Source organism: Panthera onca, chromosome A1, assembly GCF_046562875.1.
Source record: "Panthera onca isolate mPanOnc1 chromosome A1, mPanOnc1 haplotype 2, whole genome shotgun sequence".
Taxonomy (NCBI): Eukaryota; Metazoa; Chordata; class Mammalia; order Carnivora; family Felidae; genus Panthera; species Panthera onca.
Window position 1 is genome coordinate 182,054,619 of NC_138339.1, and position 72,089 is coordinate 182,126,707.

At 33.1% G+C, this 72,089-nt stretch overlaps 1 protein-coding gene across 1 annotated transcript; it reads left to right on the forward strand.

Annotated features, from left to right (window-relative positions):
- The first annotated feature begins 25,422 nt into the window (after window positions 1–25,422).
- SLITRK6 (SLIT and NTRK like family member 6) lies at window positions 25,423–32,119 on the forward strand. The gene is made up of 2 exons (XM_060636866.3): window positions 25,423–25,974; window positions 28,352–32,119. The coding sequence occupies exon 2, from the start codon at window positions 28,376–28,378 to the stop codon at window positions 30,896–30,898; it is 2,523 nt and encodes an 840-aa protein (XP_060492849.3). The 5' UTR covers window positions 25,423–25,974; window positions 28,352–28,375; the 3' UTR covers window positions 30,899–32,119.
- Window positions 32,120–72,089: the final 39,970 nt, after the last annotated feature.

The following is a 72,089-nucleotide window of genomic DNA, read 5'->3' on the forward strand; positions in this document are numbered from 1 at the left end:
GGAGCTCCTGAAGAAATGGTACTAATGAAATAAATGTATTTACACAATTTCAGAAGAAAGCACTAAATTACATAAACCGAAACCTGTGGAAACTGCATATTTAAGTTTTATTAGCAGAAATAAAATTAATTATAAACTGGAAGCTCATTCACAATGATCAGGGATAAATTGCTCATCAACCTAGAACTTATTAACTTCAACCATTTTATGAAATTTTTCTTTTTTTCCTTTTAGATATTATAAGATTAATAAAGTGCTAAGAAACTATAAAATTAGATTCTTTTAGAATCACTGAAAGCCTAAAAATATAAAAATTGTAGCTTATTAGAAGAGATAAACATAGTGAGAAATATAAAAATATTAAATTCCTCACATTAACCACTTCTGCTTAATGTGTACATTTAGTTTTACACTTAAGAGTGTGAATATATTTGGTTTTATTAGCTTTCTAAAGTGTGTATAGCATTTACGAAAACTGAATTCGTTTGCTTCAAAATTTTAAAGATATAAGAACATTTTGCTGGGGCGCCTGGGTGGCTCAATCAGTTGAGCATCCGACTTAGGCTCAGGTCATGATCCTACTGTTCATGAGTTCACGCCCCATGTCAGGTTCTGTGCTGACAGCTCCGAGCCTGGAGCCTGCTTTGGATCCTGTGTCTCCCTTTCTCTCTGCTCCTCCCCTGCTCACACTCTGTCTCTCTCTTAAAAATAAATAAACACTAAAAAAATTTTTTAAAAAGTGCATTTTGCTAAATAATTTTGTAATCAATGTACATGTATTTAGAAAGTTTTAGTACATTTAACCAATAATTTTTATTTAATAAATTATCCACTTTAATACTTAGAAAGATCTAAATTATTTTGCACTTAAATACACTAATCATTTGAAAAATGTAAGCCTGATATTTTCAGCATTAAGAAAAATCATGATAGTAACGTGTGTTTTTCTTTTTATATTGGATTATTCTGTACAATAACTAATCTATTGACATCTTTTCAAAAGTATTTAATATTAATATTTTACAGCAGATGTGGTGGCCCATAAAGACCAGAAGTAATTTTCATATTGCATTTCTTCTGACAAATACAAGCTGTAACTGAATGTCACTCCCTTTTTTCCAATATATTTTCTAGATAGTGTATTTAATAGCAAAACCATGCTATAGAATTTAGCATGATTAAAATCCACTAGACTAATCTCCTTAAGATCAAATCTCATAATAGAGAGTCAGTGAATTGTGAACACATGCATGAAAGCAACTATTGCTTTTTTCTGCTTCACAGAAACTAGAAATTAATACTAAATTTTCTAATGCTCAAATATTTCTATGGTTTTAAATTAAATATAAGAAGAAATTATGTGCTAGCTTCAAACTTTTCTTCTGCAGCTTCCTCACCTCTCAGCCTTCACAGGAAAAGAGGGACTTGCTCTGAATTAGGCTTTGGCTTTAGGGAATGTTGTGGCTGGTCTGATCTTCTACCCAGACCACTAAAACTTTCTCCATATCAGCAATAAGGTCATTCACTTTTTTACTATCTGTGTGGCCACCGGAATAGCACTTTTAAATTCTTTCAAAAACTTTTTCTTTGTATTCACAACTTGGCACCACAAAATACTTACAATAGTAACATCAACGATCATGGGTCACAGATCATCACAACGTATGTAATACTAATAAAAGTTTCAAATATTGTAAGAATTAGCAAAACGTGATACAGACACAAAGCAAGCAAATGGTGAAGGAAAAATGGTGCCGACAAGCTTGCCCGACGCTGGCTTGCCACAAACCTTCAGTTTATAAAACGCGCAACGTCTGTAAAGCGCAATAAAGCGAAGCACAATAAAACAAGGTATGTCTACATCGTACTCACCTTTCTTGTAATGATGTAAGATGGCAATGAGATAAGGTGAGGTGATGACATTGGCGTCGTGACCTAGCATCAGGTCACGTACCCAGCGTCAGGTTACGTACAAACCGGCAGGAGGGTCATCTGCTTCCGAATCTGCCCTTGTGGGAAGGTAAATGAAACCGCGGATGAGGGGGAACTATTGTGTCTCTAGCAAGGACCTATATGGATGCTACTGTCAGAGGAAAGCTTGCAAGGCTTAACCAAGACGGAAAAACAAACAAACAAACAAACAAACAAACAAACAAATAAACCAGAAGTTCAGCATCTCTTACTTGGTAGATAGCCACCCAGAGGCCAGAGATGAGTGCTGAGTGGAACGTAGCATGCAAAATACAGCTCTGACGCCGGCCGCAGAGACCCCATTCTGCTGAAGGTTAAGAATGCTTTTATTATTCTAATTGGTAGGACTTAGAGTGGGTCAATCTAATTTTTAGGAATGTTTCTCTCTTAAAAAGTGTAGGACTGAGACGTTTGGGTGGCTCAGTCAGTTAAATGTCTGACTCTTGATTTTGGCTCAGGTCACGATCTCACAGTTCCTGAGTTTGAGCTTATATCGGGTTCTGTGCAATAGCTAGGAGCCTGCCTGAGATTCCCTCTGTCCCTCTGTCTCTGCTCCCCACCAAAATAAATAAATATATTTTAAAAACTGTAAGACTGGATTAGATACCCTAAAAAAGATTTTATCTTTAAATTTTGTATTTTTTTTACCAGTGATAATTCTGTGAAATATTTTATTCAGTGAAATACGTGTATATTAGAAAACAAAAAAATCTAAGAATACCAAAGGTAGGGTATATCAAACTTAATGTATTAACATAGTCAGGTAAGTAGGAGCATGATTATAATTATAACATTGTTATCTCACTGAGTGAGGCATTCTGTGTGTCCGAGACAAATGACTGGAAACTCAAACACCTCATTATAATATTATTTCTGAGAAATAAAAGGGTGAGTAGGAGATGATTTCTTTCTTTTTTTAAAATGTTTATTTATTTTTGAGACAGAGCATGAACAGGGGAGGGGAAGAGAGAGAGGGATACACAGAATCTGAAACAGGCTCCAGGCTCTAAGCTGGCAGCACAGAACCTGACACTAGGCTTGAACTCACAAACTGTGAGATCATTTCCTGAGCCAAAGTCAGACACTCACTCAACTGACTGAGCCTCCCAGGCACCCCAGAGATGATTTCTTACCCCATCCACACTTTTTGTTTGTTTTTTTGCCTTTATATATGGACACAGCTATAACTATGCTAACAGAAAATATTTTATAACAATAGTAAAAATCTAGTAATATTAATCATGTCAGGCTCTGTACTGACTTCTAGTTAGTCGATTTAAAATTCAATCCAATTGAACCATCAACAATTCAAGAGGAAGTTATTATATTATTTTGCTTTATAAATCAGAAAACTGAGGCAGAGTGATTAGTATTTCAGTTTCATAATGTGGACCCAGAGAGTCAAGATTCTGAACCCATTCCTGGTTCTTACCTATGACTTTATAGCTCCTCTTTTAACCATCTATGATACTGCCTTATATCTGTGGAGCACTAGATACGTGCAATGGAATTTATTCTGATGCCCATAACCTACTTTATTCCCATCTGACTCTTATGCCAGAACCACCTCAGTCTTAGGCAAACCTTAATAGTCACCCTACAGGGGGATATCTAATATGGAAACTTATAATAAAGTGCAGAGTTTGAGACCAGACTGACCTGGACTTGCCTTCTAACTCTTCAAATTTTTATTCACATGACACTTGGAAAATCACTTCTTTAAGCCTTAGTTTCGTCCTATAATATGATTGTATAAATCGTATAGAACTTATACATTTTTGAGGAAGACTTGAGATGAACATATGTAAATTTTTATAGTGCTTATCATAGACTAAGTAAGGACTGAGTTTGCACTTTTATTAATATTATCATTATAGACATTAAAAAAAAAACACAAGGCCTGTGGATATTACATGAAATATCCACAATGTATAGTTAGTGATAAAAAATGAGGAAATGTCTTTGTAGGTTGGTTCCTAAGTCAGTTTAATTTTAACTCAATGATAATGCTTTTGAGATAATTTGTGAATATATCCAGATCTTCAAGTCTTTTAATGGTTTAATCTTTCCAGCCATATTTTCTCTTTGCCTAACATGTTTCAAAGGACAAACTATTCCCTTTTTAAATGAACTTTATTATAAAAATGTACATAAGCATTTCTCTTCTTATGCAGAGTTAACATGTTTGAGGTCATGGGGAGGGATCAAACATTACTTATGAATGCTGAAAAGTGTGCTTCTGATAGTAACAGAAGTTGTAGCTGCTGAATACTCTCAAATTGTTCTTGTGTACAACTCTTTCATGTCTTAGTGTTGCTGTAATGTTTGCAACTGGGCTTGCTTGAGACCAGGAATAGTAGGGTTTTTAGCCTCATAAAGACTGCAAGTTTCCATGGCACATCTGTAATAATTCTAAATTCCTCCAAAATTTATTAGAGGTTAATCCTTCTAACATTTATTTTATGTAAACTTGCTTCAATTTTCTTTGTATAAATTGTCCTATTAATTTCTAGTTTTCTCTGTACATGAAACAAGTTATATTCATTTTTGTTTTCTAAAATATTTACATTTTTCTACAGCATATTATACATGAAATTCATGATTTTACATTGACGTTATGGTTTCAATGACTCCATTTATTTAAAATAGTATTTCTGGGTGCCTAGGTGGTTCACCCAGGTAATCTTCCAACTCTTGGCTTCGGCTTAGGTCATGATCTCACCGTTTGTGGGTTCAAGCCCCACATCGGGCTCTGCACTGACAGCGTGGAGCCTACTAGGGATACTGTCTCCCTCTCTCACTGCCCCTCTCCTGCTTGCTCTCTCTCTCTCTCAAAAATAAATAAACATTGAAAAAAATAGTATTTCTGAAACCCAGTTATCTATTCAGCAATTTTATCAATTGCCTGTACAAAAGATTAATGTTTGGCGCTTGGATTAATATTTTAAAATTAGATTTTTGAGGCAATATATTATGAATTTGGTAAGCTTTCTATATTATGCTTTATTTTACTGTGTTTTAATGATTTTAAGAAATATGTTTCTTTTTCTCTCCTAGTTACTGATCAATTTCTACCCTAGATAAGTAGTTTAATCACACGATCATGTAAATATCAGAAAGTGGATCATTATTTAATAATTGATGAATGTTTTGGGGCACCTGAGTGACTCAGTTGGTTAAGCGACTGACTTTGGCTCAGGTCACGATCTCATGGTTCGTGAGCCCCGTATTCAGGCTCTTTGCTGACAGATTGGAGCCTGGAGCCAGCTTCGGATTCTGTGTCTCCTTCTGTCTCTCTGTCCCTCCCCCACTCATGCTCTATCTCTCTTTCTCAAAAATAAATAAAAACATTAAAAAAAATTAAAAGAATAATTGATGAATATTTAGCCATAGGTTTTATCTGGTATAGTTAATAAAACCTTATTGGTCAAATCTCCTAGAATTAAAAATAATCACACTGTCAATTATCTAGAAGAAAATGTATAGCAATTTATTAATTTGTGCTAGCTTTTACTTAATTAAAACACTATGTTACTTTCTTATTTTTGTCATAATTATTTACTTATCTTTAAAAACACTTTTTTAAGATTCTCAATGTTGCCATCTGCTGGAGAAGTATCATTTTGGGCAGTTAGGGTTGTATTGATGCATGGTTTTTAATTAGAATCTTTCAAAAATTATCATTTCAAATACTTAATATTTTAAAATATCAATAGAGAAAAGTTATAATTTATTCCAGATTTATTTTATTTAACAAAATTTAATTTAGTTCAGATTTAATTTATTTATGCCAGGAAATTCCCACTATAGTGACTTTAAAATTTGAATACAATTGAACATACCAATTAGTGATCTAAATTTTTATCCTGATAGATGTATTTCTTTTTCAAAATTCTAAGATAAATATATTTTGGGATTTGTTTGTTTTAGGTAAACTATATTTAATCACTGGGAACATCACTCCAAAATATTTTCAGTTGCCTGTAGCCTATAAAGCATGCAAAATTGGTGGCATCTGGCATAGTCCTAAGATACCAATTTCTTGATCTGATAATACGGAAAAACTGAGGCTGCTCTTTAACTCTTCAGAAGCCACAAGGCCACACACTGAAGATTGTTGGGAACTGATAAATTGGTTTCACAGTCAAAAAGTATCGGTGAATTGATATGTTTTATGAATTAAATATGTGAAATGTTTAAAAATATCATTCTACCTCATAATGGATTATTTCCCTAGTTTATATAAGTTTGAGGTTACTTGGAATTCTTATACAGTATTCTCTTTAATCAAATATAGAACCGTCTATTCCTTTCTATGCCATGTCAATAGTAGCTTTTTTACAGCAGATGGCAGCACTTGCAATATCATCACATTTTAAAAATAAAAAAAACCCTAAATGCTTAATTTTCAAATTATTGAAAAGAGTTAAATAAAAAATACAAAGATTTCATTATTTTAGCATTGGTATTGTATCTGATGTACATATAAATTTAACATTATTAAGCCCGTAAAAATGACATAAAACATCTTACTGAAATATTTAAGATGAATTATTTGGGACAAAATATATTGAATGTGATTTAAAAAATCTTCACTAATAAATCACATAACCAAACAAAATTCAGCTATCCTCATCAAGTTTAGAATAATGTCTGTATTTAAAATAAAAAATAACCTATTGCCTGTTTGTTTAGTGGCTCAAAAGGGCCTATCACTTGATATGAAAATGTCTTGCTAAAACACTTTGGTTGGTGAATGGCATTATAAAGTTACAACTCTTCAAATATTTTTTTAAAAATTATTTATTCATCAATAAACATAAAGAGTAAAATTTTATAAATCCCATTTGGAATGGTTCCATATAGATCAATTTTCATATGAATGAAACTTGCCATATTAAGAACTCATATACATACATTTTTTTCTTTTGTATTTTGTTCTTATGGAATTAAGACTCATATGAAAATAATATGTATGGAGTATATATACATATATATATAAATAGAGTATATATACTCTATATATAGAGAGAGACAGTATATATACATATATATATAGAGAGAGAGAGAGTATATATACATATATATATGTATGAATTTCCTCAAATTAGAATATCCTTACAGGGCAAGCATTTAAATTAGTTATACAAAATTTAATACTGATAATTAGATGGTTGAAGTAAACACCTTTGTTTTGGCCCATTTAGAAATATACCAAATATCAAGAAAAAGAAAAGAAAAATACAAAACAAAAGAAACCAATACATGATTAAAAACCCCTAAAATCCAGGGTCACCTGGGTGGTTTGGTAGGTGAAGTGTCCGAATCTAGATTTCAGCTCAGGTCATGATCTTATTATCATGAGATCCAGCTCCAGTTGGGCTCTGTGTTGGTTGTGGGACCTGGTTAATATTTTCTTTCTCTCTCTTTTCTCCCTCTGCCCCTCCCTCACTCGTATGCATGCTCTCTCTCAAAAAAAAAAAAAAAAAAAAAAAAAAAAAAAAAAATTAAAGCCCCTCAAATCCAAAAATATATACTACTATTTAAATACTCGTAAATTTTAGTAACCTGTGGATTAAGACAAGTCACCTAGTTTCGCTTGTTCACATCCCAGGCCACTGCAATACACCCAACATGTCTCTATCCATTTCTATAGTATCTCTAATGCTCATAAACCAATATGATAATGTCCGTGATTCTGTTTTTCCTCTCCTTTGTGGCTTCCCATGTTAATTGTCCTCTATATTACTTTGAGTAATCCCATCACAGTCAGGGGTTGTCGTCTTCTCATGCTGAGTGTATCTTTGCTATCTAAGCTCCAGCAGAGTGCTTCCGGTTTAGAAAGATTCTCCCCATCTAACCCACACTTTGTCACACATTAACAAGCAAACAAGTCAATACAATGTGTGAAAAGCCCACCCAAAACTTTGTCTTATGAGTCTCTTCTTGAAAACAACTTCTGATTTTGCCTATAATTCCTCTTCTGCAAAAGCACAAAAATGAACACCCCTTGAAAATAAAATTTAAAAGAATCATGAGTTTGGATGTATTTGATGTGTCATAACTGTCACCAGCTAGACCCCAAGACATGACCTTTGCTGCTCCTGCTGTACCCAATGGCCTTTGTCCCACATTTTCCCTTAAACTCTTCTCTCCAGTTTATCTCTTAACTTAGGCAAAAGACTGGACAGGTCTTTTCCATCCCATGATGAAAACTGAAACTACCCCTGGAGCATAACGACTGTCTGGAGGAAAGGCTCTGGCCAGCCTAGACCACCCAGTGTAGTTTGAAATTAATCCCTGACTCGCTTCTACCTCGATGGACCATGGCGTAACCCATGAAGTGACGGACAGTTACCTTTACCTTATTATAATACTAAAATATCTCTCAAGGAGGAGCACAAGCCTCATTTACATACCATACATGTATAGGCATGTTTCCTATACATGTGTATTATGTAGCATATATATGTATAGGCATGTTTCCTTAAGGTGCATGCACTACCTTAAGCCTGCCTCTACCTATGATGTCAAGGCACCCCTTTTAAATATTCATCCTAATCCTAAATGAAAAGAAACAATCCACCTTTGCTTGGGGAGTTATGGCTTTGTATATTCCCCATGATCTCCTTATTTGCTACAAATAAAGTTTCCTTTGTGTGACAATTCATCTGGTGGTTTCTATCTGTGACTCATCAAGGAGTGAACTCATATTAGTGCCTTTACATAATGTCTATTGTTTTCATTACTTCTTCCCAGTCATAATGCATATATTTCTTTCATCCTGACCTATGTATTCGTTTCCCCCAAAGACAAAACCCAAAATGTCCTCAAAAAATCATACCTCAACAGACCCAATAGTCATACTTCAAAAAACATAACAAGAAGACTCTAAATTCCCTTTATGCAAAGCTCTAACTATAAAATATTAAAAGGATGGACTAAACATCACCAAGTAATCATGCTCCTCATTCTCCATACTAACTTCTGATCTATGCATACTAGAATGGCCATTATAAGGAATATTCCAACTTGACAAAAAGTGTACTTGAAAGTAAGGGTTCCTAAGACAAGCAAACAGAATGGAATACCTATTTTAACTGGCATGCAGACACCTCTGGAAGTCTTCCCACTTCCAAAACAGCTTTATTGAAAGATTCATTGCAAAGGCTAGTGAAAAATTAAAGACACAAGGAGTACCTAAAATAAAAGACTGCAAGGCTGAAGTGACTCCTCCTACTTCCTTCTATCCTACTTTACTTAAGTACTCAGTCAACTAATCTTTTATCTGAATTGCCTTTCAGTCAGGAAGAGACCACAAGGCCATAAACAAAAGTCCATCAAGGTAGTGGCCTTACAACTGCAACAGCCTCAAGGCCAGAAACATAAAACACCTGGGCCTCCCCCACTGCACCCTCCTACAAGTCCATCATCAAAATACTGCCCAGAAATTGGTATCTCATTTGTAATTACGCAGGACACTGGGGGGGGGGGGGACCCACAAAACATTGTCCTCAAAGATTTTGCCAGTTCCTTTGACACCAACTCAAATTTTCCCATATCTACCTGCTAAGTAGGGTTCCTTTATGGGTCAGTCCCAGAATTGACAGGACACAGAGAGATTCTCTGCTAAATTGCTACCAGCTATCCCCTCAAACAGTCAAGACAAAACTAAGATTAAAAAAAAAAAAAAGGAAAACCTTGCCAAATTCCTTCAGTTTCTGGGGCTACATTTTCTACTCTTGCCTATAGTCGCAGACATTCACTTTTGAATGCCCCTTCTTTGTAAAGAGAGCCTTCATAACATTCTTCTTTTCTAATCTTATACTCTAGTAGACTTTTGTCTGCTGCTCATTTCGTATCCACTTCTTCATTCTTTGAAGCAGTGAGACAAAGAACCCAAGGTATTGAGATAAAAAATCCTGCAACAATAAGACCTGGGAAAACTGGCAGAAGCCAGTGAATGGTGAGAATTCTTACCAGAGTTAGCTCTCCTGGATCTCTATAGGTCAATTGATAGAGGAAGGTAAAATCTCACATTGTCCCTTATTGGTTATTGATCTTTTTTCTCCCAGAAACAGCAATGGCCTTCTTGTTCATCAAGTTTTGTGTGTCAAGAATTTGGTTTGGCTTTTTTCCTGCCTGGGTCACCCAGGCTGTCAGTTCCTGCAGATGCAGACAGCACAACCATCAGGTTGGGGGCCCAAAGATATGGTCATACAGAAATGTGAATTGTGGGGCACCTGCATGGTTCAGTGGGTTAAGCATCCAGCTCTTGATTTAGGCTCAGGCCATGGTTTGTTAGTTTGAGTCCCACTTTGGGCTCTGCACTGAGGATGCAGGGCCTGCTTGGAATTCTCTGTCTCTCCCTCTCTCTGCCCATCTCCCATATCTCTCAAAATAAATAAATAAACTTAAAAAAAAAAGTAACTTTTTCCCCATTTGCAGTGAGGACCCTATGGAATGTTGCCAATTTTAAAGTGAATTGCCTGTCTTTCTTTTAGCTATCTTTGGGAGTGGCTGAAGATCTTGAGAGAGTAGTATCTCTTTTACACCCTTTGTGGAATGTTTCCTACACCCATGGTATCATTCAATATCACCAGGAATATTTGCTGTTTATCCTAGCCAAAACCTGACTACATATTTGAAAGGATTTTTTTAAGTAGATCTGTGGTAGGAAGTTGGCCAAATTAGGAAGCTGATATTAGGAACTTAATTGGGACTTTTTAAAAGGCTTCTTCCCCCAAACTAAAATGAAACTATGTACACAGAAAGAAAGAAAAAACCTTCCAAAGTCAAACAGCTCCAAATCAGGAAGGTAGATATTGTGAGAAGTAAGATAGATGATTCATTTTCAGAAATACCTAGTCTAGTTAACAAAAAGTTTACAACCTATTGGAAATAGGTACAGACCCCCACTCCCTACAATGGAGTCCCAAACCCTTAGACACTTCACTTGCTGGCTCTTCTCCCCTTCTCCTTTCAGGGGCTTATTTTTCCATGGGCTTTGCAATGAGCATGTGCCAAAGAACTGAAGTCTCTGAGTCACCTCAAGGACTGTTTGTTTCAATTTGTTCCAATCAGACTACTTTTTGCCTTATGTGGGCATAGCAGATTTCCTGGTAAGGCTGTAACCTCTGTAGTACTCAGCCAGTGAGGAATCAGGGAAGGAGTTAGACATTAAGAGATAAATTGTCTGCTGTAACTGCCCTGAGTGTCCTTGCGCACTAAATACCCACTTTCACAAGAACATTGATTAAAGCCAAACTTCACTATACTCAGAATCTCTGCGCCCCTCCTTTAATTGGGTCAGTGGGCTTATTTCTCACAGATATCTTCCGATTTCCATCTTAGTTAAAGATCTTCTCCCTGATACAAAGAAGCAATTTGAAGATAATATAGTTGAATGCATTTCAGAGTGCAACCCAATTATTTGAGGAATTAAAAACACTTGTCTTAAAAATTGAGACCAACTTGTACAACTCTTTTGACAAATTGAGTCTTTACAAGAATGGAAAAAGCCCACTTATTCTGTTTACTAATCCCCAAACCTTTCCCATTTATCTCAAAAGGCTTATATGTACTATAAAAATTCTGGACTCAGGCAATAAAAAGTCTTTCTTGGAAGAACTTGCATTCATTCTTTATCTGTGGCTTTGAGATGTAAATTCTACTCAATATTTTCTAGGAACTCAGACAGAGCCTTCTCTATAAATGCAAAAATGGAGATAATTCTTATCTGAAGTGGAAAAAAGCACTGGGGGCGAAGACTATTTGGAAACCAGGCAGATGAAAAATCTTAAAAGTCTTCTCCACAAATAGTAAGTAAAAAGTTTAAGTCATCAAGTAACCTTAACTTACTCTGTCCATGGAAACATGAGTTGGATCCAACAGTTCTTTTGTAAGCTACTGAGTTTTGCACTATTTTGCCTGTTTCATGGCTAAAATTTTAAAACAAAAGCTATAAGAACTCTGTTTGCATCTGTCTGTATGTCTCTCTTTATATATATATTATAGATGTATGATAGTGTTCATGCACTTTTCTAGATACTGATTCATTACATGTTTTCATCTACTTCAGCTCCGAGGGTGGGTGGGGGTGGGGGGGGGGGGTGGGGAACAAAACATGAAAAGGGATCTGCAGTTAGACACTTGGCCATATTGTTGGGAGGAGATGAAATATATGAAACCCTTTCATCTTCAGTGTACATAGGTCATAGGCTTATCTTAGTTTCCTCCCATGTTTACTAGTGAGGACTGCAACTGCCAGAATCCCAAATAGATCTTATCTTTTTCACATCAATCATCCCTCTCTCACAAATTTGTACATGGCATCAAGCCATTTTCTGACTCATCATTTTTTCTGAAAGTGTTAGCACAAATGTCAGTTCTATGTGGAGTCTTGCTTAAATGCTCAAATCCAACTTTGTTTCCATATTATAAATCAAACAATTTTTCTCTTTGCCATCATTTCAATTGTAATTAAGTATAATGCTGATAGTTCTTTTCTTACTACTATTATTGATATGGTGTAATCTAGAAAGGTAGGGATATTTTTTCATGCTGATTACTATATCCAATAGCTCCAATTGGTCTGGCAATAATTAAGTTCTCCATAAATATTTTTTAAATAATGTCATAAATAAATAAATAAATTTTATTGCCATATAATAAGCTATGGAAAAAGAGCAGTAGTGAATATAACAATCTGGCTTTCGAAAAATCAATGCTCAAAATAATGCCAAAGTTAAAGGGATATAGATGTACATATCTTTAGGTAAGGGTATGTGTGTGTGTGTGTATGTTGTCTAATGGTGATGTGGTGATAAGATGTTGACACTGATTTTTAAACTTTGAAATAATTATAAATTGTAGTGTTATTTATTCTTAAATAATTGTTTAACTTCATTTGCCACTACTCTTTGCAATAACAAAGTAGTTCAAAGATGATGTTAATTTACCAACATCACTTAGCTTGCCAAGGAAGTTTTTTTTTTTATACTATTTCCTCTTAGATAAATTCATTCAAGTGAAGAAATAAGCCACTAAGCTAGAATTACTTAGAACTACTCAGATTTATCTGGGGGTTTTGGATAAAACTCTACATTAAGGAACAGATGGACAACTGCTATGTTTTTTGGCAACTTATTTTCTCTTATATAAACTAAATAGACTGTTTTCATATGTGTAGGAAATACGTCTTTGTCCTTTTCCTACAAATACTGCATATGTCTATTCTACAGATGCTTTTTAGAGAACATATTAGGTATGCCTGAGTGGCTCAGTTAAGTGTCTGACTCTCAGCTTCAGCTCAGGTCATGATCCCAGGCTCATAGGATCAGGCTCTGAGCCTGGAGCCTGCTTAAGACACACACTCTCTTTCTCTCTCTCTCTCTCTCTCTCTCTCTCTTTCTCTCTCTCTCTCTCTCCCTCTCCTTCTGCCCCTCTCCTGCACTCCTGGGTGTGCTCTCTCCCTTTCTAAAGAAAAAGACAAAAACCAAAAAACAAAAAAAAAAAAACATATTAAATTTCTTAGTACTTATCCAATCATTTTGATACTTTGATATTGCTTTTAAGGCATATTAAAGGGCATAGAAAAGAAAGTTGGTTAACATTTTGTCATAAACTGCACTCATAAAATTAAATAATTAATTTTATTACAAGTATAATAATATATTTTTGTACAAGTCTAGCGTCAAAGAATATAATTGTGTTTTTGTACTACTTTGTACCTCTGAAACACCAAGCCAACTCAAGGTTGTGCTTAATTTTATAATATAAACTTTTGAAATGAAATAAAAATATAGACATAAACTGAAAATATTACTAAAACTAGAATTACAAAGAGAGTTCAGCAAATTAAAGATAAAACACTTAGCACTTTGAATATATGGATATAATTGTAATACCATAATGAATAATTTTTTTAATTGCAAGAATAAATGGACACATATACCATATTCCAGGATGGAAAGCAGACTCAATATATGAATGTTTATATTCTCCAAATGAATTTATAATATTGAATTCATTTTTATCACAAATATTAACTGTGTAATTTGATTATAATTTCCATCCATATGTGAAAAATGTATATGACTAGCTAAATTCAACGACAACAGCAATGGATAGTTCTTTTCTCATATAACAAAGATACAGGCAGAAATTTAAACTGTGCAGGAGAACATTGCTATTTCTTGAAAACCACAAGCAAATGTGCAAGCATAGGTATTAAGCTAGTATATCTATTACCCTCCCATGGGCATGGACATAGTTACATGTAGGGATATAAGTATTACAGATGTATGACCTCTTCCAGATCACATCCAGAAAAGTATATCACTACTGATTGCCTGTTCTCATGTAACTTGGCACTTTGTTGGAATACACTGACTGTGTGATTGTGTGCTTCTTTTTGCCACCCTACATCCAATAATAGCACATTATTATCTTGCAACTAGCTGTTGTGGAGGTATTTACATCACAAAAAGTGGCAAATAGTGTGTATACGAAGGTCCCTCCCACCCCACGAAGAAAACTTGATGTGAAATATTTACCATCAATCACCAAGGAGTGTTGTACTTGAATTCAGAGATTAAAAACAGAACATTTTGGGTCATGACAAACAACCATGTGTGGTCATGGAAATGAATAGCTGAAGAAATTAGAATCAGAGGTCTGCAGGTAGAATAGTGATTGCCATCAGTATAATGATTTAAAGGGGAGAGGAAGACGGTGAGTCAGTTTCTATTTCTCTAGATTGAAAACATGGTGAATCTCTGGGAGATTAGTTGCATTCCAGAAGGTTTTAAGGAAGAGTATGGGATAGTTAGTGACCTTTGGCCTCAAAGAAACAACGATTTTTACAAAGATGTCAGGGAATATATAACTAGATGTAAAAATGGGAGCAAACAGTTGTATTTTTAGCCCTTTTATGTTAAATCATTAAACTTGTTATTTCTATAAATAATATATTAATTTCATTTTAACATTTATTTCATTGCATTACAAAGCACTTTATGATTTTTTTATCCTGGATTTATCTGAATTAATTTAACTTTTATATTTTCTCTTTCCTTTGATAAAAGTACTTCATTTTTCCATTTATTATAATTTTCAAGTTTTTATTATTTTTGATTGTCATAAACAATAGAGTTTTTTTTTTTTTTTTTAATTTTTTTTTTTTAACATTTTTATTTATTTTTGAGACAGAGAGAGATAGAGCATGAACGGCGGGAGGGCCAGAGAGAGAGGGAGACACAGAATCGGAAGCAGGCTCCAGGCTCTGAGCTGTCAGCACAGAGCCTGATGCGGGGCTCGAACTCACGGAGGGTGAGATCGTGACCCGAGCGAAGTCGGACGCTCAACCGACTGAGCCACCCAGGTGCCCCAACAATAGAGTTTTAAAAGATAGCCATGTAATAATATCTACCACCAAATATAATTTTAGGAAACTGCTTCTAAAAACATTATTCTTAGCAAATACAAAAATTATATGTTCTTTTTAATATCTATGCTATGTTCTCATCTTAAGAAAATTGTTGGTAATAATGTAATATTTTTATGTATGTATTTTATGATTGGGCTCTTTGTGTTTGTGTTTCTTTATCCATGATTAGGAAGTTGTGGTTAATACTGTATTTATATTCTATTTATTTACTAATGTAGCTATTGAAAAAATTGTATTTAGTTACAGTATTGTATTACCCTAGAAGTCTGTGACATTGGAAATACTTTTTTGCTTAAATTTCAATTTTGTAACAGAAAAAAAAAAAAAGAAAGAGAATTCCAGTGCCAAATAGTTGGCCTGGAAATGATTATTATTGGAGGTAACACAGAAAGAGTTTTCAGGTATTCTCTCACATATAATACTTGTGTAAAACGAATACCCAAAACAACTATACGACATAAAATTTCAGTAAAGTTAATCATATAAATTATTCACTGTAAGTTTAATGTCTAGCATTTACTATTTTCATTTCAAGTAAATGAAGTGTTTTCTTAAATGTAATGTAGGATTCACAATTTTAAAACACGAAGAAAGGTTATGAAAATCTTAATGTATTTTATTGTGTTAATATATAAACATAGTCTACCATGTAAGTATATATGCTGAAACAGTTTTCATTAGTGTTTTCTAACAGCAGAGGGAGATATTGAACTACAAGTTAAGTATTTTTCAGTACACATCTTTGCTGAATGATTTATAGCCAGTTAGACATTTGATTTTAAACTTGTTTCTTGAGATAACACCTTCTTTTATAAGTCTTTAATTAAGATGTCTTTTCTTCAAGGTATGTTTAAAAAACAACAATGTATTTTATAAAACCTAAAAATTCATATTATGCTAATATTTCACTTGATATTTTACTTAAATGTCTCAGCCTTAAACATTAAATAACTCAAACCTAATGCATTTTATATTTTATTAGAACTGCCTTATACAGGGAAGCATGATTCTTACACTCAGCCAGACCAGAAAGCTAGTTATTTACGAGCTGTGTGACCCTCACCAAGTTATTTTTCATTCTTAATTTATCACTTTCCTTACCTGTAAAGTGAAGTTAAGAATATTATATCTCTTATAGGGTGTTGTGAAGAGTTTTTTTTTTTTTTAATTGAAATATATAGTAGGTGCCTGGCACCGTAATTTCTTTTTTAAAAATATTAATATATATTTATTAAGGTTCTTAATAATATTGTTACATTTAGAATTCAAGTAATATTTATTAAATGAGTGACTGTATAACTAATATCCACAATGATGACTCTGAGCTTCTAAAAAATATGTGGAATATAATACCTTAACACTTTAAGAAAGAACAGCAAAATCAAGTCGGATGATAAGCAGTATTATGTTGTTTTGTTTGTTGTAAGAAGGAAGAACCGGGTAATCAGAATACCATAGCCCCTTGCCAGGCCTAGTGGCATATTCTCTCATATCTCACTCCTGTCCCCACTTGTTCTTTAGATAATCCAAGGGTTTGGTGAATGTCCACTCCCATCATTAGTACATGCACACACCTTCCATATCTAAAATATATTTGTGTCTATTATGGGCGAGGGTACATTGGGGGGATGGAGGGAGACATGTCTATTATGAAGGAGAGATTATGTATCCATTTGAGGAATCTTATGTGGGGTGTCTGGGGTCCACTTTAGGGCAGGCAGTGGGGTCCACTTTAGGTCAGGGAGACTACAGAGTTCATCGGATGTGGAGCATGCAACATGAATCTGATCCAAAGGGCTTCTGGATTTATATATTGCACAATAGGCTCTTCCCTCTTCCCTCAGGCACACCTAAAGTAAGTGGAGTAAGATGTGACAAATTGATTTCCTCTAAATGTCAATCTTTGTAGAAGCTTGGTACTCATTGACTTAGAAGGACAAAGAAGTATAGGTGGTTAGTATAATGTAGTATGATGAGGATATCTACATCTATATCGATATCGATATAGATATAGATCACTTGATCAATTATACAGTTCTTCAGATATATCTATGTGCTAATCATATATATGTATGCATATGAAAAGTTCATGTTTGTGTTTTCAACCAATGCAATTCTTTGCCCACAATTGTCATTAATGCTTATGTATTGAATGAAATATGTTTTAGAAAAAGTATTTTTAATTCAAAAAAACCAAATTCTTTTTTAATTTATTCCTATTATATATAAGACTAAAATCTTATCTTATTACAAATTATGTCCACTTATGAGAATATTTGCCCTGACTAGCAATTTTATCTGCTGAATAAACAAATTCTGAAGTCAGAATAGATAGATAGGTTGAAGTCAGACTCTGCCTTTACTAGTTCTGTAACATTGTGTATATTACTTTTATGCACCAATTTCCTCATTCCAAAAGCACTTGTCACATAGATTTCTTCTAAGAATAAATATGTTACTATGTATAGAGTGATCACACTAGTTATAAACATGATGAGAGCTCACAATTATACATACATACATACTACTATTTATTATTAGTAGTAGTAATTTAATATCTAAAGATAAAAAAAAATTTTTAAAGATAGTTGGACACTAATAAATAGCTGTAGCATGTTCTTTGTTGTTGTTGTTTAATTGAGGAACATTTATAAACCCTTTTAAGAATATGATGGGTAATAAAAACAATGGAGATTGTCAGTTATTCTTACAAACAATATATTCTGTAATAATTTGCTTCTAATCATGCTCAAATTGGTCAAATGTTTCTTAAAATATACTGTTAACACATCATGATAATTGTTACAGGCCAGCAAGGGAACAACTACATACATAATCTACATGTTTAAAGTAAGAATTCAACGGAGCATGCTCTCTGCAGCTTTTAAAGTTGTTAAGAATTTTTAAAAATATCCACTAGAGGGAACTAAAAGAGTAAAAAAGCTCTGAACCAAAGGAGGTGTTAAGAATGATTCCCTTAGTTCTTAACAATATTATACAAATATCCAAGATTAGTTTTAGATTAAAAACTCTTGTTTTCAGTTTTTCTTCTTCCCTCAAACCAAGAATTATTAAACAGTGATTTCTACTAGTATCAAAAATTTGTAATATTTTTGTGGAAGACATGTATTTCTATGTATGGAAAGGAAAAGCAGGTAAGTGCTATTTTGAATTGCTTCCTTTTTTAAGATAGTTAAGCTATGTTTTTAAAATTGTTTTACTGCTAAACAACTGTTTAAAAAGCTGTGAGGTTTCTAAAAATCAGTTTCCTAAGTTGTAGTAGGTTGGAGTTGCTAATGAAAATGAGGAAATAATTTTTATAAATGCCCTTCTGATCATAATCAAAGAAAAGAATACAAATATTTGAGGAGTATTTGTCTTACTGTATCATGTGACTTCAAATTTAATACTCTTTGAGAGGGAGGGAATTGAAAGTCTTTATAGTTCAAATGAGTGTTTTATGAGGCTTGAAATTTTAGACTGCCTAGGAAAATCCCGTATGATACATCCAAAATTAATTTGAAATTAATTGTCAACTCCCTTTCCTTCCCCTACCCCCAAGACACAACAAAGGATATCTGTCCACTTAAACAGTCATTTGATTATTAGGTATTAATTTTTATTAGAATTTTATTGCTGTTGATATTTCATTGGTATTATTTATTATATATCACAATGGTCTATGTCCTATTACAATATTGGGAAACATGAAAGTTATAAATAATATTGCCCTTATTTTCTTAAACATGTAATATTATATGGGAAATATACAATATTGAACAGTCATAAGGAAGCCTCAATTATTTCAGAGGAAAGACTAAAGATTAATATAGGTGAGATGTATGCAGTAAAATCATCAAAAGGATAATTATATTAATAAATATCCATATTTATCTTCATGTAGATATGCAGGTAAGGGATAAATGCATTTTTTGTACATTGAATATAGATTTTGAAGGAACGACTCCGTGTATCTAAGTGAATTATTTACAACTCAGAAGCTTTTTCTCTATGTTATGTTATACTCTTTAAAACGTTATATACCGAAATGCAATATTCCTTATTTTGTTTTGGAGTTTTCATCAAGATTCCTGTTTAAAAAAAACAGCCAACATTATCGAGTGAAACCTGCCATTAATGATTTATTCACTTTCTTGTTTAATACTAATACTCCAGTGATGATAGTAATAGTTCAGTAACTGTCTTTTTATGTTAATTCCATTGTTATCAAGTAAAATAATGCAAAATAGAATAATTCCGGAGTCACTTCTTGAACTATGCACTTCCATTTCTCAATGAACATGTGTTTCATTGTCAATTATTTTCTTTACAGAATATAGATCCAATTGTAACAAAAAAATTTTATTACTATCCAAATGACTGTAAAATTTGGTATTTAGATTTCCATGTCAACTAATCAAGCCTAGACTGGAAAATGTGCTACTTTCATTCCACAATGTGGAGATCATCTCCATATAGATGATTTTAAAGCATAATTAAATAATGTACATACATGTATGATATGTACAGTTTTATTTTATTAAAATAATACATTGAACTTAATGAAACTGACATGTTTTGTAAAAATGGGTGAATATCACAATTACGAGATTAAAACAGTTTGAATAAATTACATTCCTCATGACACAGCAGTAGGTAATAGGGATAGTCAGTGATGTCCAAACTGTGATTGACAGTAGAAGGACATCCAGAAATTTTAAATCTCCTGCAGGTGAACCACCAAGCTGAGCATCTATCATGCTTATTTGATTCAGTGGTATTTGCCTGGCATTATTAATCATCTGGTAACAAAGTGATCTGGTCACACAGGTTGTATTATAATAACTGCCAAACAACAATATTTGGAAAAATCCAGGGAATCAAGTTTTTAAAATTTTCAGTCTTGATCTTTAGCATTAGTTTTTGTTATATGGACAAAAATTTTAAACATATAATGTATATGCATCCCTAGGAATAGTAAGTGTCCTAAGATTACACTATAGTGAGAAAGACAAAGAAACTATTCAACTTGAATAACTACTTATTTGAGTGTTTCCTATGTGCAACTCACTCTATAGTACCAGAGAAAAAATACCAAGTAGATAATAGCTTTCCCTAGAGGAGTCTTTACCATCAAAGTAACTCCCAGTCTACCATTATTACACTGGACCTTGTCTCTTGCTACTGCTCATTATTCATTGTAAAACATTCATCAACATTTTTTAGTTGTATATATGTATACATATACATATGTATGTATATATATGTGTGTGTGTATATATACATAGATATGTATACATACACATCTATGTATGTATACATACATGTATACATATATACATACATATATATATGTTTAGTTATCCATTTGAAGTAAGGAACTTTATGAAATCACAAATACACTTTACATGAAGACAGAGAATTTCTAATCCAAGCTTCCAAGAGAAAGCTTTTGTTCTGTTTTGCTTAGGTTTTGCCAGGTTAAATAAAGGTATCAGAGAGTTCCTTTGTGTCAACAGATTTCAAATCAAAAACAGGAAGTATGATTGTAAAAGCTCTCTTAGAATAAAGCAATTCCATTATTAGTTTTATACCTTTGCTCTCAGAGCAAATTGACCATGAAAGAAACTTAAGATTTAAATAACAAATTAACCTTTTTTATTAAAGAGTCAATGCAAAAGGCAAGTTTCCTAAACCACTTATGCATGACTTTATAAAATATTGTATCTATCATATAAACTCCCTCTAAGACATATAGACTTTTCACTGTAAAGTTTGCTACTTAAATTTCAGTGTCAACTAATCATTGTTAGGTTGGTAAAATTATTACTTTCATCCCACTATATGGAGATCATCTCCATATAGATGATCTTAAAGCATAAATATATATAGACATGGAGATAGATAGAGATAGAGAGATATATGATATTCATGGTTATGATATTTACATGGTATTACATGATATTTACATGTTTGGAAAAATGGCTACATATTACAATTATAGGGTTAAACATTTAAAATAATTTGCATTCCTCAGTGATTATTCTTGATGAATATATGCAAATGTCCTTCTCATGTACAAGATGTTATTGCCAAAAGTTGAGAAATTTTATATTCTTCTATATACAAAGGTCATGTTCCTTTATTAAATTGTATGTTATTGTCAAAAGAAAAAGTATCCATGATCATTATGCTCTGATTCTTTTAACAGAACCAAAAATATAAAATAAAATAAAATAAAATAAAATAAAGTAAAGATGGCAAATTGTTTCAGGCTTCTCTTCCAGTGAAGCATGAAAGAGAACTCTAAGTTCAAGATTTGGAAAACAAATTCTAAGGTTACTGTATGGCATAGTATTATGAAAGATAGAAGACAACATTCTTTAATTATTATCTTTCATGAATAAGATTTGTGTAAATAAGTTCAATTATACATTTTAAGTAGACTTTGCCCCATTATTATTTTTAAAGATTTTTTAAAATTTTATAAAAGGTATTAATTCTGTATACAATAAACAGGATAGGAATACAAAATAAATATTTGAGTTGAAGTTAATCTCTGGGATTGTTAGTAGATTTAACTTTTTCTGTCTCTTTAGAGTTTTCCTTTAGAGTTTTACAATGGAACATACACATTTTCAAAAGTATATACAATTTTAGAGAAACTTTTAGCTTGAAATAAGAAACAGGAAATAGGTCTTTATTAATGTTTGTGAAACTAGTGCACAAGTTTTCTACATATCTGTAAATTTAGATGTTACTCACAAATTCTGTAATATTAAATTTTAATAACATTATCTTGAGTTTCATTGTAATTCTCTGAAAGTACATAGCAGACAGAGCCCACAGGAATGCTGTTACTCAAGAATTTGTTTTGAATATATTTTTTAATAATTATGTACATACTTTCAAAGTGACATTATTTTGGGATTATTTCCTTGTTTAAATATCTCTTCAGAGAGTGAAATCATCAATGAATATTTAAAATGCATCTATAGTATTATAATCCCCAAAGGGTCACCAAGGGTTATACTTTCTACCTTCAAAATATGTTAATATACCTCAGTCTACACCACAGACAGTGTAAAGACCTTTCTCTTCAAGCCTTCCAGATTCTTGTGTTAAAATCAATCAGACATATGTTTTCATTTTACCACTTAAATGTGGCACTGAAAAAAGGTGGGCAGATGTTCTGATGTAGAGCTAGTCCTGTACAGCATGAATCAATCTCTTTCACTGTTAGTAATTTTTCTTTACTCTTTCCAGCGCTTAATATTGATCTTTTCATTCTATTTGTCCCATATGCACTATCAGTCCAGTCCAACAAATTACATAAAATATTCTTCCATCTGGCCTTTGTCACCATTAGATATGTAAAATGATTCCCCACCCTACCCACCTCCCATCTACATGAGCAGAGAAGAGAAGGCATTCTCCTGAGTCCTGGTGTTATGACTGTGCACTGTGACTTGTGTACGCTGCTGCTCTAAAATGACTAACAGAGGTAGGTTTATTTCTTCTGGTTGCTTGGTTATTTTCATTATAATTAGAACTTTCATGTTTTCCCTTGAAGATGCACATTCTAAGAAGCAGTTAAAAGTCGCAATAAAACATAATGTAGACTATGTGGTTAAAAATAATTGATTACGTTTTAACATCTTCCAATATGGAGTCACTGGGGGTAAATTATGTGGAAAGGTTAATAAAATCTAGTTTTATTAGGATCACTTATTGAATTTATTGCTAAAACTTGGAGAAAGATACACTGGGAAAGTATTTTTCCATGTAACAATTGGAAAATAAAAACAATGTTAAATTAAATGTCCAATAATCAATAACACATTCTGCCATAAGCAATTTGGAAAGAATGGCAGCATGATTGATTTAGTGAAATAAATGAGGAATTACCATTAACAAAATCTAGAGAATCTAGAGAATCTAGAGAATAATGAATTTAGCCATAATCATTTTGTATGTACTATTATATATATATATATATATATATATATATATATATATATATACATATATATATATATTTTTTTTACTATTGAGTTTAAGGTAATGCTGAATAATTCTTTATCAATACTACTCCTTTGAACTAAGTTCAAAGCTACAGAATGCTTCTCAATCAATTCTTTTTACCCAACCATTCTTTGTGTTTCCACCCAAAATCTAGAGAAAAAGTAAAGAATAATAAATATAAAAAAGGGGTTGTTAGTTACTTCTCCTCTTCCTTACCTTTGAATTGACCAGTAATTTATGTATGAGGACAACATGTCATGTATAGGTAAGGGATTAGAGATAAATAGCTTGAAATACCTGCTAGGTGTACATTATGGATAAAATAGACACATAATCAAATTGGAGGAAATGAGAGAAACCTGGGTCGATCTATAGGGAATTTAATTCTACTTGTCCATGTGTCTGTTTGAACCACTTTCCTCCACAGACTATACTTCCAGAACATTTCTCCTGTGGCCTCAATTCCAAAACTAAAGGAACACATTTGGAGAATTGTGTATACAGTGCTGGAAGGGAAGTTACTAGTTCCTTGTTTTCCCATTGATTCTAACTCCGTTTTGTCCCTACCTATCTAAATCATTAGATTGAGTGAAGCTAATGTAACCTGGCCATCAGCGAGCAGCAAATTGGGCCTGAGATTAATTCCTTACCTTCATTTTCTCTTATTTCCTTTAGTCTCTTTATCTTTATCATCTTTCCCCATCCCCCTACCTATACCATTATCCCTATTTCATTTTAAAACACCCAGTGTCATGAAAATAAATGAGACACTTAATGAGTGAAAGAATATAATATTAAGGAATGAGAGAATATTAAAAACTGCTTCAAAATCCATATCTTTTAAAGCAACTGTTCCACACTAAGGATATGAAAACTTTATGAATTTGAATGCGTAACGGCACACAATCATTAAATAATAATCCAATCTGATATTCTCCCATTTTGATGATTTAACCTACATAAAAACCTTTTTTTTTTTTTTCCTGAAATGAGACCTAATATTATACAGGCAGCCTCTAGAACCTAGGGTGAACGGTGTTTCTAACCATAGACTATTTCAAAATGAATAAATAATGGCATCTAATATATTCATTTTGGATGTAAAAAAGTTCAGGTACTTAGAATGCAGGTAGAAGGAATGATTTTTTAAAACACAGGCATTTTGGGAAATAAGGAATCTGACAGTTGAGAGTTTTATTAGTGATGATTCAGAAACTTGAGAGTTGAAGAAACAAGTAGCTTTATAAATAGAATCTTTTTAGGAAAAAAATGCTCTCTCCAGCTAGTACCATAAAAATCAGGATATTGTAATTTCTACATACTCATTCAACTTGTTTCATTTTACCTGAAAAGACATCATTTCATATTTTGGAGAATGATAAGCAAAATGTTCTATTAACAATAACCATCTGTAATAAAGATTCCTGAATGAATTTCATAGTAATAATATTTCCATTCCAAATAAATATTATCTTAACTGCAAAAGAACCTCATTTCTAGTCTCATTACTGAACATTAGCTGTAGGGAAAGAAATAATGAAGTATACTACTGAGAGTCTCTGACATGAGGCTTTAAAAAAATTAAATGGTAAATCCAAAACTGCAAATATTGCAGGAAAGTAGTTCACGTGAACATTTTAATAATTAGTGCACCATTTCAACGATAAATACCAGTAAAAAACAAAACCAAAAAAGCAAAACCGAACCTGAAGCAACCATTCTACAGGCCACATGGCTTGCAGCTTTTCTGCACACGTGTGTGTAAACAGTACAGTACTGTGCTAGCTGAGAATTTAACATAATGTGTTAGTTAGCTTTTATACAACGTTTAAAACGGTACATCATTATTTCCATCAAAATTTACTTGCACTCTCTCTGGTATTGAAAGGGAGGGGAAAGGCCATTTGCAGAAAGAGGAGTTGAGCAGTCCCAAGGTGGAGCTGTCTCTTGTGTTAAATGACACTGGCAGGGTAAAGCGCTCTGCTGGGGAAGGGCTTAAAGGCTGAGTCAAAAGCCAAGAAGTCTCTTTATTTACGCCTACCTCCCAGCCCTTGGCAATCTGACTAATAACAAACTGAGCTAACAAGAAAGACTAGAAAGGGAGGAAAGAGAACACTGCTGCAGCTTGGATCTACAACCTAAGAAAGCAAGAGTGATCAATCCCAGCTCTGTGAAACATCTTGTTTATTTCCTGTGTTCAGCAGCTTGCAAATGGTTAACTATATGCAAAAAAAGTCAGCATAGCTGTGAAGTATGCCGTGAATTTTAATTGGGGAAAAAAGGCAACTGCTTCAGGATGATCTAGCATGCACTCTGCCTGAAATATTTTCAATGAAATGCTCAGCATTTGGTCTTTGAGCAGAGGTTTTTAACTTTATGAAGCAATGGGACCTGCCAAAAAGTGAAATTTGAGAAGAAAGTACGTGGTGGTTGGTGTTTTCTTTTTTAGTAAGGAAACTGAATTTACTTTGAACATCTCTTCCAGCTGTGCATTACAGATAACGTCAGGAAGAGTCTCTGCTTTACAGGTAAGATGAATGTTTTCAGGCTTTTCGAATGCCTATTTTTGCATTATCTTAAAGTGATTCAATTTGTATGTTTGTCCTTTAAAAAAATAACTTTGCATTAAAGATATCCAGTTTCATTCCTACTCATGGGCACAACTAATGCTGTAGCAGTTGCCTGTTTTCTCTGAGCAGCAGACAGTCCAACAGCTGGCTGCACAGAGGAGCAAATAATATAAGATGCCACTATTTATTTCATGCATGCAGTGTGTTGTTGGAAACTAAGTATGTATGCCTTCTGAAGGAGAGAGCATTTCCAAACACCATTGTTGATTTTAAAACATAAGCAGAATATTAAAAGACTCTTTGTATTTTGTAGGCTACTTTTATTATTTCCTGACTTGAAAATACATATTTTTGACCTCTTTAACATTGGATCAGATGTTGTCAATATGGAACCAGTGTTCAAATTTGTGTGCATTTCTGAAAAGATTGCAAACTGTTCCCTAGGACATTTTGAAGAACATAAAATGAATATAAGATTTTAAAAAAATAACCAGAGATTGTCATTTGGAAGTTATTTATTGTTTTCTCAAGATGATGTGACTGGTGAAATGAATAATATTATTTCTTAGTAATCTATGAAGAAGTACTTTTAGTGTTTGTGGAAGCTAATCCACAAGTTGAAGACTCCCAACTACAAACCGTTGGATTCTAAACATAGACTCTGAGCTGTTTAAAATCAATTTCCCCATGGAAACATTTAATCTGCTAACTTTTCCTTCATATGGAAAGGCACTATACTGTTTTATTTCCTCAGCTGCCTTTTACCATTCAGAAACTTCATACTAGATATGTTTTCAATAAAACAATGTATTTTCATGGGATAAAATTTTTTTTTCAGGATTCTTGATTGGGGTTTGGTAATGTTCTATCTGATTGTGAATGTTAATTAGGTTCAAAGTTATTGTTCACATTCCATTAAAAGTAAATAGAAGCAGATACCATTGGGAAAAGTTGAAGAGTTTTGAGATACGGTGTTTATTTACCTTTGAATTTAATTTATATGAATTTAAGATATACTACTTAAAGGAAAGAAATGCCACTAAACACCACTAGAGTTACATGTATTTATCTTGTCGCTGCTGCCTTCTCAGAGTTAAATCTTTTTTAAAAAATTGCTATTTCAGCTGCATGTCTTAAATTTTTAAGAAGTTGGAATATATGATGCTGTTATCCTGAACTGTCATTTTTTATTTACCTAATTAGAGGTATCCTCAAGTGTTTCAGGATCATGCAGTTTGTTGTAGAGTTCATTGTTTGTGACTTTAAGCCTTATTATAAAGGAGATCCACTGTTTAATTATGTGATGACATTCAGTGCCCTAAAGCCTATTTTAAGACCTTGTTAGAAAGTCATTTGCTAGAAGTTTATATGAGGCATTGCTTGTTCATTTACAGCAGCTAGAAATGTGTTACAAAGCTCAGCTTTTCTTCTTCAAGGTTATGATATTAACCTCATACATAACAATTTAAAAGCAGCAGGAAATATCCTACCTTTAGAAATTCAGTATACAGTCCGACAAGTGAAATTTTAATGGGCACTCTTAACCATATGTATCTAATACTATCAAGCTTATACAAAGTGCCCTAGACAGCATAGTTAAAATGAAATTCTTTTCATAGTGAACTACCATCTTACATGGTCAGAGACTTATTTTCCTAAAGGTTTTTAAATAGATGATAAAATTAACAAGTATCTTGAGCCAATCATCAAAACAGGTTAAAACACAGACACAAGTATTAGATGTTACATTGTAACGTCCAGTTCAAAAATATAAATAAATAAAGGAATTGCATTATTAATGCATATGTGCATACATATATACATACATTTTTTCTAACTCTTTCTAACATTTTTGCATTCCCTACAGTATTCTCTGCTTCTGGCTAATATCATGTATTTGTCTTATATTGTAATCCTTCAGCCTTAGATTCATCAACTTTGTGTAAAAAAAAAAAAATCAGCATCTTCTCAAATACACACCTTTACATCATATCAAAGTACTGATGGCCCAATTAAGCAGCACCTCTCTCGTCTATTAAAATGCAGTTTATTTGGCAAATGTGAATACCACTGATGATATAAAATTTAAAATTCTCCTTGACCTAAAGTTTGTATTTTTATCACAGGGCAAGTTCAAAGTAAAGCAAAACATGCTTGTCATAGTATTAGAAAAAAAAAAAATAAAAGAAAATGTAGCTGCAGAAGGTATTCATAGTTTCAGAGTAATATTTTTTTTTTCCTTTTGGAGGAAAACCTTCTATTTTGTGATTGTGAGGTTCATCTCCTTCCTCCCTCTGCCCACTAAAGTGCATTGCTATTGCATTTTGTTTTACAGAATCAGATTTCATCACACGACAACATGAAGCTGTGGATTCATCTCTTATATTCATCTCTCCTTGCCTGCATATCTTCACAGTCCCAAACTCCAATGTCCTCGACCAGAGGTTCTTGTGATTCTCTTTGCAATTGTGAGGAAAAAGATGGCACAATGCTAATAAATTGTGAAGAAAAAGGTATCAAGAAGTTATCCCAAATAAGTGTACCACCATCACGACCTTTCCACCTAAGTTTATTAAATAATGGCTTGACAATGCTTCACACAAATGACTTTTCTGGGCTTACCAATGCTATCTCAATACACCTTGGATTTAACAATATTGCAGATATTGAGTCTGGTGCATTTAATGGCCTTGGCCTTCTTAAGCAACTTCATATCAATCACAATTCATTAGAAATTCTCAAAGAGGATACCTTCCATGGACTGGAAAACCTGGAATTCCTCCAAGCAGATAACAATTTCATTACAGTGATTGAACCAAGTGCCTTTAGCAAGCTTAACAGACTTAAAGTGTTAATTTTAAATGACAATGCCATTGAGAGTCTTCCTCCAAATATATTTCGGTTCGTTCCTTTAACCCATCTAGATCTTCGTGGAAATCAGTTGCAAACATTGCCTTATGTTGGCTTTTTAGAACACATTGGCCGGATATTGGACCTCCAATTGGAGGACAATAAGTGGACCTGTAATTGTGACTTATTAGAGCTAAAAATTTGGTTGGAAAACATGCCTCCGCAGTCTGTAATTGGTGATGTCGTCTGCAACAGCCCTCCAGTTTTCAAAGGAAGTATACTAAGCAGACTGAAAAAGGAATCAATTTGCCCCACCCCACCAGTGTACGAAGAACACGAGGATCCATCAGGATCGTTACATCTGGCAGCAACTTCTTCAATGAGTGAAAGTCACGTGTCAACCAAAACCACACCTCTTTCAAAACCAACCACCAAAGCACCAGTTTTGATACCCTATATTACAAAGCCATTCACTCAACTCCCAGGACCCTACTGTCCTATTCCCTGTAACTGCAAAGTACTATCCCCATCAGGACTTCTAGTACACTGTCAGGAGCGCAATATTGAAAGCTTATCAGATCTAAAACCTCCTCCACAAAATCCCAGAAAGCTTGTGCTAGCAGGGAATATTATCCATACATTAATGAAGTCTGATCTAGTGGAATACTTCACTTTGGAAATGCTTCACTTGGGAAATAATCGTATTGAGGTTCTTGAGGAAGGCTCATTTATGAATCTGACAAGATTGCAAAAGCTCTATCTAAATGGTAACCACCTGACCAAATTAAGTAGAGGCATGTTCCTTGGTCTCCACAATCTTGAATACTTATATCTTGAATACAATGCAGTTAAGGAAATATTGCCAGGGACCTTTAACCCAATGCCTAAACTTAAAGTCCTCTATTTAAATAACAACCTCCTGCAAGTTTTACCACCACATATTTTTTCAGGGGTTTCCCTAACAAGGATAAACCTGAAAACAAACCAGTTTACCCATCTCCCTGTAAGTAATATCTTGGATGACCTTGACTTATTGACTCAGATTGACCTTGAGGACAATCCCTGGGATTGCTCCTGTGACCTGGTTGGATTGCAACAATGGCTACAAAAACTAAGTAAGAACACAGTAACAGATGACATCCTCTGCACTTCTCCAGAGCACCTAGACAAAAAGGAATTAAAAGCACTAACTAGTGAACTTCTTTGCCCTGGTTTAGTCAATAACCCATCCCTGCCAACTCAAACTAGTTACATGATTGTCAGTACCCCTGCAACCACAACTACAGCTGATACTATTTTGAGATCACTTACTGATGCTGTACCACTCTCTGTTCTAATACTAGGACTGCTGATTGTGTTCATAACCATTGTGTTCTGTGCTGCAGGGATAGTGGTTCTTGTTCTCCACCGCAGGAGAAGATACAAAAAGAAACAAGCTGATGAGCAGATGAGAGACAACAGTCCAGTCCATCTCCAGTATAGTATGTATGGCCATAAAACAACTCACCACACTACTGAGAGACCCACTGCATCACTCTATGAGCAGCACATGGTGAGTCCCATGGTTCATGTCTATAGAAGTCCATCCTTTGGCCCAAAGCATTTGGAAGATGAAGAAGAAAGGAATGAAAAAGACGGAAGTGATGCGAAACATCTCCAAAGAAGTCTTTTAGAACGGGAAAATCATTCACCACTCACAGGGTCAAATATGAAATACAAAACCACAGACCAGTCAACTGAATTTTTATCTTTTCAGGATGCCAGTTCATTATATAGGAACATTTTAGAGAAAGAAAGAGAACTTCAGCAACTGGGAATCACAGAATACCTAAGGAAGAACATTGCTCAACTCCAGCCTGACATGGAGGTACATTATCCTGGAGCCCACGAAGAGTTAAAATTAATGGAAACTTTAATGTACTCAAGGCCCAGGAAGGTATTAGTGGAACAGACTAAAAATGAGTATTTTGAGCTTAAAGCTAACTTACATGCTGAACCTGACTACTTAGAAGTCCTGGAGCAGCAAACATAGATGGAGAGATTGGGGCTTTTGCAGAAATGCTGTGATTCTGTCTTAAGTCCAATCCTTGTAAATAAGTGCCTTACATGAGTGTGTCATCAATCAGAACTAAAGCACAGCAGTAATCCTATGGGAAAAAAAGAAGAAAAAGAAACTCAGGGATCATTGGGAGAAGCCATTGCATTGTCTTTGGGCAATTTTGCCTACCCCCGATAAAATAAATCCTTGCATGTAAATCATCCAAGGATTATAGTAATATTTCTCCATATACTTAAAAGTGTTTCAGAAAAGTCCTCTTGCACATCTAAGAGGGTTGAGTCTTTAAGCAACCCTTATTTTCTTGAATTACCAGTGGATGAAATAGAATTGGGTTTTGTCATTTAAAAGCTATAACTGTATATGTAGTTATTATAATATGTAAGGAATATATTGTTTATATAATCAGTATATACCACAAAAATGTACATTGTCAGATACACCTAATTTTCTTGAAATAAAGGCAAAAGGAACTGGAACTTCAAAATTACCACTAGTAATAGTAAAGAAAAAAATAGAAGGTTGAATTAGTAGGCTATGAGGAGCCCAAGACTTCAAAGTTTTCATTTGAGGGTTAGAAAAATACCACTGCTATGCTTTCTGAATTTGAAAATAGGAGTGATTAATAGTTCAGGTGGATAAATAGGCAAACTTTTTTGGTTTTTCTTCACATTTTGTGTGGACAATCTTATTGTCAATGCTGCTGTGAACTAAGGTATGTCATTTGTGCTCAAAGTTCATTTTTTTTCCTTGGGATATTTTTAAAATGCTACTGATACTCAATTGTAAATATGATTAGTGCATAAATTAAGTTTAGTTTCTTTCATAGCATTAATCCTTTGTAAATTTGAATGACCATGATAGAAATATGTTTCTTGTGGCAAGTAATAATTCACAGGTGTAAAACAAATAGGAAAAATTGTGTTTTTAAAAATCTTTATTGATGTAAACTGATAGTTGCCATAAATTAGTAGCAAAAGGCACGTCTAAGGGTAAGTGTTGTAAGTTGCCTCAGGAGTGGGACAATGTAGCTTTATTTTACAAGAAAGTATAGCTAGATTTCTATGAACTATTTATTCTGTACAGTTTTGTATATTTTTGGTTCACAAAGGTAATTATTCTTGGGTGCCTTTCAAGAAGATTAAAAATACCACTCACGACAATAAAAATAAAATGAAAACTCTCTTTTTAAATGAACTTTCTTCAATTAGTTTGATTTGTAATTCAATCAAGTCAGGATTAACGCAAACACACGCATGCACTGAGGTACATGCATGAGAAGGAGATTTCTGTCTGTTATCTACACAGAAGCTTCTTGTTCACTATCTGCAAAAAGGCCATTCTGTGTCTGGGTATGATTGACATGGAGCCAGACCTAAGTCTGACCAGTAGTTCCCCCTTTCCAGCAGATTGTTTTCCCACTGACTACAAATGAAAGTGATTTATTTTTCTTCTTTCTGATTATAGAATCAATGACACAGCAGATTTCCACAAGGCAAAATAGAATTAATCAAGGTGATCTAATTCTGTTTTCTGAACACCATGCAGATCCATGCACAGGGTTAGTAAGGAACATATTTCAATTTAGAAAGGACTTTTTCTAATTTACTTACTACTATTTTAGTGATTCCTGAATGTTCTATTAAATGTTTTGGTTTCAACACCAACTGTCTGCAATACTAGCAAATTATACATTATTTCCTTGATTTTGAATAAGAAGCCTTTTTGCTGATAAAGACAGTAAGGGTCTGTACTTCCTGGTATGAAAACTAATTATGAGTATGCTGTGATATCATAACACTAGGTTTTCTTTTTTACTAAAAAAGTTTTTAATGTTTATTTATTTTTGAGCAAGAGAGAGAGAGAGAGAGGACAGAGTGCGAGCAGGGGAGGGACAGAGAGGGAGAGGGAGACACAGAATCTGAAGCAGGCTCCAGGCTGAGCTGTCAGCACAGAGCCCAATGGGGGGCTTGAACTCACGAACCATGAGATCATAACCTGAGCTCAAGTCTGACTTCAGCCACCCAGGTGCCCCACTAGGTGTTCTTTTAAATCATTGCATATATTAATAGAAAACAATAAATGATTATGTATTTAAAGAGTTCATTGAAAACCTAAATTTCTCTACTAATGCGCAAGGTTGGAAAGAACAAAGATGAGAATTCTTAGTGAGTTACACTCATTAAGGGAAAATCTTTGTGTATATGGGGTGCTATATATATTTATCCACTAAAAAAAAATCAGCACAATAATGACTAAAAGTTACATTCTAAAGACAAAAACAAAGCAAGAGGAGATTTCATGTTATTGCACTACTTCTATTCACTAGAGTATTTGCCAATATTATCTGATTCCAATCAAGTGCATAGAGGTATTAGAAAGACTTAAAAAATTCCCATGCCTGGAGGATCCTTGGAATGGATCCATGAATGCAGACAGAGACATGTCCTTAGGAACATTCTTGTTTTTTAGGTGAGGTAATTTTTTTAAGCCTTTCATTGTTAATCACCTAAAGTAGTAATATTCATTCTCCAACTTATATCAAGATGGAAGAAAGTTATATATTAAGTCATGTAAATATATCCTCCAAATTAAATATAACTTCAAAACTAAAATCCGGTGGGAGTCTGGATTAATGTTGTAGAAATCATTATGATTTCCAAAGGGTAACAAGTTTTATTTTTATTTTTTTGAGTTTCTTTATTTATTTTGAGAGAGAGAGAGAGAGCACTGGGGTGGGGCAGAGAGAGAGGGAGAAAGAGAAAGAGTCCCAAGCAGGCTCTACACTGTCAGCATAGAGCCCTATGTGGGGCTTGATATAGGGCTCCATGTAGGGCTCCATGACAGGCTTGAACTCAGAACCATGAGATCATGACCTGAGCGGAAATCAAAGTTGGACGCTTAACTGACTGAGCCACCCAGGTGCCCCACAGGGTAACAGATTTTAAAGACTTAAATGTTTCAGTCATAATGGGATCTGTCTTGTGTGATTTGCTTCCCTACTACAAGTAGTTGAGAGTTGAAACAGCCAGTGATGGTCTTTAACTCTTAATGGGTCGTGTGACCTGTGATAATCACTTAGAACTTTGGTGATTTTACCTGCATGTTCTATTTCTTCTCACTCCTACTAAAGATACACTTTTATTATAGTCCCTGTTTGATTATTTGCTTAATTAAATGGCCAGTGTGTTTTCTTTCTTTAATTGTTAGATTCAAAGTCCCAAGTCTGAATTCAGTATCCCCAGCCTTATTCCTATGTACCTTGACATTCTAACAATTAAACCAACAAAATAAACTTATAATTATCCTAGTTTTTTTTCTTGATGTACATGGAAGTTACAGTTTTCTCACTGCATATCAGTGCAGCTTCTGATTTATGTCTGAATCTTGAATTTTTGTAGGATAGTGATACTAGTGCATAATCATACAGGATCAAGTCTTTTTAAATGTGTCAACCTGTTAGACATAGATGGCATTAATCCTTATTTAAGAAATCATTTGTCACTAAATAACCATGAAAATTCTTACTGCAAATATATGAAAGTATTCTTCAGATAATCTTCCATTGCTCTCCAAACTGGATGGAGATTTTATAATACATGTAAGAAAGGATTATATCAGTAATGTTGATTCTCCATTTTGAATCATCTTTATAACATGGAAGAAGAAAGCCTGTCTTTACAACTCTAGTAGTAAGTAAACTGAAGTACCAGCTAAATGGCCTTTAAGCTGCCTTGATATTTTCACCCACTTAATTTAAAAGGCTTACACTTTGATCTAGGATTGAAAATGTGATATGAGTATCCCCTTGTCATTAAACACAACTTTTAAAAATATAAATAAATAATAAAATAAGATTGAGTCTTAATATACATGTAATTTATTTTGTACTTTTTTTCTTTAAGGTATTTCTTATTTTTATTCTTCTATGGTAACTAATGTACAAACATTTGAAAAAGATGATAGATACTACTAATTTGACGAATTGACAATACACATTTTTTAATATAAACAGACACAAATAAATAAAGAAAGCTCAACAAATACTTCCACATGTAAGACTTTGTACATAATTATCATTGGAGACTATTCTCTACATGAAAAGAAAATTATCCATGTGCATTAAGTGCTGACTATTTGGGAAGAGAGGTTTAGATCTCTTGGTAATTAAGAAATGTTTCTACAATGGATTTAAGGACTCCTCTCTATTTCTTTTCCATGAACGTTTTTATTATACAGGCATAAATGGCTGCAGTTCTCTTCTTGAGTAGATGGGGGATTATAAAACCTTGTTCTTGATAGGAAAGGAGACAATTACAAGTCTGTCTCAAGAGGAATGATCCTATATCTGAGCACCCATATCGACTGATCTCATTGATAAGGAATGGATAACTTATTAAAAATACAATATTCCTTTTTGCATTTTCAATTCCATACATCTGTTTCATCTGTTTCAAGATTCCCTGAGGTTTTTAACCATAACTGTCTCTAATTAAAAGTTTGATATAATAGTTTATCTTTGAATTACAAGAGTTATATTATTAAAACTATATCGTTTAATAAATTTCTGTACTATATGGAAATAAACACCAGTATCTGTTTTATAGAATGCAACTAGTTTTTAAAAGAGGAATTTATGTTGACTATATATACATTCGTTCTTATGTATATGTAATATAGAGGAGACAGCCAGATGTAGAATTCTCTTCTAGCTGCTTTGAAAGTGTAATCAAAAATAGACAAGTACTCTTCTGTTTGTAAATGTCTTTCAGAAGATTAGTGAAGAATAGAAACAATGCAAAACAACAAATTGATCACACACACAACACACAAACATTCATGTATTTCCAATTAAAATAACTTACAATTGTACACCTTTTAAATAGAGTACTTTTGTCTCATAATTTTAAAACATAGAAAGCAGAAGACCTTCCACAAGTAGTTATTGCCTCCTACATATCTTAGGTTCCATCAGTTAGAAAAATCAGTAATCTGCATTTAAGTAAGGTATTTTGACTTGCTCACTTAGTATAAAAATCTCTGGTCATTTAATTGTCATGTCATTATATTTGGCATTATAGGTGGACTTGAACAGATTGTACACACAAAATATCATTTTTTGCCCCAATTAATGCCTTCAATTTTAAATTCAGTGTTATCAGTGATGAAATCACCATTAGTGAATGGATGATAAGTGTGTTTTCATCCCATTACTTAATGGTATAAGCAATACAAAGACATATAAGCTCCTGTTACGATGTTTTATGATTCACATGTATCATAAGGCAATACATGGTAGAATAAGAAAGTTAACAATAGAGTTCAGAGAAGTCATGATTCTAGAAGAATAGGATCAATTTAAATGCTACATATGATTTCATCAATTAAGATTTTCATAGACACATTTTGGGCCTATTCCTAGCATTCTGCCGTACTTTACCGGGGAAGACATTGTATTATGACAAAGCAGACACATTTCTCAGATATCAGAACATCATAAATTTCTAGAGTTTATATATTCTATTTTTTTATTTTACAAATAAAAGGTTTGAAATATTTGTCCTGTATTATATAACTAGTAAGAGTAACAAGATCAGAATTGGAACCCTGTTTTATTGTTGTTATTTTATTGGGTTTTGTTTTATTCTCAGGGCTGTGGTCTTCATCAGACTGTCATAACCATGAATATTTATAGGCCATATGGAGACACAGAAATGTATGTCTTTGCTTCTGTATTTAGGTAGTACATTCTTTTTCTAAACATTTAATTGAAAGAAAAATCAGACATTTCCGTAACTCTGGACATATATCATGTAACTGTAGATTGTTCAAAATGACATATAAGCACATTCTAGATACAGGTGGAAAAATGCTAAATGATTTGCTATATTGAACAACATGTGCACATGGCAGATAGAACTCATAATGTAGTTTATTTTTTCAAATTCAGAATAATTAATTACTATTTATCAATAGTCTATATATTTTTAAACACAATTTAGTATGAATTTACTTTCTCTTCTATCTCGTAGACTTAAACATTGACAAAGAAAATACATACAGATAGTTTTCATGATGCATTGCATTAATTAAAAACTTCATGTATAAACATGTAACTTAAATGTTGTTAGAATTACCTTACACATAGAGATTGTGGTATCAGATATTTTCATTATTCTATTTTTAAGACTTCTACTTGCAACAACAAAACAACCTTTGCCAGTGTTTGTAAGTTAAAATAAAGATCATCAATTCAGTAAATATATCATTTGAATCCTAGAGAAACAACTTTATAATTTGAGGAATTTTTTAATTATTATTTTTTATTTATTGTTTAAGTTTATTCATTTTGAGAGGGGCAGAGAGAGAGGGAAAGAGAGAGAATTCCAAGCAGGCTCTGTGCTGCCCAATAAAGGGTAAAGACCCATGAACCGTGGGATCATGAAGTGAGCCGAAACTAAGAGTCAGATGCTTAACAGATTGAGCCACCCAGGCACCCCTTATTTTTTCTTTCTAAATAAACTTTAATTTTAGGGCGTTTTTTGGTTCACCACAAAACTGATCAGAAAATAAAGGTCTCACATACCTCTTGGCTCCACAGAAGCCTGGCTTGTCCACCATCAACATTCCCTACCAGAGTGGTACAGTTATAGCAATTGATGAATATACATTGTTTAATATCACCCCAAATTCCATAGTTTGCACTATAATTCACTATGGATGCTGTGCATTCTATGAGTTTTGGCAAATTTACAATGATATGTATCCACCAGCATAATGGTATGTATCCTCCATTATAGTAACCTAGAGCATATTTTCACTCCGCTGTAAATCCTCTGCTTTGTCTAATTCTTCCACCCCTGAACAATTACTGATCTTTTTACTATTTCCATTCATAGTTTTGCATTTTCAAGAAAGTCATAGAGTTGAAATCATAGTATGCAGCCTTTTCAGATTAGCTTGTTTCACTTAATAATATCATTTAGGTTTTCTCCATGGCTTTTTATGGCTTAATACCTTATTTCTTTCTAGTGCTGAATTATATTCCATTGCTTGGATATACCACAGTTTATTTATCCATTTTCCTACTGAAGGACAATTATGGTCATTTCCAAGTTTGAGCAATTATGAATAATGCTGCTATAAGCTACTTAATAAGCCACTTGGGTGGCTCAGTTGGTTAAGCATCTGTCACTTGATTTTGCTTAAGGTCGTGATCTCACAGTTCATGAGTTCGAACCTTGAGTTGGGCTCCGTGCTGACAGTGTGGAACCTGCTTGGGATTCTCTCTCTCCTTCTCTCTCTCTCTGCCCCTCCCCTGCCCTCTCTCTTTCTCTCTCTCTCTCTCTCTCAAAATGAATATACTTAAAAAAAACACACACAAAAATAACAAAAACAAAAATAAAAACATATGTATGTTGGGTTTTATGTGGACATAAGTTTTTAACTCATTTGGGTAAATACCAACTAGCACAGTTGCTGGATCATATAATAACATTTGTTTGGTTTTGTAAGAAACTGCCAAATTGTCTTCCAAAGTGGCTATAACCATTCTTCATTCTCATCAGCAGCAAATGAGAGTTTCAGTTGTTCCACAGCCTCCCCAGTATTTGTGTTGTGAGTATTCCAGATTTTGGCCTTTCTAATAGGTGTGTAATGATATTTCATTGTTGTTTTAATTTGTCTTTCCCTGATCACATATGATGTAAAGCATTTTTTGGCATATATTTTTGTCATCTTTATATCCTCTTTGGTTGGGTGTCTGTTAAGTTATTTGGCCTATGTTTTTAAGTTTATTTATTTATTTTGAGAGAGACAGAGAGAGAGTAAGTGCTAGCAGGGGAGGAGCATAGAGAGAGAGAGGGAGAGAGAGATTCCCAAGCAGGCTCTGTGCACTTGGGCTGGACCTGTAAGCTCATTACCGGAGCCGAAATTAAGAACTGGATGCATGACCAACTGAACCACCCAGGTTCCCTGGCCTATTTTTTAATCAGGTTTTTTCTTATTGTTGAATGTTAAGGTTTCACTGTATATTTTGGATGGCAGATGTTTATCACATATGTTTTTTGCAAATATTTCCCCTAGCCTGTGGTTTTTCTTCTCGTTCTCTCTACAGTATGTTTTATAGAGCAGAGGATTTTAATTTTAACGAAATCCAGCTTGTCATTTTTAAAATATAGATCATGCCTTTGATGGTATCTATAAAATCATCACCATGTTTTAAATCACCTAGATTTTGTCTGATGTTATCTTCTAGCAGTTTTATAGTTATGAGTTTTATATGTAGGCCTACCATACATTTTGAGTTATTTTTGTGAAAGGTAAATCTAGATTCTTTTTTTCTTTTCATATGTGGATGTCCATTTGTTGAAGAGACTATATGAAGGATTTTAAAATCACATACAATTTATGGGGTGCCTGGGTGGCTCAGTTGGTTGAGTGTCTGACTTTGGCTCAGATCATGATCTCATGGCTTGTGAGTTCAAGCCCCACATTAGGCTCTGTGCTACAGCTCAGAGCCTGGAGCCTACTTCAGATTCTGTGTCTCCTTCTCTCTCTGCCCCTCCCTTGCTCACACTGTGTCTCTCTCTCTTTTTCAAAATGAATAAACAGTAAAAAAAATTTAAATCACATACAATTTAAAAATAGTTTATTTATAATATAATTCATTTTAGTCTTTATATTTAATATTTGAGTACCATTAATACTATGTATTATTGCATGTCTAAAAGAGTGTAACATTTAAGAGAGAAAAATGTGAAGTTACAAAGATTAGTATTGTGTAGTTACAATGTTAAAACTGAGCTTAACTGGACTTTCCTTAGCAGTGATCCTTTATAAGATCTACCCATAAGTAAATTATACATAAGTGATAAAGTTATCTAAAATTTAGTGTTAGCCTACCTATACTCAGTTGTACATGCTTTATATATATTTAGTTTAGGCCTCATGCCAAACATGCAAGTAATGTCATTACTACCATCTTACCTGTAGGTGAATGAGGCTCATGAAGTTAAAATGCCCAGAGTTAAACACAAAGTAGTGCTCAAGTTCAGATTTCCCTCACTTAGAAAATTCCAGCTTCTACTGTCTTATCATTCCTCATCTTACGATGATCTTAAAAAAACATTTCAAAATCTGTTACCATGTCATTTGAATGGGTTAAACACTATATTATTCACATTTGCAAACATCATACTTTTTCATCACATTTATCATATTTTAATTTTGAATATGTTTGTTTAGCTTCCACTCATGCCTTCAACTTATCAATATAAAAAGTAATCTTTGATATTTCAGAGATCTGAAGTCTCCCTACATGTGTTGACATTTTATTTAATTTCAAAAAGAAGTATTGAGAAACATATGTATTTCAGACACTGGTGAATCACTTCAATAAAGATTCTTCATCATTCACACCTTCAACATTATATCTGTGATATATATGATAACACAGGAGTAAATTTGCCTAATTTAAAAAATTTGATTCATGTAGGTAATTAAGAATAAACAACAAAATTTGCTGTATAATTAAGAGCTTGGTTTCCATTTATAAAATACATGTCCTGATTCCTTTGGATTTTTAACCCTATTGCCTGTTTCCTTTTTCGTCAGAGACACATCCATAAACCCTACTCTAGGCAATGCTTATACACCTTCATTAAGAAGGAGGTCTTGATTTTTCCACACACCCCACATTATGCTATAGAAATAGTCACAGTTTTATTCTGTCTTCTCTACTGTAGATGGGCAGCCAAAGGCATGCAAGTAATGCATAGCATGCCTGCTGGTTATAAGAATATGCAGGTCAAGTAAGTTCCACCCCCATGCCCTCCCACACACCCACCCTGAAAGTAGATTCTCTCCCACATTTTAAATCCTATGTCTTTCATTCATCGCCTGCCTCGGAACTTGTGGGAACTCTAAACTTACCTATCTGGTTTCCCATGGTGGATTCAGCAATCCTTAGGAAACAATTCCTAATAGGTATTAAAAACAAAATGGAATAGAAAGAGTTTATAGAGGTCAGTTTGTAAAAGATTATAACTTGAGGATGAAAAGTAGGAGGTTGAGAAATTGGATGAAGATGGTCGTTTGATTCCTGCCTCCTTGTATTCTTGGTCCTTCTCCATGCTTGATGCCTCTTTTCCCGTCATGTGATTATTAGCCTCCCATAGCCAAATGGTTGCCAGGGCTCCACGAAGGTTCATGCTCTGGCATCCCTTGGGACAAGGGTTTTACTCTTTTATTTTTCTCCCTAAGTGGATTGATTTTCCTCTTTGAATTGTTGCTGTTACCTCCAAACTAAAACAAAACAATCAAAACAAGTTATCTCAACTACAGCCACACCAAGATGTGGGCATTTTAGGAGGTTTATCAGCTGAAAAATCATATGAAGCTTTAAAACATGGAATTTCAGATAAAATAATAAAGTAGCCATTTCGAGAGTAAAAGGAAGATGCTTTGAGAAGAGCAAGCCATAGGCTGTTTATAATCCTATCATCAATCCAATCCCTAAATCTTACTTGACACAATTCTTTAAAAGATAAGTTTACTCAGGATAATTCACCTAAGAAACATGTGCTTTGTACAGCCACAATGATACGAAAGAAACATGGCTTATCAAAATTTGAAAACTTTCTGCAACCCACTCATATTTTAATGTTTCAATTTTTAACTAATGTATTATTTCTTGTTCAATAATGAAAAAGTTCCCCTCTGTAAGATGGGTCTGGATCACTGATAATTCAGTTAAATTCAATATTCCTAAACAGGTACGTAATTATAAAATGATATATCTAGCATTTTAAGTGGATGGGTACTCCAAAAACATCAAGTCTAGTGTCTATCTAAGTAAATAATTTCTGTCTACAAAACCTTGATAATGTGATACTAGAAGAATGTGAAAAGAACATCTACTTCAGGGTCAGAAAGATATGAATTCCAATTCGACTTCCTTGGTCTATTACATGACCTTGAGCAACTTATTTAACCTATAGGAGTCAAAGTGTTTTCATAAATGGAATAATAACTTACTTTTCAGAGTTGATTTTATTGTTTATTAACACATATAAAATAAATCTTCTGCTTGTGCATTTTCAGGAAAGTTTAGAGATAATTGTACTGTAGCAGTGGAAAAGCAGCTTTTTTTTAGGAAAAACAGTTAGATTCTCTGAATTTCATATCTCCTATTTTTAAAAGGAAAAAAAATAATAGTATTCTAATAATTTTAATATTTTTGAAAACTTATTGAGGCACTCTATGTAAAGGGAATTTGAAAGAATTCAGCAAACTATGAATATTCATTTTTAACTCCCATTGAGAATTTACTAGGACTAATTCTTAGAAATTCCTACCTATTTTCAATTCCAATATTCCTCCTTAACACAGCTAACTCTTAACTTTATTTTCCATATGATAGTTCATTATATATTTTAAAGAAGATCATTTTATCTATTTTTATTTATTCCGATAGTACCGTTTACCTAGGATCATTTACATAATGCCATTTGCCATAATACCCTTTATAGTAAAAGTGACAGTTTTGTTTTGTTTTGTTTACCATATGTGTAGTCTAGCTTCAGTACTGAAAATACATTTCTTTATGAACTACATAGTTATTTTTCTTTAACAAATTCAGATGGAATTTAGTAAAATACACACACACATGAAGTTAAGAAGGAAGTTGAAAGAAAAAGATAAAAAGATGTAATTCTTACTCCTTTTCTATTCAAAAAGATAAAGCAACATATATTTTTTTAACTTACCACCTTTAAATTACTGTGTATGCTTTCTAAATAACCTGTTTTTTGTTTTGTTTTGTTTTGTTTTGTTTTTAAGTAAGCTTCAAGCGTAGCACAGAGACCAATGTAGGGCTTGAACTCACAACCTGAGATCAAGACCTGAGCTGATATCAAGAGTCAGACACTTAACTGACTGAGTTACGCAGTCACCCTTAACCTGTTCTCTTAAATAAAATTTTGTATCTTTTTGTTTCAACTGGATTCAAATGATAAATACATTTCTTTGTGATGAATCCCTTTCATATATATTCATATGGAAATCAGGCAAAACACCCACAATTTAGAAGGAATATGTGAAATATATGACAGTATAAAACATACGACAGTATGAAAATATGACAGTAATATTAGAATAATATGAGAAAAAAAGTCACTTGTCAGGAAGTTTACACTTAGTGAATTAGGAAGGTGTTTGCCCTATGATAGAAAGAATACCTGCATGAAAGACGCTGAAGTGCTGTGTGTCATTGCTGCAATAACACAAAACAACAACAAAAACTGGAAATAACTGATTTCTAAACTAGAGAATGTGATTTTCTTCCTAGCCCTCATATTGTGTTATGCGATCATGGAACACAGAATCCAACAAAATAGGGAAAATAAAATCTTAGTCTCAGCACTTCTTGGGATGACATTGAAAAATGAAGTATTTAGCAAGAAGACACATGCATCTATGTGTTAATGTATGGAAACATGTGAAATAACCTCAGAATAAAGTTTCAAAATTACATTTATGCAGCCCCAGGTCTAAAAACACATTCCTATTGATGTCTAAAGGATTCACGATGAAGTAATGTCCAACCCATATCTTACAACATATCCGGATGCGATTAGACCTCTCAGTTTTACTACAGGATCATAGTTCACCCAATAATTTCCTATTGCTTTTGTTAAAGTTAATACTGCCTTTCTGTATTCTGACTACTCTTCTCAGTAGAGTTCCAGATTAAAGGGGCACACTATATTTGAGTTTCTTTAGCTTTTTTCCTTCTACAATACTTTTTTTTTTAACCCCCGAGGAATAGAATTCTACAGGAAACTAATTACAAGTGACCTTGACCTTTTCACTTGAAAATTAACTTCTCTGATAATCAGTCTTTTTGCTTTGAAATTTAGTAAAATAATAATGCAATGACACATAATTGTGTAATTAGTATAAAGTTCAAAGGAAACATGAATTGATCTAGGGCTGGCTAGTGTTTCATCTTAGGGTATTGAATCCTTTCAAAAGAATTTTTTTGTTACCCTTCTTTTTAGCGCATGAGTCACACATACAGCAACAAGACATCAAATAGAATTAAAAAAAGCATTTAATTGTTGGAGCTCTCAACATTTTTTGAAGACTCAACCTTTTGCGACTCAATCATAAGAAATGTGAAGTTATTAACTGATATATGAAGATATGTGAGGATCTTATTTGTAGATCTTATTTGGAGAACAATTATTGGTTAGAGAGATTAAATGAATATAGTTCAGTGTCTGGGTAGGAAGAATGATATGTATGTAATTCAAAGAAGCTGCAGGTTCTTAGGGATACTTATTTTTGCAGTCATTATGACTATGCTAATGAGAGGAAATTTAAAAATCTAAGATAAAAAGCAAAAAAAAAAAAGAAAGAAAAGAAAATGATACACTATATTGCTTAAATTACACAGAAGGTCTCAGGAAAGATGAGTGTCAGGATTTCCTCTACTTAATTCCATGGAATTTTAGAGACTTTTCCATTATCTTTTAAAAATCATCATGTGTAGCCAGAACTTCAATCACTGAATGTTTAAGTAGTGTAACATAAAGAGTCCCACAAACTGATCCTAAGTGATCTGCAACATAAAGGAACTTCCCATCTTTCATTATTTTGACAAGAAATAACATCGTTGGATTAGGTGAATCTATTCCCTCAAACTCAATTTCAGTTCATAGCATCAATCTTATAAACAAAGACACAATCTTAGCTGCTAATAAAACTGCCATTGATGGTTTTATGTTTGATGTACTCATTTTTCCCCTTATTCATAGTTGAATGTGCTATAAAGATAAAACAAAAAGATTGTCAAGAAAAAAAATATAAACATACAAATAATTAACCTGTGAAGATTTTCAAATGAATCATTTTTTTTCTAAAAATTTTTGTCAAAATATCTAGAGAGTTGAAGAAAACTGTATCTGGAAATATTGAGCTGTACCATTCAAAGTGTATCCAAAGTGTTCCGAGTATCTACTATCCAAGGAGAAAAAATGTTTGTAAAAGAGAAGAAATATGTTGTACCTCTATAAAATAAAAAAAAATATTGTATACTATTTTAATAACTTTGAAAATGTTACAAAGTATCATAAAATAACAAAAGACATTTAAATCTAATATTAAAGAAAGGTTAAAAATTATAATGTCTTTTAACTGGAGGGGAACTTATAAAGAAAACATTTTGACAGTCATTTCTATGATAAATAATAAGATTTAATGCCTCATATATATTTAAATTTTGAAATCAAAGCAAAACTCTTAAGTAATTAATATACACATCTAATGTTAGCTATTCTATATCATTTACATTATTTAAACAATACTTCTTCATTATTAGAAGACACTATTGCAATGTCTCTATGTTTTTTTTTTCCATTTCACTATTAAAGCTGGTGTTGGTCAATAGGGACTAAAGTAATGAGTGTTTAAGAATTCAGGCTTTGTAAATGTCCAACAACTGATGAATGGATAAAGATGTGGTTTATATATATAATGGAATACTACTTGGCAATGAGAAAGAATGAAATCATGACATTTGCAGCAACATGGATGGAACTGGAGGGTATTATGCTAAGTGAAATAAGTCAGTCAGAGAAAGACAGATATCATATGTTTTCACTTATATGTGCATATTGAGAAACTTAACAGAAGACCATGGGAGAAGGGAAGGGGAAAAAAAATAGTTACAGAGAGGGAGGGAGGCAAACCATAAGAGACTCTTAAAGAGAACAAACTGAGGGGTGATGGGGGCTGGGGGAGAGGGGAAAATGGGTGATGAGCATTAAGAAGGGCACTTGTTGGGATGAGCACTGGGTGTTGTATGTAAGCCAATTTGACAATAAATTATATTTAAAAAAAGAATTCAAGCTTTGGATAGTGTCAAAATATTAGCACCATTGGAGGTAATAATAAGTGGGTAATTGTGAATTTACTCACTTACTGAAATATTCTTCATACATATATTGAAGCTATTCTCTCCTCAGCACTTAGAACCCTATGTATCCAATGTGGGTAAAAGGGAAAACTGGGCAGTGCTTCTGGGAAGCCTTGTTTATTATGGGGTTGCCATCTCAGCAAGAGTTAGGCTTCCTGACCTGGATTTCAACATCAGCATTAATTAAGGTAATTCCTTTTAACCTAGAACCACCTTAATTTTATTAAGAAGAACCTAAGAATCTTTTGACAGGTGCCTAGATCGTGATAAACTGAGATAATATATGCAATGCAACAATTTGCCTTGAAAGGAACGTGTATTTATATAACAATAAGGTCAATTGATCATAGAACCTATTTAGATGAGGAATTCCTGGAAGTTGGAGGAGTGCTTATGAAACAGAATTTATTTTGCTATAGGTATTTCCTAATATTTGATTATTTCCAGAGCTGTAAAAGTTTGATTAAAAAATGTAATTGGAAGGGCATCTGGGTGGCTCAGTTGATTAAGCATCTGGCTCTTGATTTCAGCTAAGGTCATGATCTTGTGGTTTGTGAGAGATCAAGTTTCACAGTCTGGCTCCTCACTGATACCAAGGAGGGCCTGCTTGGGATTCTCTTTTTTCCTCTCTCTCTGCCCCTCCCCATGCTCTCTCTCTCTCTCTCAATCTCTCTCTCAAAATAAATAAATAAACTTAAAAAATTTAATTGCAGCTTATTAGTTCAATAGGTCCAGCTCGCTTTACTGAATGCAAATTATAGGACTAGGCATTAGAGGGTATAAAATGTTTTTAAAATATCAAAATTTATTCTCCAAGTAGTATTTCATTTTATAAGAGAGACCCAGCACACAAACCAAAACATATAACCAGTTATGATTAATTTTGTGTAAGCATTTTACACTGTGCCAGTGGCATTGGAGCTTCAGTATTAACAATTTTAGGAAGTGAATGGATATTTTCATTCAGTGATGGTGGAGCAAGAAACCATAAGCTAGAGTTAAAGAAACACTGGGATAAAGCAGTGGAATCAGGGAACATTTCTGGAAGTGAGAGAAAAATGAATACACTGTACTTAGATAAATGATCTCAAAAAAAGAGTAAGATAGTTTCTAGGAATAGGAGAACTACAAGGAAGGGAAATGATTTTAGGAAATTGAACAGTTTATAGACTACAGAATTTGAATGGTGACAGGTCTCATGAAGAAAGACAAGATAACTCAGAAAAAGAATTATAAATTAATGGTTAATTTTTAAAATCAGAGTTCTCATTAAAATTGGGGTAAAGCAGATAAATGGTGTAGATCAGCGTAATCCCCAAATCACTTTTTTTTTTTTTACCATTTATAGAAAAGTAGATTACATATGTTTGAGCAACTAAGACAAGTATTTTCAACATTTTCCAAAACTTAAAAACAGATTAATGAATAATTTATTTTCATTGTTTACAGACACCTAAAAACTGACCCCTCCCAATTTTCCAGATTCACTATGAATATTCCATCTCTGTGATTCATTCTTTAGAACAAACTACCTAGGGGCGCCTGGGTGGCTCAGTCGGTTAAACGTCCGACTTCAGCTCAGGTCAAGATCTCGCAGTCCGTGAGTTCGAGCCCCGCGTCGGGCTCTGGGCTGATGGCTCAGAGCCTGGAGCCTGCTTCCGATTCTGTGTCTCCCTCTCTCTCTGCCCCTCCCCCGTTCATGCTCTGTCTCTCTCTGTCTCAAAAATAAATAAAACGTTAAAAAAAATTAAAAAAAATAGAACAAACTACCTATAGATGTTTCTATGAATATTTTGTGCACATCCCATACTGTGTCATTGATTTATGCTACGTCTTCTGTCTCTGAAGCACTCAGTCCGTGACCTCCTTTCTCAATGAGTCTTGCCTCAATACTCTATTAGATGTTAGCATATATTATTGCTGTTTTGTCATTACCCAATCTGTTTGTGGATTGCAAAACTTTTGATGTCAGAAGGTATACTTTATACTTCCTTTGTTCCCATCCCAGATATAGCAGTGGCCTGCACAACAGGAACTCAAACATATATCCATAATTCTATAATAGATATTTTTTTTCCTTTGTGAAACTCTATTAGCTGTTCGAGATCACTGTTTTTCCTTTTGCGTATAAATGCCATTGACAATCTGTATTCTAAATATTTTAAATCACTGAACCAATCTGTGCACTAATCCCTAAACAATAATCTGATTTCGATACCACCACTAACTTATTTTCTAAAAGGCAATAAATATTTGTTACTATTACCATGTATGTTTTACATCCCAAAATTTAATTACTGAAAGAAAATTATAAATATGTGCTGGGAATGCTTGATTGGTTCATTATATACAAACTATAACTAAGACAATGTATTGTAGTAAGTTTACTTAACATAGCATCTACCCTCTCAAACAGATTTTTAAGTATACAATGTAATATTAACTGTAACATGTTGCACAGCAGATCTCTAAAACTTAACCATCTTGCATGATTGAAACTTTATACCTGTTGATCGGCAACTCTCCATTTCCCTGGGGGACACGTTTCACTATCTGCTTCTCTAAGTTTAGCTATTTTAGACACCTCCTGTAAATGGAATCATGCAGCCTTTTTCCTCCTCTGACTGGCTTATTGCACTTACCATAATATCCTCAAGGTTCATCTATGTTGTAGCAAATATGCAGGGTTTCCTTAATTTTTGAGTCTGAACATTTCATATGTATGTATATATGTATGTATGATATGATATGTATGTCTATATCACATTTTCTTTACCTATTCATCTTTCATGAACTGTTAGGTTTAGGTTGCTTCCACGTCTTGATTATTATGGATAGGACTGCAATGAACATGGGAGTGCTAACATCCTTTTAAGTTCTTGATTTTAATTCTTTTGGATACTCAGAACTTGGATTGTTGAATCATATGGTAGCTCTATTTTAATTTAAAAATAAACTGATTACTGGTGGTGGGAAAACTGGATATCCACATGCAAAAGAATTAATTGAACCTTATCTTATACCATACAAGAAAATCAACTCATAATAGATTAAAGACATTAACATAAAGTTCTGGAGTTGTACACACTCCTATAAGAACACATAGGAGAAAAGGTATATGACATTGGTATTGACAATGGTTTTATAGATATGACACCAAAAACACAGGCAACTAAATCAAAAGTAGGTAAGTGAGATTCTAACAAATGAGAAAGCTTCTGCAAAGCAAAGGGTAAAAGAATCTACAGAATGAAAGGCAATCTACGATATGAGAGAAAATATTTGCAAATCATACACTTGTTAAGTGGTTAATTTCAAAAATATATAAGAAATTCCTACAACTCAATAGCAAAATATCTAACATCCCAGTGAAAAATGAGCTAAGTACATGGGTAGACATTTAACCAAAGAAGACATACAAATGGCCGACATACATAAAGACGTGCTCAACATCACTGATCATCAGGGAAATGCAAATCACAAACCACAATGAAGTATCACCTCAAACTTCTTATGACAGCTATTAAAGAAAAACAGTTTAGAAGTGTAATGAAGATGTTGAGAAATTGGAACACTTGTACACTATTGGTGAGAATGCAAAATGGTGCAGCCATTAGAAAACAAAGCTGCATTTTACTAAGAAATTTCAGTACCATGGTATGGTGATTTAAGACAACAGCAGAAGATATACATGCCTATAGTTGAATTCTCTTTTCCCTAAGTTTATATTGTGTAAGGATGGTGACTTACTGTCTTGCAACTTAAAACAGAATTATCTCTTTGGTCAACTTATTAGGGATAAGGGAGTTGCAATAGATTGGTTGTTAAAGAAACTGAACAAATCTATTATGTTCTGATCACATGTCATAGCATCTATTTTCCTATTTTTATGGCACTAAAGGTTTCAATGTATTAGTATATTATCTTCAGATTATTATAGATTGCTAAGGATCATAGCAGGAAAGTAAATGTACACTCATTCTATTATTTTGGAAGGTGCTAATCACATCCATGATTGTGTTTTATTTATAAACTATTTTGGAAAGATTACAAAATAACATAAGGATATAGAGCAAGGAAGTAAAATAACTTGTTAAGAGAGAGGTATAATTAAAGGTCTTTTTAAATGTTTGATTCAGACTTGACAAGTTAAACAAAGATATCAATGGACAAAAGCAGTTGAAAGGTTTATGCTGTCATTCAGAGTTCTATAATTGCTCTTGATACAGCTGCCCTCTATGGAAAGATGTGAAATGTAAGAAACATGGAAAATAATTGCAGACATCGTCAATGCTACTATTCACTAACATGTTGAGACTGGTATTAGTGACATGTCATGAGATTATTGTTAAGATATTTGGAAACAAAAGCTGAGCAATAACAACGAGTTGGAAAAAAAACTGAGAAAAATGAAAAAAAGGGACTTTTTCCAATTATCTACAAGCAGTAAATAGTAAATTTCATAAATAATTTCAGCCACAAATAGTTAAGCTTATGCATAAAATAGAAATAATTTACCATATTCTAACATATTATAAAAGTATTAATACTATACTGAATTAGCTTGCTAATGAATTATGAAAACATATTGAAGCATAATATCTTTGTTTCTTATTTTATTGTGTAGTTATTCTGTACTGGAAAGTTGTGAAAACAATGATATAAAGAGATTTTCATATGTTTACTAAATTTGTTTTTATTTGTTTTGTTAGTATGTAAAATTTAATGAACTTTATCTGTTTTCTGATGAATTTGCTTTTAGAATACTTCGGAATATTTTAATTTTCTACCTGGTTCTAAATATTTTGCATATTTCTAAATGATAAATTATAGTAGGCACTTAAACATATCTTTCGTCAACAAATTTTCCTTTGCAGAATAAATTTTAGTTTGGTTTAGGTTTTTTTTCCATTTGATTTTTTTATCAAGTTTTCAAGTAATCATCTGATTATTTAGAGGAACATCCTCTCAGAAAAAAAAATTGATAAAGCCATCTGCATTAAAATATGTATTTGAAACACTATTTTTCAAATGTTCCAATCTGCGATTGTAGAAAGATGCTAAGAAGTGTTGTACCAGATAAATATTATGATTGTTATTTTGCTTTCACTGAGCATAATACTGTTTTTCAATTGGCTACTGTTTCCTACTAAAGTTATTTTAATTCTTTCTTTTATCTAAATATCTCATAATAAAAGCACCACATTGACTGAAAATTCTTATTATTGTAAGTTGAAAAGTTATTTGCATTCATTATATCATCATAAATTAATAACACTGGCATGGATCTCAGGATATCATTACCAGTCTTGAAGGATGATAATGGCTATGAAGAGAAGCAGAGATACCTTCTGGTTTTTAAATTAAGTTCTTATAGCAGCAGCTTCTTGTCTGTGATTTGTGTTCTTGTAGGAGGTCTATTTTCATGATTTATTTGACTTAATTCTAAGTTCTTTTAAATTTCATACTCTTGGCCGTAAAGGTTTCTGGTTTTCTTGCTACCTGACAAGTCATATCTAGCACCACCAATGCTATTAAGAGGCTTTAGGGGCGCCTGGGTGGCTCAGTCGGTTAAGCATCCAATTTCCGGCTCAGGTCATGATCTGAGGGTTTGAGCCCTGCGTCGGCTCTGTGCTGACAGCTCAGAGACTAGAGCCTGTTTCTGATTCTGTCTCCCTGTCTCTCTGCTCCTCCCCTGTTCATGCTCTATCTCTCCCTCTGTCTCAAAAATAAATAAACATTTTAAAAAAAGAGGCTTTAAATATAAGTGGCCCCTTATGATTTGAATAGGTCAAATATACCTGTGATGCTGGCAGCCATTAACAAAACTATTAAATTAAATTTAATGACATTTCTAAATTATTTGTAATTTCATTGGTGATATAGGTCAGTATAATTTTTAATTTCTCAATTAAAAAACTCTAAAATTTATGTCTTTAAAATAATTGCAAAAAAATGGCATGACAGCCTGTCTCAGTCAGTATAAAGTATGTGACTCTTGATCTTAGGGTTTTGAATTCAAGCCTGATGCTGAGTGTAGAGCCTACTTAAAAAAAAAAAGTCTATTTGCCTCCATATTTATAGCAGCATTATCTATTATAGCCAAATTTTAGAAAAAGCCCAAATGTCCATCATCTGATGAATGGGTAAAGAAAATATGGTATGTATAATACAATGGAATATTACTCAGCCATTAGAATGAATGAAATCTTGCTATTTGCAATGACATGGATGGAGATAGTACTATGCTAAGTGAAGTAAGAGAAAGCCAAATACCATATGATTTCACTCATATGTGGAATTTAAGAGACAAGCAGATGAACATAAGGGAAGGAAGAAAAAAAAAGGGAAGAAAACCATAAGAGACTCTTCACTATTGAGAACAAACTGAGGGTTGCTGGAAGGGAGATGGGTGGGGGGATGGGTTAAATGGGTAATGGGTGTTAAGGAGGGCATTTGTGATGGGCACTGGGTTTTGAATGCAAGTGATGAATCACAAAATTTCACACCTGAAACTAATATTACACTGTATGTTAACTAACTGGAGTTTAAATAAAAACTTGAAACTACAAAAAATAAAATAAAATGGCACATTCAAATTTCAAAACGAAATTACAAAACATTTCTTTGAACTTATAAAACATAATTTAGCTATTAAAATGCAACACTTCAATAATTAAATAAATATATTTGCTTTCTGATTTGGACACTATGATTTTATAAAAACAAGTAACCTCCTATAGTCTGTAATAATCTGTTAATTAACTTCAGGGAGAAATTGCTGGAATTAGATCTTTTTTTTTCCAAAAAATGTTATTCCTCCTGTTCTCTAAACTCTTTTTCTGTAATATGACATTGGCCTTCTGATTGCTTCATTTATATCACTCTTGTTTCTACACAACATTTACAATGACCTTTTCAAAAATTTCCTTTGACAACTGTGGTTCAAAAGGGTAATTTTTTTTTTTTTTTGCAAGATGTAATGAATTAGAATGAGCAAAATCCCTCCTCCTTCCCCAGTCTGACCAGATGTCTTGATCTATAACCCTCAGACATTTTACATATGATGCTCTCTCCTCCAGGAATGACTCCTCTCTTCTCTTTGAGTGGACAGTGTGAACTCATTTATTAGTTCTAAGCTCAGCCTTTCCTGATGTCCGATCCTGGAAACATTATTGGGTGTATATACTCATTTAACATTATATACCCTTGTAAACATTTACCACGCTTAAAAATTTATACTTAATTATGCATTTCTTGATTAAATTGATTAAAGCCTTTTTATTTATGATCTAAAAAGATCATTTCTTTTCTTGCATACCATTTTATTTCCCAAACCCAACAACATGTTATGGCACATAACAGACAGTGGATGAATGTGTGTAGAATGAATGGACAAATGAAAGGTTTCGTTTTCAGGAAGCATAGAAACCTGAAATTAGGCATAGAAACCTGACAAAAATGATGTCCAAATGCTAAAATATAAAAAAAAATTAAAACCCCAAATTTTCATATTTTTGGAAAAGCATCTTTGGGACATAATTTACTGGTAAGGTGAACTCATATCTCCTGGATACAGATGGATAATCGTTATGGACAATAGGTTACTAGTTTGAATCTTCGGCTTCCTTAACTCCAAAACTGGAATAATAAACATGCTCACTGTTGAGTAGGAGACTATTATGACTATTTAGTGAGTAATGTATGAAGGTATTTAACATCATATCTGCTGTAAAGAGCTTAGTAGGCAGCATCCATTATTATTATTATCAATCCTGGTCAAGTGTCAATCATAAGCTAGTTACTATGATAAATGGATAATAGTGATCTCTTGCCTTAATAAATATTTTTTTTTTTGAGAGAGAGAGAGAGAGGGAGGGAGGGAGGGAGCATGTGTGTACAATCAGGGAAGGTACAGAGGGTGACAGAGAGATAATCTTAAGCAAGCTTCATGCCCAGTGGGGAACCCAACATGGGGCTCATCTCATGACCATGAGATCATAACCTGAGCCAAAGTCAAGAGTCGACGCTTAACCAAGTGAGTCATCCAGGCACATCCTTCATGAATATTCTTTAATGAATAATTAAATAAAAATGGGATTATAAAGAGATACAGTATAGGGACATTTCTTTGGGAAAAGAAAGAAGTTGCTATTAATTTTATCATGAAAGGTCAGCAAAAATTCAATGAGTAAATAACACATATGGTTTCCTCTAAAAATGTAGAAATATATTTTATCACAAAGTGAGAAGAGAAGGTTATCTTAGAGGGAAAATTACGAGCAACAAAAAGCGGTGTTAAGTGAATTGAGCCCAAATGTCATTATGCCATTCTAAATAATGTAGATTTTGTGATTAAACACTTAGCATGTTCCAAATTCTCTTCACATTATCCTAGAAATGTGGCCAGCATAAATATTTTAGAAAAATGTCAACACAATTATAAAACAATAATTAGCTAGCTCACAAGAAATAGAGAGTGAGTAAAGCCTAAGTCCTGGTTCACCATCGTTTTCATGCAAATATTTGCTAAAGGTCCTGGTATTAGTTCTCCACTGTTGCTCAGCAAATTATCCTGAAACTTAGAAACTTAAAACAATAAGTAGGTATTATTCATTGTTTCTGTAGGTCAAGAATTCAAAAGACACTCAGGATTTCTTATTAGGCTACAGTCTAAATATGGACTTAGAAGTTCTGTGACTGAGGGGTCTGCTTTCTAAGAAGCTCATCCTTCCAGATATTGGCAGGAGGCCTCAATTCTTTGCAATGTGTACCTCTCCATGGCAATATCGAAGGGTCCTCATGCCATGGCAGATGGCTTCCCAAGGACAACTGACACCAGTGAGAAAGGAGGACACCACAATGTCTTTTGTAATCTAATCTTGGAAACTGCACACCGTTATTTCCTCAATATCCTAGTAGTTACAAAAGTCAGCCATATGTAATACAGGGCTAGAACACAGAAGGGTGTCAATATTAGGAAGCAGTGATCAATGTGTGTCACCACAGTCTTGGATCATTCAGTAGTTATAGTTACATCCAAATGCAATTAGTGATATAATTTTGTACACTTTGAATTGTTCTTTGCTGAAATTAACTTATAAAATTGAGGTATTATGAATTATTTAACATAAAAATAATGATTTTAACATATTTATAAACACATAAGAAATGTGTTTATTTGTACCCATATGTGATTTATTTGTACTCTTATTTGTTCTTATATCGTCTTACTTTCTCAGGAACTCATTTCATTCTCCACAATCCACATAGAATTATCTTCAAAGTTGTAAATTAAACATTTTAACTTTCTCTTTGCAAAAAATACCCTCAATAACTTTCCACTATCAAAAAATTTAATCGTGAATAATCAACAGTCATCCATATACCTGAACTTGATAATACAAAGTAGTGAAGAGGGTCCATGCTTTGTATTTACACAACTCATTGCTTTCACATACTGGACTGTTAGAATATGCCTGTGGAAAGTTACAGCATGTGATCCTTCCTAACTCACTCAGGGTAGCTATAATTGAGTCTAAGCGTAGATTAATAACTTCCACTAAGAACAATTCTTTCAATCGACTTAGAAATAATTATCTGGCAGGCACAGTTTAAGGATAATAGTGAATGATATTGCCAGCTTTCTCACTCAGTCTTGCTACCTAGATGCTTATTGTTTGTTTGTTTGTTTGTTTTGGTTTGATTTGGCTTGGTTTTTTTCCCCCACCTATTATTTCAGAAAGCCAAAATTCAAACTAACTTCATTTATTCCTAAAAAATAGTCTGAATATGACCACAGCAAATACAACAAAATTACATTTGGTCATTGAACCTCAAAAAATCCCCCCTAGTTATCCATCATCTTGTCTACAGGGTGTTTGTTCATGTTGATCTGAGGTGTTGTGCTGTTGTACAACTGCTTGAATTAAGGGTCTCACATTTCCAGGAAAAAAAAGTGGCTTACATTTATTCTTATGGACCTTTCCTATGCAATTTTCTTCAAAGGCATTTCATCAATACAGAACTATAGCAGAATAACAATATAGATTTCAGAGTTAGGCATCTCTTTAGGATCCATAAATATTATAATGCATGCTTCTGGCTGCAGGCATATGTGTTTAATAGTCCAGTTTCTTTGAGCTAGTGGTCTGCTCTAATACTCTGATGCCACAAGATGTGAAGCATCTGTTATTATTCATCAGTGGCTAAGAGGATTTATGGCTTTTCATTAATCACCTGGAAGAGAAACTATTTATTCACTTAGATGGCAGCTCTTCTGTGATTACAAGCAGTGCGGAGAGGAAGCACAATTTCAAAAGAGTGAAGCACAAAGGCCAATGAATGACTGACAAATAAGAAGCATGAAGGAAAGCATGTAGCATCACATCCCAGGAGGCCCCTCAGATTTTTGCTTTTTGTAATGACTTCTTAACATAAGGAAATAAAGTATTCTCATAAGACGATGATATATTAACTCTGTTACTTTCAACTTTCATTTTCAAAAAACTGTTACACATGTAACTCTTTAAGTGTTTTCAGCATTTAAAAAAATAAGGTTTTTGAAGAAAAAAAAAAGGCAGCATGGAAGGTCTGCCCTTGCACTTAACATCATGACAGACAACTTCTAGGTACTTCCTTTTCATTTAGCAGTGTGATCAATGTTTTCAAGAGGACATACACATGCATACACATAAGTTTATTTGGTAGATGAAATTTAACACATAATAAATATCAAAAATACTAATTAACAATAAAATGGAGAAATAATGATAATAATACTTGTTACCTTAAAAAAAATTCTCCCAGTGGGATTTTTTCAGCTATGCACAGCTTGTTAAGCATTCAGAAGTCAATTAAGATAACTCATCACATCAATAGGTTAAAAAGGAAAAAAAGTGATATGACCATATCAGTAGACACATACACACACACACACACACACACACACACACACACACACACAAATTTGACATAATATACATCCAGTAAGAATAAACATTCTTAAAAAACTAGGAGTAGGCAAAACATCCTCACCTTGACAGAGAACAACTAAAAACCAACAACTAACATCACACTTAATTTAGAAGGAATAAATACTATCTTTGTTCACAGTTGATAGAATTATCTATTCAGAAAATCTCAAATAAAAGAAAATGAAAATAAAAATGAAAGTAAAACAAAACAAAACTCCTGGAACTAAGTAGCATTTATAGCAAGGCTGCAGGTTATAAGGATAATATGTAAAAGTTAATACATATGTATGATGATATATATATATGCGTATATATATATATATATATATATATACAATGAAGAATAGGAATTTGAAATTAAAGACACAATATCATTACATTGACACACACACACACACACACAAAACAAAACATAAGAAGGAAGAAAGGAAGAAAGGAAGGAGGGAAGGAAGGAAGGAAGAAAAGAAAGAAAGAAAGAAAGAAAGAAAGAAAGAAAGGTTGAAGTATAAATTTAACGAAATATGTGCAAGGCGTATATCAAGAAAATGAAAAATTCTGATTAAAGAAATCAAAGATCTAAATAAATGTAGAGCTGGTTCAAGTTCATGAATAGGAAGAATCAATATTAATATATCAAGGCCATAGCTGATCTATAGATCCAATGCAACCCCAATAAAAATTCCAATATGGTATTTGTGGGTTATTAACTGATTCCAAGGGGTAAAGAAAATTAAAAAACCCAAAAGAGCCACCAAAATACTGAAGAAAAAAATAATGATGATGTTAAAGGAGCAGGAACTGGTGACTTCATGACTTAATATAAATGTGCAATAATCAGGATGGTGTGTTATTGGTGAAAGAATGAACAAATAGATAAATGGAAGAGAATAAAGAACCCATAAATAGACCCACCCAAATACAGTCAACTGATCCTTGACAGAGAAGCAAAGGTAACTCTATGAAGAAAGAATAATCTCTTCTACAAATGGTCCTGGAACAACTAGACATCCAAATGTAAAATAACATCTGTAGACACAGATTTTATACGTTTCAGAAAAATAATTTCTAAATGTATTATAGGCATAAAAGTGAAATACAGAACTATAAAGAAAATATATTATCCAGAAGATAATGTGGAAGAAAACCTCAATGATCTTGGCTTTGGTAATGACTTTTAAGATGCAAGAAACACTGGGGCGCCTGGGTGGCTCAGTCGGTTAAGCGTCCGACTTCGGCTCAGGTCACGATCTCGCGGTCCGTGAGTTCGAGCCCCACGTCGGGCTCTGGGCTGATGGCTCAGAGCCTGGAGCCTGCTTCCGATTCTGTGTCTCCCTCTCTCTCTGCCCCTCCCCTGTTCATTCTCTGTCTCTCTCTGTCTCAAAAATAAATAAACGTTAAAAAAAAATTTTAAAAAGATGCAAGACACACAAAAAAGCACAATCCATGGAAGAAAAAAATGCTAAGTTGAACTTTATTAAAACTTAAAATCTTCTATTCTGCAGAAGACACTTGTTAAAAGGATGAAAAGAAGAGCCACAGACTGGGAGAACATCTTTGCAAAACACATATCAGATAAAGGACAAGTGTTCAAAATATGCAAGCAAATCTGAAAGCTGAACAATAAGGAAAAAAAGTAAGAATTAAAAAAGGAGCAAAGTCCTAAATAAACACCTCACCAAAAAAGATATATGGATGACAATAAGCATATGAAAGAAGATTCAACATCTGATGTCATTAGGAAATTGCAAATTAAAACAACATTGAGACACCACTGTAAATCTATCAGAATGGCTGAAATCTCAAACACTGACAACCCCAAATGCTGGTGAGTATGCAGAGCAATAGGAACTCTTGTTCATTGCAGATAAGAAGGAAAAATGGTACAGCCAGTTTGGCAGTTTCATAGAAAGTTAACTTAGGTTTATTATATGATCCACCAATCATGCTCCTTGATATTTATTCAAATGAGGTGACAATTTATGTCCACACAAAGCTGCACATACATATTTATTCACAGCTTATTCACAATACACACACATAGAACTTCTGAAAAAACAATCTTTCCATCTGAAAGAACATAACCAAAATGACACATAAAGACCTTAAAATATACACAGTATCATATTAAGCATATATTTGCATTCTTCATTGCAACAGGTGTAAAGCAGGATGGATCAACTATCTCCATTTCTGATGTTCTTAAATAGGTGAATGGATAAACAAACTTTGGTGCATGCATATATTAAAATAATATTCAGGAATAAAGAAAAAATGAACTATTAAGTCACAAAAGATATGGAGGAATCTTAAATGCATATTGCTAAGTGAAAGAAGCCAGCCTGAAAAGACTACATACTATATGATTCCAACTATATGACACTCTAAAAAAGGAAAGACTATGATGGTAAAAAGATCAGTGGTCACCAATAGTTCAGGGATGTAATGAATAATACAATGAAACCATTCTGTATTTTACTGTAATGATGGATACATGACAGTGCATTCAACAAACCAAAAGCTATACAACACAAAAAGTGAATCCAGATATAAACTATAAACTTTAATTAAAATAATGTATCAATATGGGTTCCCCAATTGTAACAAATATACCACATTACGGCAAGATGTTAATGAGAAGGGAAATTATGTAGGGGGAAGGAAGGGAAGGATTTGGGTACTCCCTGTTCTTTCTGCCCAATTTTTTTGTAAACCTGAAATTGCTCCAAAAAGAAAAAAACACAATTGTAGAGCTAAAGCTCTACAATTATATTTGCAAGATTTTACTGTAAAAATAAAAGATAGTGTGGAAGTATCTATTTTTCCTTAGAACTATAGTTGATTCTGAGCTCAGTATTTGCACATCAACTTCCAGAGGAAAAGATTTTGTCCTTCATTAGAGATTGTTTTTAAATTCAATGTGATTTTAAAATATTGCCTTGGATCCCATTTTTATTGACATTATTTCCATTATTTTAAGTCTATAAAATAAGAAAACTTTAAACCACACTGCATCAGACACACATGTAACTTCTAAAAAAAGATGTCATTTCCATTTGAAAGAGCACAAACAAAATGTAGATATACAATCTAAAAGATAAACTATAATTTTTGAGTATATATTCACAGTTTTCATTGCAAGGAAAAGAAGTATAAAGCTGGAGAAGCACACTGTTTCCATTATTAAATAATTTAATTGGTCAGTCTTAAAGTAGAGTTTTCTAAAAATTCTATTTAGTTATAATATATATTTCCTGTAAAGTTTGTCTTCAATAACATTGTTCATCCATTCACTCCTATATAGCTAGGCCCAGGGCCTGACATAGAGTAGGAACCTTCTTAATATTTAGTAATAGTTGGATTTTTCAGTCAGTTCTATCAAATGTCTCATGATCTGTTGAGCTTACTCTCATTTTAGCCTTCACGCAAGGTCATGAAGTTGCTAATTCATTTTGAAACATTGTATCTCAGAACCATTACTGAGTAAACATTTCTTCTATTTCCAGATTCAACTTTTCAAATTCTTGGCAATGAAGTACGTGATGTGGGGTAACGCTATTTCCCTAACAATATTTTGTTTTCATAACAATTCTTACTCCCGCAATTGAGCTCCTGAATAACAATTACAAAGTTGGATTGCCTTTAAAATTTATCTTCATAGTTTTTTAAAGTATCATCAAAAAATACCTTCAATTATAAGAAAATTGTGATGTACATAGAACCAGGACAAATATTAAGTACATTAACATTTCCTATGTAACCTTGGAAAGTATTCGGGTTCTAAGAATACAGACATTTTTATGCAGGATAGATGTTTATCAATTAAAATTTACTAATCATCAACCTCTAATCATATTACTTAAGAGTAAAATATTGTGGAATTTATTTTAAAATGGTTTTAACAGTGTATAATAATCCTTGTCTTTCTTTTGAGATCTGTTTTCATAGAACATGAAAAAGAAAAGAAAACACTGAATAAAAAATGAACATCACCAACTCTGTGTTAATAACATTATCGGGAGGGTGTGTTGGTAGAAGAATATCTGTTTGTTCTAACTTGAATGTACAGAAGTCACTGGATTAATGTATTTCATTCTATTTATCCTTAAGAGGAAGATAAGCTGGCACCTGTCGAGGAGAGCACAAAGACAAAAGAATATCCAGAGGAAGAATCAGAGCAAAAGCCATATTGCAAATCAAAACTCTAGGAAAGTCATGCTGGTTTCGATGATAAGACATGTAAACTTTAATGAACACAAGTAAATCTTTAGAATATCACCTGGGAAATAGCAAAGATGTAGATCCAACAGGAGAAGATAAACATTACTGAAAAGCCAAAAGAAAGACATGAAAAGTTTCTTCTGTGTTTAAAGGACCTAAAGTTACAAATACCACATCAAAGAGATAAATGGCTTGGCAAAACTAAATAGAAATCAAACAGAAAGTAAATGTTTCAAAAGTTTCCATTGTTTATTAATGGGTCTATTTGATTAAACATCTAAAAGAATAAATACTTAAGGTCACTCTAAAATCTGTATCTATATAAGACAAAGAGCTATGGCCCCAGGAACAAAATCTGCATTGGGCTTGACCAGGAAAACCATGCATGTTCTGCTGAAAGGTTCAGAGTAAGCTGTCACAGCTGTGGATGGTTCAGAGAAAGACTTAAGTCACAAAGCCAGCAGATTATCAGCATAAATGTTCCAAAATAGCATGAAAACCCATCTTACTCTGCTCTGCTTTTAGAATTTTTATCACTTGGGGGAATTGGAAGGAAAGAGTAAGAGAATGCAGACGGTATGATATCATATGTTAGCAATGAAAATAGTCTAACAAGAAAGACATTGAGAGATCAAGCAGAGCATAATACTGCAAACATTAGAAGGGAAGATACAGCATTATTTGGAGAATGAATACAATTCTGTTTTGTGTTTTGTTTTTGTTTTATGAACAGTGTAAGACCCATCAAAAGAAGTGAGGTTTGTTCGTAGGGTCTCTTCTTGCATTTTTACATTTTGTTCTCTTTCAACCTTCCTTCTCACCCCAACTCTGGAGAATATTCACTTCTTTCTTTTGCTCCCAAGTTGTCTTCATTCCTTCAACTCAGTCGTATTCCCATAAAACTCAAAAAATTTTTAATCTTAATTTTTGAGTCTATTCAATCAGTGTCAAGGAGTTAAAGTTCTTCCATCACAAATAAGCATCATTTCACTGTAAAATTATGAAAATGAAACTAATAAATCTTAAGTACCTTAATTATAGGTAATAGCCCCAAAATAAAAGGATAAGTGTTCAAATTCAAGCCTGCCTGAACCCAAAGATCAAAGTCAGTCATGTTCCTAAATAATCCTGTTTCCATTCCCATCCTATCCAAGCTTGTGTCATCTTTGTTTCCTTCTCTAGCCCTGATAGATAATATAATTCATTCCTATATGATATTAATTTATAATATATAATATTTTACACTTTTATTGGAAAAGAGTGTAAATTAAAAGAATATTTGAAGAAACAGGAGTATTCTGAATAAAATATAAACAAAAAGACATACGATATGCTGAAGGTGGTGAGACTGAATATTTTGTTTTCTTACAATAATAAGATCAAGCAGGCTAGATTCCTTGTGTGAGAAATTGCACATATACGTTAAGGCTTTCTTAATACTCTTGGTGCAGAATAATCTTGAGAGCCCCAGGGCCACTCTCTTATTGAAATTGGAGTAAATAAAACAAATACATATGCCTGAATCTTTTACACAAATATCTAAACGAGTTTCAGTACATAGGTAATCAGTTACAACTTACTGAATTTATTAAGCAAATATTTAAAATTACTATCCAGACTTCCCTCTACTTATTTCAAGGACATTCCTGTATCAAATTCCTAAATCCTAATCTTACCCTATCTGAACCCTATATATATCCCAGGAATTCTATTACCATTGTATGTACTATATGTACTCAAAGGATTGGTATTAGTCTTAACTTCTAATTTCACTTTTTCTTCTGAGTCTATAATAGAAAAGTTCCTCAACCATTTCATTCCAAAAATCTTAATTTATAAAATAAAGCACTTACAACACAATCAAATTAAGAGCTTCCATTTTCCTACTCCTTCAAACCCATTGGATATAATACCTGTGAAGTGAAGACTGAGCCTCTTAGTATGTTGAAATAATAATGTATCTTTGGAAGCAAAGCAGGTTGGTCAAAGTTTGTATAGCATCTCAAATTACTTAAGATTTACTGAGTATACTTTTCCTTTTTGTAACATTCCATTAATATGAGTAATCATTATGAGGTAGATGGAGGTAAATTACAGGCTAGAGAATAGCAAACAAACATAATAAGAATAAGAAAAGGATAAACCATTCACCAAATAAAAGTCAAACAAACCTCACCTGTTTTACTGTAGATTTTACTAGCAAAGGACACTGAAAATATTTCTTAATGTATAGCTTTCAATCTAAGATTTCGCAATAAAATCTTTTGCAGAGGGTTTTCTTTAAATGGTTTGTAATAGCTATTTCCTTATTAAGGAAAATAAATATATTATAGTGCCAAATACAATTTTAATATCTTTCTCTGGCTATGCTCACATCAGCAAATGTCTAAACACTAAAATGTTACATTATCATATAAATGTACAGCTAAATTGGTTTCATAAAACGATCACCAAGTTGTGGCAATTGTTAAAAAGACTAAATACAAGCCATGCTAATAAAGTTCACAGTAAATTGTGAAGTGGCATAAAATCAAGTCTGTCCCTGTTATTAATGAATCATTGAAATAACAACTTTTTTCCTTAGCAGCAGGATATGTAAAAACATCTTGATTAACATCTATTAATTAAGTTCAAATATTAAAAGAAATGAAACATGTTACTAATTTTTATGAACATAAAATGGGAGTGATGGAGAAAGATTCCAAATAGTGATGATTATATTACCATTGAAAACTCCAAGGAAATAATTTAAAATCTTAAAAAAAAGTCTCTCATTATGAAAACATTTAATACCACTTTGTAGAACTAGTAACTCGAAGCTTCCACTTGGAACTATGTGCATACTTCTTGAAAAGATTAAAAAACAGAGTCTGTACAGTCAAAGCATCCTATTCTCTAACAAAAGAATAACACAGTATTATTGCATTTTACTGAAGAAGAAATGCCAGAAACTCAGTTTGTCTTACAGTTATCTTGAAAATTGATAGAATGATGGATGATGAAGGAGATTAATGATGGAGATTGAACCTTCTCTACACAAAATGAGTCTATCCCATAAATTCCATCTTCATTATACTTCTATAACTTTGAATTCTTGAACCTGTCAAGTATATTTCCAACTTTAAACTTCTTTCCAAAATACAAATCAATAATGTTCAGTATCTTCTCTCTTGTGACTTCTATGCCACGCGAGAAAATTTCTCCCAGATTTACTTAATATAAGTATGTTTTGCAGGGCAGTTTTAGAGCAGACACTGGATTTATAGACCAGTGTATATTCTTAATTTTGAATCACTGTGGTTGGAAATACTAAGGCATAAAGAAACAGAAAATAGTGAAAAATGTCTTCAATTCCTCTCAAACAACCAAGCAGAATAATATTTCCTGCTAATAATAATGCCTCCAACCTTCTGCAAAATGATGCAACCCACCATAATCTGAAAGGCTGGGTCCTCAAGCTAACTGGGTCCCTAGGCATAGATGGCAAAGACAACTTGGCCCCCTGTCTGCAATACAAGTGCAATGGCAAGTATTGGGCAGCCATTTTGGCAAAGGGAGGTGTGTCTCTGGACAGAAATTTTTGGACTATGGTTAAATCCATTTACTACTTTCTGTTACCCAACCTGTCAAATAAATAGAGATCTAATATATCTATGGAAATATACATATAAAACAAAATAAGCATATGAAATTCTTAAAGAATGAGCTTTCAAGTTGGAAAACACAGACATTATCCAGTTGCTCTGATATGCTATCATTCAGGGGGAAAAAGAGCCTGATGACATAGGGTGAACAGCTTGGAGAAAATGGTCATAAAGGATCATAGTCATCTGTTTCCACGTGAAGCAATAAAACAGTCATTATGTTGTGTTGCTGGTATCTCAGCAACAACTTCAGAGTTTTAGCCAAATAATCCTTGACATAATCTCCTATTGTCTTTCTGTTGACTTTATAAGGATAACAAATCCATGGCTTCTACTGTCTCATGTCTAGTGCTTACATATTTCGCTCAGTGTGCATCTATGCCTGACAATTTTACTCCTCTGTCATATATTAAAAATTCTCACTAGTGAGAGTATGACTGGAATACTCATATCTATTAAGAATATAGAGATTCCTGTTGAATAGCTTAATTCACTGCACTAACTTCTAGCATATAGAGAGTTAGCTGCTCTTAGATGATCCTCTAATGATTGGTCTATTTGGTTGTGAATAAAGTCACAACATAATGATACAAAACACAAAATAAAAATAACGAAGATATTTTTCAGAAGGTATCTATAGACCTGGTAAACACTTACATAATCAGTTTTGGTACATGAAGTCAATAAATGTTATTTAAATATTAATAATTATTATAACCATTATAATTTTAAATAATTAATGGCTACCAGCAAAGGTAATAAAGTGTTTGATAATTTAAATATAAAACTTAAATTAAGTAAACAAATTTATATAAATATTTATATAATTGTATAAATTTTTAAAAATCACAAATCATGTACAATTTTAGAAATATAAGTATAAAATAAAAATAATTTCAATAATTTAAAAACAAAAATTCATTATTCATAATGAATTCATAAAAGAGTGATTCACAACATTTAATGACTCAATATACATAAGGGATATATCCCATTTATTTCAGTGGTAGTGATTCAATAAGGCAACATTTCTCAGTTGAGTGTCAGAAAATCATAATATCATTTGAGAGACAAAAGACATGTGAACGTAGAAGAACTCAGGTGACTTTAGATTATATTATCATAGATCATATCATGGAGTCTTGGAGTCACTGACTTAGACAGGACAAACTTATTTTTTTTTCTGTACTCATTTGTGCTTTTAATATTTCTACAATAGTTTAATGGCAAAACATGTAGATCTGTGAACAAACAAAATGAGCTAGGGAGGTTCTAATATTTGGAGATATTTATTTATTTACTTATTTATTTGTTTTTAAAATAATTTTTAATGTTTATTTATTTTTGAGAGCCAGAGATAAAATGCAACCAGGAGAGGGGCAGAGAGAGAGGGGGACACAGAATCCAAAGCAGGCTCCAGGCTCTGAGCTGTCAGTACAGAGCCCAGCGTGGGGCTTGAACTCATGAACTGCGAGATCATGACCTGAGCCAAAATCTGAAGCTTCACCAGCTGAGCCACCCAGGCACTCCATGGAGACCCATATGTAAATGATGACTAGCGCATAAAACAGGAAAGGAAAATATCTGAGTAAATACATATAATTGTCAGATAAGGTTTATGCAATAGACAACAAACTAATGAATTTCCAGGATAAGTTTTTGTATTAACAGATTATTTGTTGGTCTTTCACTTGGTGCAAAAAATATGTAGGTGTAAAGGAACATAAAAATTGTTGCCTGGAAAAGAATCAGTCATATAAAAACTAAATAGGTTCATGCTAAGGTGCGAATGGATGGAAAGTGAGCTTCTGTAAGCACAGAATAGAGAGAAATTTATTATAACCATGGAAACTATGTAGACATCATGTAATTGGCACTGTCCACAAGATTTGAAATGTAGTAGAACATCAACTGTGGAAATGTAGGGTAAGAGCATTTTAATTAAGAAAAACAGAGTACCATAAACAAAGAGAGTTTAAGAATAAGGAAAGGAGCTATCTTTTTGAGGTGTGAAAAGCAATAGTAAGAAATACGGTTACAAAAGTGATTGTGTCTGAAATGGTTTAAATTTTTTCATTCACTTTGCAAATGGTAATTGAGCATCCACTGTAGATAAACATAGGCTAAGCTAAAAGAATACTTGTGAATAAAACATATTATCATAAACAAATATTAAATTATTAAGAAAACAAATTCATTGCTACTGTGATCACAGTACAAAGAGAAAGTATAGTGTTATGTGTTGACAAGAAAGAGAACTCCTGATCTTCTGGTAAAGTGACCTTACATCCCTAGTTTATTTGATCGCCCACTCTTCAAGTTTCACATTTTATATCTCTCCTTTCTTTTCTCACTTCCTGCAACTTCCTCATATTCATGCTTGATGAATGATGTAGCTTTTTATTTCAATGAGAAATTTCAAAGATATGCAAAATCTCTTAGACTAAGAAAAGTAAAAATAAAAATAAAAAATAAGCTTGATGCTTTCCAGGGTCTGAGAAACCTCAATGACAACAGTATATAAGGAAAGACATAGTAGCGTATGATGACCTTGGAGCAAGAGGCAGGGTCCAGACTGTGCAGATCCCATCGTTCATTTATTATTCAACATATATTTAATGAGCATCTACAGTCAGTTATGTACTTGCTCTGATGCTGGGGACATAAAGGTGAGCATGATGGGGGAGATTCCTGACAATGGGAGTCTCAATTCTAGTTGAGCAGAGTAAGCAGTAAATGAATAAACTTCTTATGCATGTCAATCATATTTCAATAAAGAGGTTAAAAATGTAATAAAAGCAAATAAAGATAATTTTATAGTGCTATGGTCCCCAGAGGAAGTGAAGGAGGCAATGTGTTAGCAAATTGGGGTTAACCAATTAGGGTGGGGAGCAGAAAATAGCTATTTAACTGGTGTGGTTAGAGAAAGCTTCTCTGAGGTGGTATCAGATATGATTTAAATGATGAGGAAAAGTCACTATGTGATAAATAAGAAAAATCAGAATAAGCAGTAAAAATTAATCCCTTTATTAAAGGATATTGGCATATTTAAAGGTGAGAAGGAAGGCAAATATACCTGGGTTACTATGAGCTGGAGTAGATAAGTGCCACATGATTGAGAGTATGACTGGTTATAGAAAAGATTTGGACTTTTTTTTTTTCAATGTGAAGAGTCACTTTATGATTTTAAGCTGGAAAATGTCATTGTGAGTTTGCAACCTCCTTAGTAACTTCCGAGATGAAATCTGAAATCTGGTGCCCTTACAGGGAGGCCAAGAAGAGACCAAAGAAATAGGCAGACACTCCAGATTGGTAGGTGGCAGGTGTAATAAGCAAGGCAGCTAACTTAAGATGTGGCTGAAAGACAAGTTGATCTATCTCCACACCTGCTGGCAAGAATCTTTAGTGTTCATATAGCAGCTTTAACTGGGTTCAGTCACATAACCAGTCCAGATGGCTACAACATTACATTTCTATATTAAGACCATGTCCTTGGAGGAGCTTCTGGGAGCAGAGAAAGCAAGAAGAACACACATTCCAAAGAGAACCTCCAATTGCCTCCATTCAGCTTGGGGATCAGCTGGGGGGTCATGTCTTGATGATATCCTCCAACAGTCATGCTCTGAATCACAGTTTAAAAAGACCACTTTGGCTAGTAAGTAGAAAATGGAATGTAAGAGACTGAAAATAGAAATAGAATGACTATAAGGAAGTCTTTTTCAGTGGTCCAGGCAAGAAAAGACATGGATTATATTCCAGACCTAGGGATGGTGAAAGTAGATTTTTCGAAATGTATTTGGAATGCAGGTAAGCAGAGTTGCTTACAAGAAGTAGGAATTGAGACAAAGGGAGAAATCAAGGAAAGGTGGTTGCTTTGCTGAGAGAGATCAGAATGATCTTATTTTAGATAAGCTTACAATCCATTTTAGACATGCAAATGAACAACTTGGCATTCAGATTTTGACACTAGAGTTTAGGGCCTTGGTCAAGATAGGGAGTGATATGAATTTATCTGTGATGCGAAATGATTGTGGTATATAAATCCATGGAACTCAAGAAAACCAAAGGTAAATTATGGACAAGATAATTGAGCTTAGCTTTCCATCATCATTTATTTCTTTTCAAATATTAATCTCCTATTATGAACTAAACACACTTCTATATAAATAAAATATATCATTTAAACAGACGAATTTTTCACTTCTATTGATTTATATTGTTTAGGGTAAGAAACAATACCAACTAAACATACTAATTAAAATATATACTAAATGAAAAAAAATGGCAACTATTACCAAATGTAGCAGGATAAAGGGGATCAGGTACACTAGGGTTGGTGGAGGTGCACTTTTATACAGTGTGTTTATGGTTGGCCTCTTTGAGATGACATTAATCACAGACCTGAAGGAGAGCGAGTAAATCAAGCCAAGAATTGGCAGGAGAGCAGTGTGTGCAAAGGGAAAGGCTAACAAATAAGTCCTAAAGTGGGAAGAGACCTATTGTGTCTGAGAAACAGTGAAAAGTCCAGTGTACAGGGTACAAAATGATCTAAGAGAGTCATAGGACAAAAGAACAGAGTTAAAAGAGGAAGAAGGATAAATCAGGTAGATTATTGTGGGATATTTGAACTTTAATGCTGAGTGAGATGGGTAGTCAATTGATGATTGTTAAATAGAAGTAACATGATTTTTTTTTTGTTTTAAATTAATCTTTTATTAAGTCTGTAGGGAGCCTGGATAAATGCAGACAGACTAGTGTTCCAGGAAGTCAACAATGTGACTCAGGCTAGGATGATAAAGTGTTGAGAAAGAGATTATAGATATGTTTTGTAGGTAATGTCTCAAGCGTGATTCCAACTGAATTAAACTGAAAGACTAAAATCATGAAGTTGTAAACAACTGAGGTGAAGAATACTATGGGTACAATAAGGATAGTAAACTTGACATGCCTAGTAGATGCTCAGGAATAGATGGCAAACAGCTATTTGTTAATTTGAGTCCATTGTATAGTACAGGGAAGAGATATGAAGAAATATCTCCCCCCAAGTTATAACTTTTTCCTTTCTTTGTAGGCTATTGACCAATTTTCTAGTTGCCTTTATTCATAGATCATGGTGCTTATTTTACCATCACCTTCATAATTATTCTGAGCATCATTCTCACGATAAGAACATCTGCAAGTGTAATGTGTCTAACACTATGGACTCTTACTTTTTAACTTAATGACATCCAACAACTTTTCTGCTTATCAATATTAATGATTCAGAATGTACCTCCTTTGGTATTATCACCAAATAAGTGTACCATCTCCAAAAATCTCAATCTCAAACATTCTAATCTGACCACCAACTCCTTCCTGAACTGACCAATTTTCCTAGTCACTACAATAGGTACTCCCTTAGCAATCTCATTTGGATCTCATGACTTAAATCACCATACAAATGCTTATATTTTCATCTTCATCAGTAATTTTAAAGGGGTTAGCCATATAATTCATTCATATTACAATCTGTGTCATGGTTGTATATTTTCTATAATTTCAAAAAAAGAGGGTGAAAGCATCATGTTTACTTTTGAGAAATCAAACATATTTTTAACAAAATAACATTTATCAAAGATATAGTTTTATAGTATTTTAAGCAATGGTTCAGACCCATAAGAAAAAAATACTTGTATTAACATTGTCCTCAAATATTTGCATGTTGGTAATGAATATGTAATTTTTCTTTGTTGTAAGTTTCTTGATTATTATTGGAAGCAAACCACATTTCTCCTACTTTATTCACTCCTAAAATTTGGTTATTGCATAGTAAACTAACTAGAGGATGTAAATTCTGGCAACAAAATGCTTTAACAAAGTCATTAATATAAATTTTAAAGTTCTGTATTTTCCAGTGTCCTTTAAATCCCTATTCTGTTGTTGTTGAGGGTATTTTCCATACAATGTTTTATATTGCAATCCCCCCCTAGAGAGTATTTATGTACCTGTGAGGGGCAAAATGCAGTCTTAGGTTTAATGTCTTGAAATTAAAAAATCCAGCTGCATTTAATTAGGATTAATTCTATTGTTCCCAATGTTTCTCTGTTTTACTAATCCATTAAAATGTATAATTAAACTATTAATTATTTTCAACTGTTACGTGATGATATGTATTTTCTCTATGTATTTACAAAATATATATAGACATCTTTGTTCATAGACAATTGATAAAATCTTAAAATACAAAATGTCAAATTTTATGAGGTTTATTTTTATTAATCTAACTTTAGTTCCATAAATAAAACATATTTTAGAAATAGAGTAAAATACATAATAATAAAAGTCTTATATAAGTCGGTAAATCCTTCTTGACATACTTCTGATAAATCAAGAAAGTGAACTATTATAATGACTAAATAATAAATCCTTTGCAATTCTGTTTCAAAACCAAAGGAAATCATCACTGAGGCCTAAGTTGATAGATCATTAAAGATATTTTGGGGGATGCCTGGGTGACTCAGTTAAGCGTCAGACTCAGTTTTGACTCAGGTCATGATCTCATGGTTCATGAGTTCTAGCACCGTGTCAGGCTCTTGCCTGATAGGACTAGCATGGAGCCTGCTTGGGATTCTCTCTCTCTCCTTCTCTTTCTCTGCCTCTGTCCTGCTCACATATGCTTTCTCTCTCTATCTTTAAATGCATATATATATATATATATATATATATATATATATATATATATATTATAGGCAATGTTAAAGCACAATTATCAAAATGTCACAAATACAATAATTTGTATTAAAGACTTTATTTAACTCATTAATTAAAGAGAAAACTGGTAAGATTCTATGAGCAACTCAAAGAAGAACTGAAAAGCTAGTAGATTTATGGGACATTTAACAAAGAAATGTTAGGGCAATAATTCCAGGTTAGATATAAAACTGATAAATGCCCTGTAGGCTCATTAACTTTGTTTGGGTTGTCTGAACAATTGGGCAGAAATTATTTGCATGACTAGTGAAAAATTCTTAAAATTAACAAAGTATCTTCCTTAAGTCTGAGTCCTTTAATTAACAATAAACAGTGAAAGGAACTACATACTTCCCCTTGATAATCTTTGTAAAGATTTTGCTGTCATATCACACACACACACACACACACACACACACACACACACAAGTGTGGCACCCACCTTCTTGCCTTATGTACAAACTTGAAATAATTTTTCTATTTGATATTTGGCATACAACTCAGAAGGAGTGCAAAGAATTCAGTGACATTGAATCTATTTATTTATATAAAAAACATTTCACAGTGCTTAAATCTAAAAAATAATAAAAATAATACCTTTTAATTTTTATTATATTTTT

Coding starts and splice junctions, on each gene's coding strand:
- SLITRK6 (XM_060636866.3), top strand. CDS start 28,376: ATGAAGCTGTGGATTCATCTCTTATATTCATCTCTCCTTGCCTGCATA.